Genomic DNA, 60,000 nt, shown 5'->3' with positions numbered 1-60,000 from the left:
ACTCACACAGAGACACACACACACACATGCTCACACATACACACACACACACTTTATCTCACATTTCTCCCTACACGTGATGCCACCCAGTCGCTTTCTCTTACAGATGTTTTTTCTTCATATTTTCAAAAGATAAATATTACCACACAACCATTCCTGAGGTCACACGCTAAAGCTACTTTTTTCCATTACAGTCCCATTGCCTAAACAACAACGTTAGCATGTGCGGCCATCTCCTCATGTGTCTGACTGTTACTTGGTTGTATTCCCTAGTGTGACTCAGAGAGAACAGCAGGTTGCTCTGAGTCTGCTCTACTGCCGTCCAACTACTCAAACCCATCACCTGCATCCCATTCAGGGTGTCTCCTTACTCTCCGTTCCTCCCAGCTGACCTCACTCCAGCTCTTTCGCTCCCTGATGTACCTCTCTTCATATACAGATAGATAGATATAGGTATAGGTACCCTGATGTATCTCTCTTCATATACAGATAGATAGATACAGGTAAAGGTACCCTGATGTACCTCTCTTCATATACAGATAGATAGATACAGGTCAAGGTATCAAGGTACCCTGATGTACCTCTCTTCATATACAGATAGATAGATACAGGTAAAGGTACCCTGATGTACCTCTCTTCATATACAGATAGATAGATACAGGTAAAGGTACCCTGATGTACCTCTCTTCATATACAGATAGATAGATATAAGATATAGATATAGGTATAGGAACAGGGGCGGACCGTACTGTTAGGCAAACCAGGCACTTGCCTGGAGCCCCAGGCCCGATAGAAGGCCCCATCGAGGCCTTTTGGGGCCCCATATCTATATTGTCTTTATAAAAATCAGAACGCAACTTCGCTACGGCGCCCCCCCCCCCCCCGTCAACAATCCCGCCCGATCGCGACCCCGCTACGGCATTACCCCGCCCGTCAACAATCCCGTCCGCAATGGCACCCCCCCCCCCCGTCAGCAATTCCGTTCAGCTTTGCCTGGAGCCCCCTGTCCATTTCCCGAGACCAGACAGCAACTGCAGCTTTCCCAGTCATGTTCCATGAATGTAACCGGCATGCAGGAACAATGCCCTGAACAGTGATTCAGCCCTCGATCATGTGACTTGTGGACCCCTAGGTTACGTCCGTGAGCAAAAGTCTTCCCTTCAGCCAATGAGCAAGATTGTCAGTGGACACCTCATAGCAGTCATTCAGCAGCTGCTGTTGACCAAAGTGTCTTCCAAGGATCTCAGATGCTTTTAACCAAAGTAACTCACAGCAATTTCAGACACATCATTGGAGAGAGGGTAGAGGCTTAGGCTCCTCCTACCTGAAAGGTACTGGGTTCAAAGCCCAACGTCAGCATCCTAGAGCTAGGTTGACGGCATTAGGGGATCGAAAACAAGTACCTTTCATCTGGGAGTCTCCACACCACAGCCAATGTCCACTACGAGCCTCCCCCCCCCTGCCCCCACCATTATGGGAGTGGTCTAGTAGTCCCAGTTCAATCTGAACTGATGAGGAAGAGGTGGAACCTCGTGGCTAAAGCGGCACGCTATGCATCTCATGTTCTTTCACGTTGTGATTCCTCAGCATTTCCCCGTCTGATCTGAGTAATGTGTTTATGTGTGTAATGAGTAGTGCTGGTTCATTGGCCACCCACAGGACGGTTCTAGCCCAGCACAGCGCCCCCCCGCCCCCCCCCCCCCCCCGCACCCCAGCCCTCACAGGTCGTGGAACTAGAGAGGGACTGAACAAACCATCATTCCACTGGACGTTAATATTCACACGATGCCATGTCAGCAGACCCCATGCAGGTGAACCGGTCACCTCCCCTCTCTGCTCTGCACCCATCAAGTCTCACATCCAAGGGGTTTTGTCATGTGTCCGGCTTGAACACGCTCTCCAGGTTAAAGGACATCAAATGCTCCTGTGTAACAATGGCCCTTATCGCACACAAGTGGCGATCTGATCCGCCTCCAGTCAGGCACTGCGGAGACGGCAGCCAGAGGAGGAGGAGAAGGGACTTACGCTGGCCCTGGTTCCAGTGCTGGGCTAAGGAGTCCTGCTGCAGTGATGGATTGGGAGTATGGCGTGACGAGGGCCCTCTCTGAGTCTGAGCCATCGGCTGGCTCCAGATTAAATCACAAACAGCATTAGTATGCAAATTGGAAAAAAGGGCGGGAGTCCGGGTGGTGGTGGGGGGGGGTGGCAGTGACTTGTTTGGATTTAGAGGTTTCCACTTCCTGTGCGTCAGCCTTGTTTGCATACATGGAATATTGTTGCTTTCATTTGCTTACATTGGACACACACGCAAGTACACGCACACAGGAACGCACAACACCCACACAAACATAGATACACACACACACACACACACATTCATACACACACACACACACACACACACACACACACCACATACATACACACATACATGCACACACACACACACACAAACACACACAGGCCAACAACCACACAAACATACACACACACACACACACACACACACACACACACATATATACACATGTATACACTCGCCTGCAAATGCACTTAGACACAAACAAACACAAACACACACACACACACACACACACACAAACACAGACAGGCCAACACACACACACACACACACACAAACACAGACAGGCCAACACACACACACACACACACACACACACACACACACACACACACACACAAACACACAGGCCAACACACACACACACACACACACACACACACACACACACACACACACACACAAACACAAACACACAAAGGCCAACACACACACACAGGCCAACGCACACACAAACACACAAACACACACAGGCCAACACACACACACGCTCAGAAGAATGTACCTGTAGTGTGGTCTGCTGATATAACTCAGTAACATAAGGTGAGTCACGGTGTTCTGAGGTAAAGAGCAGGAGGTGCTGGCCAGATGTCACCCTACGACCATGCTGTTGATGAAAAGCACTAAAACTACAAAATAAACATTTAATATCTTACATTACTAATATATTCCTACTCTAAGAAAAACTTTTTCATTTTGTTTTATCACTTGAAACTAGTTTGATCTTGTTTTATGACGCTGTACACCATTAACGCTCTGAGATTGAAATAGTGAAATAAAAAAGAAAATAGGGAATAAACACACACATACACACACACACACACCGGCCAACAAACTCAAACACAAACACACAAAGGCCAACACACGCACACACAGGCAAACACACACACACACACACACACATACACACGCACACCCCCATCGCCATGTCCCGGGGTCAGAGCCGTCTCACGCGTCAGTCCACCTCGCCGGTTGGAATGGTTATTTATCGCTTTACAGTGTTTACCGCCACGCTGCCTAAAAAAAGACCAACACTTTGGGTTTAGGAGACATTTAAAGTTTGTAATTGAAAACACTTGTCTGTGAGAGCAGATGTGGGCCGCATTCCAACATGTATTCCTGAGATGCCTGCACTGAGGATGGATCCAGATGGGGTGCAACAGATACCAGATGGCAGAATGGTCCACAGCCTACTTATAGACCACAGGCCACGCCCCCGCAGGTACCCTGCCTGTGTGTGTGCGTGTGTCTGTGTATGTGTGTGTGATGTCAACATAAACGATTGAACTATTTTTACACATGGGACCTGCCTTCTCAGGGCCAAACCCAATAACTTCTGATCCGTCTAAACTGGCACTAAGGCTTGTGGGTATGCAGGGTCCATCTTAGTCCCCCTGAGGAACACCATTAACAGGTTAGTGAGTGAAGTGTGTGTGTGTGTGGGGGGGGTAAATGGACTTCATTTATAAAGTGCTTTGTCAGACCAGTGGCCACTGAAAGTGAATCAAAATGAATACGATCGCATTCATCCATTCATACAACGATAAGGCAGTAGGCAGGTCAGCCAGGGTGAGGAGCCTTGCTCAGGGACACCTCGGCATAGGGATCCAACCAACAACCTCTCTACCTCCTGAGACCCTGCCCCCCCCCCCCCCTGTGTTGTCGGGGTGACGGGACTGTGGACATACAAGTAGAGACAATCACACAAGTACAAGTAGAGCCAATCCCACGCAGGCAGCCACCTCCAGCAGGACATGAGCTACAGGTTCCTCCCTGACCGCTAAAGAACCCTAGACTCAGATTATCTTAGACGGTTGATCAACCATTGTTTAGTTAAAGACCATCCCTGACCACTAGAGGACCCTAGACTCAGATTATCTTAGACAGTTGACCAACCATTGTTTTGTTAAAGACCATCCCTGACCACTAGAGGACCCTAGACTCAGATTAGCTTGGACGGCAGTCCAACCATCGCTTAGTTAAAGACCCTCCCTGACCACTAGAGGACCCTGGACTCAGATTATCTTAGACGGCAGTCCAACCATCGTTTAGATAAAGACAATACGGTCGTTGGTAGCGATAATAACATTTCCTTCTAACTCAAACTTTGACGTGAAGCAGATACTGTTGTTTTAACCACTGTATGTTAATGTCTGTTTCTGTCTGTTTCTGTTTGTTTATCATTTTATATTGTTGGATTTATGACTGATTGTGATTGTTGTTGTTATGCATTCTTTCTGTTATACACTTTGTAACCTTTTGCTTCAAAAAGTGTTCTGTAAATGAAGCTTTACTTCTAACTTTGTAACTTACTTGCGCAGGGCAGTAGAGTATGAGTATAGTGTGTCCCAGACTGAGAACCTCATGTAAGACTGCATGTGAATTCTAATGGAACTCGCTCTGCTTTGTAACATGTCACACTGCTTTGTAACACGTTACACTGCTTTGTTCCATGGTTCTGTATACTGGTTCCATCTGCATGGGGAGCCCACCTTTCCACCAGACCGTTGCTGAGGAGCTATTGTCATCCTTTAGACTCTAAAGCTCTGGCTCCAGGTCAGCTCATAACCACAGAAGAACACGGCCCCTCTTAAGTTTAGAGGGGCCGTGTTCTTCTGTGGTTATGAGCTGACCTGGAGCCAGCGCTGCAGCAGAGCTCTGGTTCTCCACTCTGCGTCCCGCTACACACTGAGGGCAGAGTGAGGACCAGACAGCAGTGTCCACCTGTGCGTACCCTGATGTTCTTCAAATGGTCCCACTACTCTGGTCGAGGGTTCATGATGTATTTACAATTTGAAAAAGTATAACATTTACCCATGTGTATATAAAAGTACTCCTCTCACGGATTTAAAAAATGTGCAAAGAAAGGAATGAAGGAACTAATATTCTAAATATTTGTATCCTGAAAATGTGCAGGCCTATAGGGCTATGATGTGGAACCGGTTTGCAAGCAAAAAGAAAACCAAATGAGAAACAGTACATCACTTTAGCTTTTAAAACAATGGTATTCAATATTTTTTATATAATTCTCTTGTAAAAGTGTGGGATGTGGTCCATGCCCGTGAGAGTTCTATGTTATTGGATTCATCGCATTTGCAAAGTGATCTGTAATCATAAAATCCTCCAGCTCGATGTAAATGAATGCAAAGCGCTCAGGTTGCAGCGGATCGTTGTATGGGCTTGTTCTCTGGAAGACATTTGTCCTTTCATTGAACCCTGCACAGCAACCCTCCCCCTCCTCCTCCTCCCCCTCCTCCCCCACAATCCCCCCCAAAATCCCCCCACCCACCCCCCACCCCCCCCCCCCCCCCCCAACACTTTGCCAATGGGTGTCTCTGTTATATTCGCTAACAAACGGCGAATCACTTTCTTTCGACCTGACAAAGGAATTCATTATCCTCCATGCGAGGAGAATAATCCAGATATAGTTTCCTCCTCATGTGTTTACAGTTTGGCAGCGTCCACAAGCAAGAGGCTGCTGGGACCAAGGTACTGTCAAGACCCAGTCCCTCATTGGGGGACCTGGGCCGGACCTGGACCTGGGGGATGCCCTTAAACCCACCAGGACCCTAACCACTGGAGGCCCTCGACACCAAGAGCCATGCATGGCTGGTTATTACACAGCCTTCGTGCTACCCCATGAGCTAACGTTATGCAAGAGAGCGTTTGGGATTAGTGGTTTCTTGTGTTGTATTTGAGGTTGTTGTGTGTTGTTGTGTTTTGTTGTATGTGTTGTGTGTTTCTGGCCGATTGTCAGGTTTTCTCCAGTGCCTCGGTTGAAGACAACCACGTGTGTGTGTGTGTGTGTGTGTGTGTGTGTGTGTGTGTGTGTGTGTGTGTGTGTGTGTGTGTGTGCATGCGTGCGTGCGTGTGTGTGTGTGTGTGTGTGTGTGTGTGTGCATGTGTGTGTGCGTGTGTGTGTGTGTGTGATAAGTAGAAGTTATCCAAAGGTAGAGCAGGAGAGGGGGGGGGGGATAATAGTCACAGGATCAAAGCTCATCATACAACATACAACAACCTCAAAAAGTGGATTCATTTTTTCTTTTTGAAGTATTGAAATCTTCACCCCAAGGACTATAGCTGACCATCTTAAGCTTGCACCCCAAGACATCTGAGAACCTATGGCCGCGACTGACCAGAACATGTACCAAATCAACTACAGCATGCTTTTTGTGATTGGTCTAAATGGGCCGATGAGGAAGGGTTTCCTGGCACAGAAAGCCTTGACCAGCAGGCAAGCTTCAGTGAGCTGAGCATCAACTCGTCTTTACCCCAATGCTGTTTGTCAGTCCAAGGACTCTGCTAGGGATCTCTGCACTCTGGGTACTGTGGCCTACCAAGAACACAACCGGTCGTTCTGAGCAGTATACTGGACAAAGAGGAGGTACACCTCACACACACACACACACACACACACACAAATATAGGATGGCGTGTGTCACCGCACTCCACACATCATCTCCTGCCTGTTGACCCTGAGCCAGGTTAGGCCGGAGCATGATGTCCACGCTGTAAATCAACAAGATACTACCACGTAGACCACTCAACACATGATGCTGTTTATACTAAGTCCCCCCCCCCCCATAAACCATGCATTACTGCACACAGTCTAATAAAATGTGAAAGAGCGATGAAGTCATGTTTGAATCGTCTGCCTCAGCGTTTGGGCAGGGAATTTACCGTACGACCAAGTGTGTTTCAACTGAATTGAAATGAAGTACAAATTGGTCTGGTCTGAAAGCAAGTTGAATATGTTTTCAGGATCTACTGTACTTCTGCTCTGGTGAGGAGGTGGGAAGCTGGGGGATTTGGGGAACATTCCAATGAGTTCAGGAGCATGAGGACTGCTGTGATGGTTACAACTGAACCACGTAAAATCAAAAGTCTCATTCATGCCTTGCATTGCAGATCATTTTGTGAAGAATGAAATCACTGGAGCATCCTGAATATTTAGTAAATAGCTTACTCATTGTTTCCAATTAGAAAAATGACCAATGAAGCAATGAATATAAGCAATGAATATTAAAATTATTTCATCAGCAATTTCACTGACGTGATCGAAATCTTGATGATAATCTAAATGAACGACAAAAGTGTTTGGTCAGTTAATAATACACTGGAAATACTTGCTCTTGAATATTGCGTTCTGATTGGTCCGGGCGGGCACCTCGTAACGTTCAACGCTTCCATATAAACCCATGCAGACTCCACACCGCTTCTATCTGTCATCCAAGTCAAAAGGAGCGTGGAGGCCAACGCGAGACAACTGCAGCGTTCAGTAGATGGTAGCCTGTACTTGTATTACAGCTTTCATTGATTCTGCTACGGCGTAGCGTACAGTGAAGCGTAGAGGAGCGTCAGTCCTATGAATGTCCAATATATCAGGACACATTTTATTCACTGTTAATACTGTATATCTGTCTTAAGAGGACGATGCCTTGGAGGACCGGAGTTTTTCTTTTGATGTTGCTTAACGCATCTGCAAATGAGCTGGACCAGAACGAGTCCTATTCACCCAGGAGAACACGCTTCTCGTCCAATAGCCCTTGTAAGTAAGCGTTCTACATCTCTCTCTCTCTCTCTCTCTCTCTCTCTCTCTCTCTCTCTCTCTCTCTCTCTCTCTCTCTCTCTCTCTCTCTCTCTTATGAACATTCACACTAAATCCCGTTCCTACCTTCTGTTGACTCTGTGCACAGATGATACTGTCTGTCTGCATATGTGAGGCATTTGCAGCAGATCGCCTGGTCTCGGTACCGTAGTGTTTCCGTGATCCACGGGGATGCCGGTAGGCTGTAGGTGAACCGGCAACAGATGAGTAGCATGAGCATCTCGCTGACACTTGTGTGCGTGCAGCAGGCTGTGTCATGCTGAGGCTGGATGCCGGTGGTCGCCTTCCACTGCAGAGGTCCCCCTCCATCTAGGAGGATTTTACACCACTTCAGTTGCCTTGTGTTTCGCTTTAAGACTGTAACGCGTTCCGAATCATCCGTGTAACCTTCAAGTGGCGCTAATAGTGCTCTCTGGTCACAACGGCATCATCGGACGAGGCAGCTGAACACCAATCCGAGCCAGTTCTTGGGTCCCCGAGGCGGTGATTTGACCGTAGGGTATAGCTTATAGTCACCCGTTAACAGTTCGTATTGGGGAAACTCAGCTCACTCCTCTTTTCATTTTGAATGCATGACTTTTTAAAGAGGGGCGCAGGATGGAGACGGGTCGCAGTCCAGCTTCCTCCGCGTGACACCGGAGAGGGCGTGTGTGCGCCTCACGCACGTGGCGTACTTTGCCTTTCCGTTTCCGTGTGTGTGTGTGTGTGTGTGTGTGTGTGTGTGTGTGTGTGTGTGTGTGTGTGTGTGTGTGTGTGTGTGTGTGTGTGTGTGTGTGTGTGTGTGTGTGTGTGTGTGTGTGCGCGTGTGTGTGTGTGTTTGCGCTTGTGTGTGTGTGTGTGTGTGTGCGTGCGTGTGTGTCTGTTCGAGTGTGTGTCTGTGTGACTGTGTGTGCGTGTGTGTGACTGTGCGTGCGTGTGTGTGTGTGTGTGTGTTTGCGTGTGTGGGTGCTTGTGAGCCTTTGGTTGTTTTAAATTCGTTTCATCTAAATATCACTTAAAATGAACAATGGTGATACAAAGGTCTTTACCAAACAATGAGAAAAAATGTCCTCATCCTTGAGAAAAGTAGATAGTGAGAGAGAGAGAATGGTAGAGAGAGGAGAGTGGGGGGTCGTGGTATGTGTTTCTGACTCTAGAGTGCAGTATTACCTTATTCATATTTGGTGCACCAACAATGTTTATGCAGTATTGGTCTGTGGCCCTATTTCTTTTTCTTATGAGCGTTTGACCAAAGCTGCTAAGTGCAGTTTGCGTGTGTGTGTGTGTGCGTGAGTTTCGTTGGCCTTTGTGCGTGCTTGCATATGTGTGTGTCTGTGTGTTTGTGTGTGTGTGTGTGTGTGTGCGTGCATGAGTGCGGTTGGCCTTTGTGCGTGCTTGCGTATGTGTGTGTGTATGTGTGTGTGTGTGTGTTTGTGTGTGTGTGTGTGGTGACACAAAAGTTTTCTCCACAAAATGCTTTACAACATGACCCACTTATTCTCCAAACGTACTTAAGTTTGGAGCCCACATACCGACATACAGTCAGGGTCTGGTACCGTACGTCTCAGAGCCCAAACCCCACACTCTTTACCTGCTCGCCTCATTGTTTGGCGGAAACCATAGCGATGCCAGTGTTAACAAGCCTAACGAGGGAGCGATTGGCCGGTGGGCTGACGGACTGTCTCTGTTTGATTTGCCGGTGAGCTGACGTCCGTCTCTGATTGGCCGGTGGGCTGACGGTCCGTCTCTGATTGGCCGGTGGGCTGACGGCCCGTCTCTGATTGGCAGGTGAGCTGACGGTCTGTCTCTGATTGATTGGCCGGTGGGCTTACGGCCTGTCTCTGATTGGCCGGTGGGCTGACGGTCCGTCTCTGATTGGCTGGTGAGTTGACAGTCCGTCTCTGATTGGCCGGTGGGCTGACGGTCCGCTCTGTTTGATTGGCCGGTGGGCTGACGGTCCGCTCTGTTCGATTGGCCGGTGAGTTGACGTCCGTTTCCGATTGGCCGGTGTGTTGACGGTACGGTCTCCCTCCACAGCGGACGTGGCGCGGTGCCTCAGCGGTGCCCTGCAGGTGGGCTGCGGGGCGTTCGCCTGCCTGGAGAACTCCACCTGCGACACGGACGGCATGCACCACATCTGCAGGGCCTTCCTGTACAGCGCCGCCAAGTTCGACACGCAGGTACGCCTGTTGCTCGCTCCCCATGTGTTCATCGTCCGGAGGTCTCTTGAGGGGGGGAACTCTGATGCGGGACAGTGTGGATGAACAGTGTGTATAAACGCTTGTTATACATATGGGGTGTAGGTTGTTATTATAATCTATCTATTGGGAATGTTTCTGGGTATCATTTCAAACCATCATGGCAACCCCCCAGTGGAAGACCGACCTCATCGCTCATCTGTTAGAATAAAGCCATGAACACCTCACACCTGCCCCCCCCCCTCGCCCACACTTGCCCCTCCCCCCTGCCCACACCTGCCTTAATGTTAATTCTAACAGGGTAAAGCTTTAACCTTAATGTTAATGCTTACAGGGTGAAGCTTTGACCTTAATGTTAATGTTAACAGGTTAAAGCCTTAACCTTAATGGTAATGATTGCTAACAGGGTAAAGCTTTAACCTTAATGTTTAAGGCTAACAGGGTAAAGCTTTGACCTTCATGTTAATTCTAACAGGGTAAAGCTTTGACCTTCATGTTAATTCTAACAGGGTAAAGCTTTGACCTTCATGTTAATGCTAACAGGGTAAAGCTTTGACCTTCATGTTAACGCCAACAGGGTAAAGCCTTGACCTTCATGTTAATACTAACAGTCCGCACGGCCCTTGTTTTCAGGGTAAAGCCTTTGTGAAGGAGAGTCTGAAGTGCATTGCTAACGGCATCACCTCCAAGGCCTTCTCCACCCTCCGCCGCTGCTCCACCTTCCAGAGGATGATCTCGGAGGTGCAGGAGGAGTGCTACAGCAAGCTGGACCTGTGCACCGTGGCGCGCACCAACCCCGACGCCATCGGGGAGGTGGCCCAGCTGCCCAGCCACTTCCCCAACAGGTGAGCTCCCCTCCGCCTCCTGGTCCTCAAGGGACAGCGCTTTACAACAAGAAGGTTCTTTATCCTGTCTTTACTATTCTTTAACCATCACTAGCAGCACTAGGAGCGGTTAACCATCACTAGCAGCACTAGAAGGTTTTAATCATCACTAGGAGCATTGCATCACTAGGAGCGTTTAATCATCACTAGAACTAGGAGCATTTAACCATCACTAGCAGCACTAGGAGCGTTTAACCATCACTAGCAGCACTAGGAGCATTTAACCATCACTAGCAGCACTGGGAGCATTTAACCATTACTAGCAGCATTGGGCGCATATAACCATTATTAGAAGCACTAGGAGCATGTCACCATCATTAGCAGTATAAGGAGCATGTAACAATCACTAGCAGTGTTTATCCATCACTAGCAGCACTGGGAGCATTTAACCATCCCTAGCATCACTAGTAACATCTAACCATCCATCACTAGCAGCCACCGGCAGCTAGCACAGTTTCCAGGTCTACTGCATATTGTCTTTGAGCATTCATCTAACATAGATGTATTCTGTTCTGTTCTGTAGTAAGAAACCCACACAACCAGAGGAAACCAACATAAACAAAATACAAACAAATGCAGCAGTGCTATCGCTTGAATCGCTTTAAACTGGCAGTATATGAACACCGTGTACTTTAACATAAAGATGAGACCGTCCCCAACTCTCTACTGTGTAGAAGTCCTGTGGGCTCGTTTCTATTATACTAGAACTGGGACCGTTTTGCCGGGAAAAAGGAAGGAAATAATGCAGACGACGTCCCAAGGGCCCTAGTACATTACGAAGAGCTAGCTTTAGCCCGTCATTGTGTAGTGGGTTGGTATTATTAGTGTGATCAGAGGGGGTCCGTTTCCCTCCAGCGCTCTCCCTGCTGGAGCCAGCAGGCTGCTCCTCCTTTCCAAAGAGGTCAGCCATGAGAAGTGCTTCCTGATTCTCACAGCGCCCATTAAAACGCAATGGTGCATATTAATACATCTGAGATTACCACTGTTTCAACCCATGGGGTGAATTCAGATTCATGGCACTATGAGCTTGTAGGATTAAAGCAACTTGCTCAAGGATGGCCCAAGTAAGGCTCCAGGAATGGAGGATCGAACCTGGAACCCTTCGACTGGGAGTCCCTATACCCTCTCCACTACTGTACACTATCCTGCCAGTCCCCCAGCATCAGTACACTCTGAGTTTGTTCCAGTCCCCCTCTGAACCCGTCAGGGGACATCCTCTCGGCCAGAGCATGTGATGCAGTTCATGTTCCTTGGACTCTCTGAGTTACAGTCCAGGCTGCTGTCAGGCGCCCTGATCCTGCTCCAGCGTTTCAGGTGTTTTGAAAGCTGGCGTTGTTTCAGTGAGGCTGCTCCTCTGAGGGTGAACGGTGTCCTCCATGTCTGAAATATTGAAATGCTGCCTGGCGGCATTTCAGCAGGTTGGGTGGGGGATGCCGCGCTCATAGAAACAAAGGATGAGTGGCGTCACATGTTGACCACGTCAGAGCGCACGGAAACTATGCAGAAGTAATGACGGGAGGAGAATGTGACAATCGACTTAATCTGTTAATCTAATTATCCAATTAGTTAAGGCGTGAGCGACTTGCACATGATGACAAAACAGATTGTCTCATATGAGTAAAATGAACAAAGTCTTTTGTGTGTGTGTGTGTGTGTGTGTGTGTGTTCATATGTATGTGCATGCGTGTGTGTGCGTGCATGGGTGTGTGCATGTATGTGTGCTTGTGTGTGTGTGTGTGTGTGTGCATATGTATGTGCATGCGTGTGTGTGCGTGCATGGGTGTGTGTGTGTGTGTGTGTGTGTGTGTGTGTGTGTGTGTGTGTGTGTGTGTGTGTGTGTGTGGTAGGTTCTACGGCCGGCTGCTCCAGAGCCTGATGGAGTGTGACGAGGACACGGTGGGCCGCGTGCGGGCCAGCATGGTGTCCCGGCTGGGCCCAGAAATGACCCTGCTGGTGCAGCTGCTGCAGAGCAAGGCCTGCCCGTCCGCCAGCGCCGCCACCGCCTCCGTCTCCGTCTCCTCCGCCGCCGTGCCCACCGGGGTGGAGGGCCGCGGGGGCTGGCGGTGGGCCTCGGGGCCCCACATGTACAAGGTGCCCCCCAGCCTGCGGAGCAGGGACTCCGGCGCCGGGCACATCGGGAAGAAGCGCGCGGTCACCGACGGCTCCTAACCGCCTCCCCCTCGCCGCGCCGGGAGAACGCCTCCGACGAAGAGTCCGATCACGACGAAAAGCACAGACGACCGATTCCATCCCCCTCCTGCTAGACCGGACGTCAAAAGAAATATGTACCTCTATGAAACTCACCTTAAGCTGTTCACGTCGATATGGAAGTTAGATTGTTGTTGTATGTTATCTATCCTTTACGCTTCAGGCGCCATTGACTGTTCGCTACAACCTTTTCAACGCCGCCATTATGGAACCTGTGGCTGTTTTTATGTCAAGCAAGACAGTCATGTTTCCTGTTCCTCTCCTCCCCGCCGCTCAGAGAGAAACCCCAGCAGAGGTCTCGTGGGACCAAGCACAAAGCAGCCCTACTGGTTCACACCTCTACTGCACCAGGGGTCCATGGTTTGAAAAGCACACACATACACACACACACACACACACACACACACAGAGACCACGCCATCATGCGTCTGTTCATCCAGGAAAGTCCGTCTCAGAAGAGCATTGTGTCCGTGTTTTGGATGTTTCTGATGAACAACCAAGTAGTGCGCATGTGCTCTGGAAAATGAGCTTCATCTTCTGCCATCTCGTCTCGTATCCTCGGCACTAAGTCCCCCCCCCCGACAGCTCCAGCTCTCTGGGGACATTGCTCTGAGGAGGGAGGTTGGTAGTGATGGGTTGGGACGGGGGGGTTCACCATAATCTATGAAAGGTTACCTTAAAAACTGACCAAATAACCGACCAACTGCCCTAAATGCTATTCCTGAGATACCAAAATAGTGTAGAGCCATCGCACAACACGTCTTGTTTTCTGAGGGCCGGATGAACTCCATGATCCTTGAGGGAAACGCATCTCAGATCTTTCTTCAAGGACATGGACTGCCATCTCTCCTTCAGAAAAAAGCGGTCTTGCGTGTGTCGCCTCCAGACCCTGCAGACTGCAGAAGACTGCTGCGCTCTATGCTACACAAGGGACCATGTTGCTGGATTCTGTAACCGGTTTGATGATGAGGGTGTCCGTCCTACACACTGGTCTCCAGTGGGGGAAAACCATGAGAATGACTATTTAAAAGCCTTGTTGGAATGATATTGATATTTATTTTCCTACAATATTATTTAATATTTTTTGGGTTTATTTTGTGGCATTATAGTTATTTTTTTATTTTTACTTATTTCAATGATAGACATTTTAAAGATGCAGTTATATCACAGCTCCATGTGAGGACACGAGCTCCATGTTAAAGAGGTTAGTGGACACTAAGTTGTGGCTGAACAGGACGTGCGTCATGACTCTGTGCTGGACATAGGGCGTCGGGTTGGCCATTCATGTCAGTTATCTCCATATGTTGCAGGGAGGCCACCCCCAAAACAAACCATAGCTCAAACAGATACTGGTGCAAAATGACATCTTGGACCTTAATAATTGTATTGTATTTTCTGTGGCAAGATGTAAAACGGTGTATAATAATACAACCCCAATGCATTCGGTCATAGCTAGCACGATGCAGACACAACACAATCACCCAAGGGCCATGGTAGTCTAATAATTGGAGTTCTGTGATGTTCATGTCTGAGGGCGTCGACCTCACTAGCTCCTCCATTATGTCATTAAGCGTTAGCTGCAGTCACATGCTAATGTAGCGATGGAAACCTTCCTGAGAGATATACGGAATAAAGGAACTTAGTACCAGACATCACTGACTAACCAGTATTTCTTTCCTATTTTATCTCCACACACAAAAACACCAAGCCATTCCAAGCCCTTCTGACCCCTAGTGACCTCGCCTGACTGGACTGTGGTTCCCATCCCAGCCCTCCAGTGTTGATTGTACAAAAGGGGATACAAATGGGCCATATTTCTACTTTTTTTTGCCAGCTAGAGAGAGAGAATTGAACATCTGAGATTGAATGTAATGAGTTTGTCCAGTATAGGTTTGCGTGGACAATCGTTTAAAATCATGACACTTTGTACAGTCATACAAACTATGTTGGAGGTATCGTTATGCTAATGTTTCCTCTTTGTACCATGTGGATGAGCAGTGGTGCTGAGACACTAGTCTCAAACTAGATTCACTAATGACATAACTATTTGTGCAAAGTACGAATTCCCCTGAACTGGAAGATATGATGAATTGAAAGACTTGCAGGCACAGCTATGGTCAATATGTTGCAGTTACACTTAGTGGTCCAATTTCTTTCAAATGTAAAGACCTATGACTTTTCTTTTAACCTTACGTTCTGATAACCATTTAAGTTCATTTTGAGGTAACCTCTACTTCAGAAAAGTAAAATCAATTAGCATATGGATTCCCCTTTCATACGGAAACATTGCATGCCAGAAAAATTATTTAGGGTCAGGGTTTTTTTTTCTGCCAAAAACTTTTGTGATGTGATGTTAAGATGTCAAAACTATGCAATAATATCACACACAAAGGATTCATAGCCACACACAATGTCCTTTTGTTCATTCAGTGGCCACAGTTACTGCAGGAATGAAAGCAACAACATGTAAATAGTCTCATCCTACAACTGGGAGGGGCTACCTGCTCATCACTTCCTGTTCCTGTCCCATCAGCCGTCTCTCTCTTTCTCTCCCTCCCTCTCTCTCTCCGTCTCATTCCCTCTCTCTCCCTCTCTCTCTCTCTCTCTCTCTCTCTCTCTCTCTCTCGCTCTCTCTCTATCTCTCCTCTTAGAAAAGAGAAGCATTCTCCCAGGGCTACTGGGAGCCCAGAGACTGGTCAAACTGGTGTATCTCCCTAATGACACACACTGTGTTTAATCTGCACTTTGCATTTAACCACTATGAGGGCCTTGAGACCTTCAGCATGTGCATCTTAAACACACATTAAGGCAGTGGAAGAGGAGTCCGTCTGAATCTATTGTTCACTAGGTGGTCGGTCGTTGCTCTGTTGATATATCTGTCTCTTTGTTGTCCATGAAGCCCACCAGTTGCTGCTAAACACGCCTGTTCTCCCCTTGATGCCGTCCCCCTTGAGACCCCAACGCTGGGGCCGCTTTCTTCTTTTGTACCCCCCAATGTTGAGTGAAACTGGCATTAGTGGACATTGAAACGTCCTCATGTGGGATTTGGGATTCCTTTTCTCTGTTTTCTGTAAACTTGTATCATTTGTTATTCCTCTTCTTAATTAACTTTAACAGGTAGTGCAACTTGTTTGCTGTGTTTTATTATTTTATGAAGAGTCATATGTTTGGGTCACTTGGAGAATGTACCTGTCTATTGAATGTGTCTGTTGTGATCAGATCAAGAAACCTAACATCACCCCGTGAAGGCTGTCAGGAAAATCACAAAAACTCAACGATGCAGGAACAGTAAAAAACCTTTTCCTTTTACAGTGGGTCAGGTCAGGCTGACTGACTTGTGCTTTTCTGTCCCAGCACTATGGGGACTTTACTCCATCGGGAATATAGTCTATAGGGACTCGACTCTATAGGGACTAGACTCTATACAATATAGAGGGACTAGACTCTAAAGGGACTAGACGCTATAGGGACTATACTATATAGGGACTATACTTTATACACTTTTTAGGGACTAAACTCTTTAGGGACTATACTCTCTAGTACTATATGACTATACTCTATAGGGACTATACTCTATACTCTATAGGGACTATACTCTCTAGGACTATACTCTATAGGGACTATACTCTATATGGACTATACTCTCTATACTCTATAGGACTATACTCTCTATACTCTATAGGACTACACTCTATAGGACTATACTCTATACTCTCTATAGGGATTATACTCTATTGGGACTATGCTCTCTATAGGGGCTATACTCTCTATAGGGGCTATACTCCCTATAGAGACTATACTCTCTATAGGACTAGACTCCCTATACTCTATAGGGACTAGACTCTCCCACTCACAGCCCCTGACCCCTCATGGTACTCATTCCTCTCAAGACTTGAAATAAAAGCGTGCTTAAAACAAAATCAGAAGGCTTCAATGACCAGTAAACAATAACAATAGACAGGAAATAGAAAATGTACATTTATTTTATTATAAAACTCTAATGTTACTACGGACTGGGGGAAATAACTGAAGCCCTGAAACAGATGCTATGATACGCATGATGGATCCTTGTGAATCACTTGCACTTTAAATCTGCCCATCTCCATATATACCCTACTGTGTATATGGATGGGCTCTCTCTGTACTGAATAGTCATGAAGATACGAATACATCGATTGTGTGTATTTTGTTGATCAGAAATAAAACATTTATCATATCTGGCATATGGTACGAAATGTGTGGCTCACTGTTATTTCACGACATTTGAAAGTTCAACGTTACACAGAAAGCTTTCAGATATGGTCGACACAGAGTTCCTCACAAAGGGCTCTCCTATTGAAGTTGTCCAAACCAGAACAAGCTGAACCAAGACTGCAACGCCATCAGTCCCAATCTGTAGTCGCCTGCTCTGACCTCCACTCCATGATCAACCCCAAAAACTGACCAGAAACTGCACACATGTAGACAATGTTCAAACATAACCGAACAAAGCAGCCCAACTCAAATGAACTCTGCCCACCCAACACTGGTACACAGATACTTGATCCAAAGTTATCATTTGAATTAAAATCCATACTTTATTTTGTTTCCTCTCCTATTTTTACCCGTCGTCCCCTGAGGGCCTTTATTGAGTGGAAGATGATATTTCAAAGGATCACATTTTAAGATAAAGCACTCTTGCAGCCTGGTCCTGGGTCTGTCAGTGGCTCTGGGAGCTTGAGAACAGTGAAGAGAGCATTTCACAGGCGTGTCAGCATAGCACACACACAGGTGTCCATCACCCACTAAGGGAATGATCCCTTTAGGCAGCCGTAGTTAGTGTTCTGAGTGACACCTCTGTTTCTACCTGTGAACTATTGAATGGTCCTTCGAATCGAACCCACCAGAGGGGTCTACTCCTCAGAGGGTTGGGGAATGAAGTATGATCAGGGAACAGCCGCACCACCTCCAGATGAATAATGAACTTTCTTAAAGTTGAGCCCAAACGCGCTGAAACTGCAGAAGTGGCTGTTTGGTTTTTCCGAGAGCCTGAGGAGGAAAGAGTTTACAGCAAGAACGGCTCCGTGGACATTATCTCAGTCAGAGATATCATTTCATGCCTATTTAGAGGAGGAAGTTCCTGTAGGGCTCTCTCTCTCTCTCTCTCTCTTCCGGTCTCTCTCGCTCTCTCTCTCTATCTCTCTTTCTCTCTCTTCCTTTCTCTCTCTCCTTCTCTCCCTCCCGCTTCCTTTCACCTTCTCTCCCTCTCTTTTAATTTGTCTCTCCCTCCTTCCCTCTCTCTACCCCTCCTTCCCTCCCCCTCCCTCCCCCTCTCCCCCTCTCTCCCCCTCCCTCCCTCCCCCTCCCCCTCCCTCTCCCCCTCTCTCCCTCTCCCTCTCTCCCCATCTGCCCCTCTCCCTCCCTCACTCACTCTCCCCTCTCTCCCCCTCCCTCCCTCCCTCTCCCCCTCCCTCCCTCTCCCCCTCTCTCCCCCTCCCTCCCTCCATCTCCCCCTCTCTCCCCCTCCCTCCCTCCCTCCCTCCCTCCCTCTCCCCCTCCCTCCCTCCATCTCCCCCTCTCTCCCCCTCCCTCCCTCCCTCCCTCTCCCCCTCGCTCCATCAGTAGCGCTCTGTTCTCATGGATAGGTGATGCTGCAGCACTGCACACATCATGTCCTTCTCCAACAGAGACACTCTCCTCCCGGTTCATCAATGAATCCACTTCAGCACTAGAACATGCCATACACCTGAATGACGTTTGTTTCTTGTTGCTTCGTATCGACTCACTTCTAAATGGTTTGTTGTTGAAATTTAAACTGTTGGGGAAACACAGCTCTAAAACATCTGAGCCAACAAGTGTTGGCTGATGAGCTTTGTCGTCACCCCACCCCTTTGTCCCACTCAGATACTCACTGAGATGTCTGGATGGACTGACCCCATGGGGTGTGTTGAGCAGGCTCCCTACAAGGTGAGCAGTGTGGAGAAACCATGAAGAAGGATCATTTAGTTGACTCTGTCTCAGTCTCCACATGTTGAATCCTAAGGCATCCCTCCAGCGTGGAGCCTCCTCTCCTCTGTCTTTCAAGCCTTTCTTCCCCGTCGTTATGAGGCCCCAGTGTTCCCCTCATGAGCCACTGGGATGTACTTCTATGACATGCAACACTGGTTGTCAACATGTGGCAGAATGTCTCTGAATGAGCCGAATGAGCTCCACAATGTCTGTGTGGTTCAAGAGTTGACGCCGGCATGTTCCACTCAAGACAAAGAGGAGGACCCTGGAGGGGCAGCATGATGACGGCGTTGGCATCAATCTGAAAGCTGCCAACGCGTCCCACATTGTTTGCTCTTCTTCCTCCTGACCTTGGGTCCCGGCGGCCGGATGGCACCAAGCCCCCAGCACCCAGCCCGCAGCAACCGGCACCCAGCACGCAGTTTTACCGGGCAGGAGAACAATGAATCGTGGGTAGTGTGGCCTCGGCCCTCTCGCTCTGTTCATTAGGCCCTCTGCTTTCCCCTGAAGCCAGCGTCTCTTCATCAGCAGCGTGACCAATCAGATGTGCAGTGAAACAGAGTCTGACTGGAGCAGCGCACGATTACATCCCCTCCAATCACACCAGCAATCTTTCCACCATCCTGTCAATTCTGGAGGAAAATGAGACGGAGAGAGAGATGAGGAGAGGGGAGTCTATGTTCTGCAGGCCCTGCTCTCTCTCTCTCTCTTGGAGTCCTTTATTTGGGGGAGGACGGGGATAGTAACTATATATATGGATGGATATGGATATACTGGATATATAGCTACAGAGGGACAGATAGATGGATGTGCACGCCATCACTGATAACTCTGTCTGTCCATCATAGGACAGAGTAGTAGAGCAGGAGTGCACTGTTCATCTCACTGTATACGTGACAACATTGTTACGTATGCTTTGATTCAGGTTAAGAAAACGAAATAAAAAATGTAACCATGATAACATGTGTGAACCACTGCACCTAAATGGCAACATACAACACAAAGTAACAGATTTCATGATGAGTTTGTTTGTTTGTATTGATAAGAAACCTGTTTGAAGGAATAATCGTATTTGCAGCCTGGCAGTTGTGACAAATGTGGTAATTTAGGGACACTTGGTGTCCAAAAAAATGCCATTGGAAGAAGATTCCTAGAATGCAAGCAAGACCTCTCGTTCCGGCTCTCTAGATCACCACAGTGTGACAGCGACATCTAGTGGTTGAACAGCACATGGCGACATAATCCGTTAATATCCAAGCAGCTGTCGCTTGCTGTTTTGATATTATAGGATTATATCAACATGTGCTGCTAACAGGGAACAGGAGGGGTGCTGGCTTGATCCTGGGCTCCTCATGAAAACGATGTCCAGGTGTTCATGAGACACCTGACACTCTTTAACAGCTCCCTACCTCAGCTCATTGTACATGTTTCACGTCATTGTGTGTGTGTGTGTGTGTGTGTGTGTGTGTGTGTGTGTGTGTGTGTGTGTGTGTGTGTGTGTGTGTGTGTGTGTGTGTGTGTGTGTGTGTGTGTGTGTGCGCGCACATTGATGAATATATAATTATAATTACATGTCATTGTTGTTATTTCTGTATTCACACTGTATGAGTCAGTAAACCCTATATATTCTCGAAAACGTTTATTTGTATGGTTGCCATTGTCCTCAGAGATCACATAAAGGCCAGCAGGGATTATCAGAGTGAAAGTACAACATGCTGATTGTTCATTGAGTGCAGTGCTTCACTTTTGCAAAAGTTCCTTGTTTACCATTCATAAACACTAATCCACGCTATACTGTATTAATAAGTGTACGCCGGCCCCTTAAGAACAGGGAGAGGCCCTTGTCAGAGTGTCTGTGTCTGTGACTGCGTGGGGTGTTAGGTTGCACCACTCTTCACCTCCTCAAAGTGGTTCAGTTGAATTGCTGGTCGTTTCAATCTCACGTAACGTTTTGATGAGCGTCTTCACAAGCACATTGGTCATAAGAGCGCGGCGGTCTGTTACCTGAATGAGCAGGGGGCTGGATCCTCTTTCAGAAGCTATCATCCTCCTGTTTGACTGTATGATGAATTAGGGGTGGTTTGTGGTAAACAGTACTTAGCTACCTTCTTGAGTTACAGTGTGAGGACAAATGGTGGAATCAATAGAGAGGTTTGATGAAAGCTACTCGGAGGCAGGGAGGGACCGTAAGTGTTGCTCCGAGCTGAGAGGACATATCAGCTCATTAAGTCATTGAGCCATCAAACTGACACCTCGGAGCCACACGGCTCTGATGGCCGAAGTGTCTGTCACCTCTGGTGGAGGTGGAAGAGGATCTTTGTGGCGTTTGTTCCCCAAGATGGAGTTTGTTTCCAACATCGTCTTCAAAGGAGCACTTTCTAATTGTGCATCACATTTCAAACGCTCAAATCCTTTACATTAAAAAAAAAAAAAAGTTAAATCACATGGGTACATTTAATTTAGAGTGCACGTAAGACAATAGCTAATAATAAATAATATTGATAATATTAGTTGTTATAAAATATAGAAAATATGGTTTTATCAAACACACAGATATTGTGTTTAGGAACTAAATGTCTCAACAGAGAGTAAACAAGTGTTTGTAGAGGAGAACTGCCGTTTTTTCTCAACCTAACTAAAACTGACTCAGACCTAACACATGGGCCTTGACATTTATTTTATCTTTGTGTATAATGTATGTTTCTTAAAGGTCCCATGGCATGAACATTTCACTTTATGAGGTTTTCTAACATTAAGTTGAGTTCCCCTAGCCTCCCTATGGTCCCCCAGTAGCTAAAAATTGCATTAGGTGTAAACCGAGAAGTAGCTATCTTACTCCGTCTTTGAAAAAGGATCGCTGAAACGCTTTGAATTGGGTTCCGGTCAAGTATGACGTCATACGGGACCAGGTTACCTCCCCTTTCTCTGCTTGGCCTGTCCAGAGAATTTGGCCCGCCAATGAGACAATGAGCTAGGACCGTGCGAGCGCCACATGTGTGTGTGTGTGTGTGTGTGTGTCTGTGTGTGTGTGTGTGTGAATACACACACTGTAACGCAAGTGTTCTTTGTTATTTGGATAACCGTTCTGCTGTTGGGTGTTATGGCGCATAACACGCGTCGGGTTGATTGAGAAGGAATTGGGAACCGCGAAATGGAGGAGAAGGGGATTGTTGCCCGCGATTGTTGACCGGGGTTGTCTGCGTCGGGTTGGTTGAGAAGGAATTGGGAACCGCGACATGGAGGAGAAAAGTATTGTTGCCCAGGATTGTCCGTCGGAGCCGGGACCCCGGGGGCCACAGTTCCCAATTCCTTCTCAACCAACCCGATGCAGACAACCCCGGGCAACAATCCCCTTCTCCTCCATTTCGCGGTTCAGTCTTCTCTTCAATTGCGTTAGGTGTAAACCAAGAAGTAGGTGTCTTGCTCCGCCTTTTCAGGATCGCTGAAACGCTTCGATTTGCGAGCTGGCCCTATATGACGTCATATGGGGCCATGTTACCTCCCCTTTCTCTGCTTGGCCCGCCCAGAGAATTTGGCCCGCCAATGAGACAATGAGCTAGGACCGTACGAGCGCCACAAGTGTGTGTGTGAATACACACACTGTAACGCAAGTGTTCTTTGTTAACCGTTCTGCTGTTGGTGTTATGGAGCATAACACGCAACACAATAACGCAAGCTTGCATAAAGCTCCCATTTGGTGAAAAGACTAGACTGCGTCAGGTTGGTTGAAAAGGAATTGGGAACCGCGACATGGAGGAGAAAATGGGGGGGGGGGGTGTTTGCCGTGAGAAAGTGGATGTGTGGCATGTGTAAGCAGGCAAAAACGTGTGTCACGCGGTGAAACCGTGAGACAGCTCTGGACCCAGGACTTATGTAGATGTATGTCCTCATGTTGTGCACTGTGTTGCTGTGGGCTGCAGCATGCTCCTGAACCCCAACGGGGGGGGGTAGTACTGTATGTTGTGGCCCTGCACCCCTAAAAATATTAAGCTAAATTAAGCTTAATAAATATGCCTGAAGTCTTACGTCTTCAAGTGAAGTAACATATGTTAAGTGTAAATGTTTCAATATAATGTTTCTATATATAGGGTTCACACGGTAGGCCCTATATCCTGCTGTAGGCCTGCTCTGTCTCTGATCTGAGTGATGAGAACAGTAGTTAGTGATCAGTCCAGAGGGCAAACAAACCAGTCCAAATCCGAGAGTCCCATTGGCCCACGATCTGGGGAGGTCTTCTCAAAGGACCAACAGGTAATCCCCCTCTCCAGGTTCACGCAGTGAGACACCTCATCTTCCAATGACGCCACTGGTTAGAGTCAAGGGTACCCAGGAATGTAGTGGTCTTTACATCTTAACTGGAACTCTTCCTTCATTCAAAAGCAAAAGGGATGAGTTTCCATACCGTCGCGTTAACGCCGTTTTCAGTCAAGGATATACTTCAGCTGGACCTTCATCGCACATCAGAAGACCGGTTCCGGCTGTCTGCTCGTGCCGCCTCCATGCCCAGTTTAGAAGTCACCCGACCGGAAGACGCGCTTGCCCGGCTGGAGAGTCATCACCGGGATCAGCGCGTTCCGGGGACGCCGTCGAAACGCACCGGGAACTTCGATACCCGGGAAACCCATTTATTACCAGAAGTCAAAGCTTATGACCGGGGTGAGTTTGCAGTTTGCACACACTGAAACACACACACACACACACACATACACACGCACGCACGCACGCACGCACGCACGCACGCACGCACACACACACACACACACACACACACACACACACACACACACACACACACACACACACACAGGGCTATCTCACGGTTGCGAAGTTGGGTGAGATAGTTTGACGCACAATGTGGGCAGAGGCCTTGGTGAAGATCTAATTGGCGAACATATAGTTAAGATACCTATTTTGGTTTTATAAAAGCCTATTCATTTGGGCCTTTATAGTGAAATACCGGTCAATATCTCAGTCATTGATGGGCTATTGAAAATGTACACATTTAGTGATTGTTCTTCGCTATGTTTTTGTGTGTAGAAAGCAGTGGCCAAGACATTTCTCCTCGCCCCGTGAAGCCCAAGGCCGCACAGCCACCACGGCCTCGCGTTCTATTCTCCGCGGCCCAGGTGGCGCAGCTGGAGCGGCGCTTCACGCAGCAGCGCTACCTCTGCGCGGAGCAGCGGGACGTCCTGGCGCACCTGCTGCAGCTGACGTCCACGCAGGTCAAGATATGGTTTCAGAACAGGAGGTATAAATGCAAGCGGCAACGGCAAGACCAGTCGTTAGAGCTCGCGGGCTACCCGGCCCTCCCACAACCCCCGAGGAGAGTGGCGGTCCCGGTGTTGGTCCGGGACGGGCAGCTCGTCTGCCCGGCCGCAGGGGCCCGTGCGGCGGCAGGGCCGGGCGGTGGGGCCCTCGGGCCCTTCGGCCCAGGGTGTGGATATTACCGCCACACCGACGCCTTGTACGGCTACAACTACAACAACGTGTCGGTCGCTTGTCTCACACACCTCACCGCCGCTCAGACGTCTGACCGCCACCCGGCTGACCTGGGCCTGAGCGCTCGTTACGAACCTTCTGACGGGACGTTCAGCTTCGAACACATTCAGCCGTTAAGGCTCGATTAAAATGAGTTCATAGAAATCAAGCATCCATTTTTATTCATTGTCGTTTTTTAATTGCTGTGCTTTTACTTTTAATTCATTTGCCAATTTGTTGAACAAAAAACTATGAAAAGGCCGTTGCTCGTGTCATAGTAGGCCTATCAAATAATGTTTGGTTAATTGTCTTTGAAATGAATTAAATTCCATTTATCTTAAAGGCTAGGCCTGTAGTTAATATTGTGTCATCTGAAGGCCTAAATATGTAATTTGATTGAAATGAATTGCCGCTTATTAGGCCTGTTGTTCATTTAATTCACATGATTAATTAGGAATAATCTTACATGAACCTATAAATGCTGAATTTATTACCCTTAGTTCGGTTATTGAAGTAGAATTATATGGTTGATAAACCACACCGTCCCCAGGCTGTTCCCCTCCCCCCCAGGCTCAGAAATGTTTTATCAAGCACCCATCGAATACTGCTGGATTAAATGGCATGTGACCCAACAAGACAACCATCTTAAGTGCCTTATCAAACCCGAGTCATTATTGTGCCCTCGACAAAGCCTCGGAACACTTGGTGCGATAAGGCTGAGCGGCTCGTTCTGTGGGGGAAACACATTCGCAGACAGAGTGGCTCTTCGCCCTCTGACGCTCAATCAAACGAGGATCCAACTCATCTAACCGGTCACCGATCGATCGACTCCTAGATAGGCGGGGATCGGCCCTTCAGGAATTAGGCTGCTCATACAACACACTGCAGTCATCATAGAGTCACAATATCCCAATGAAACATGGGATTAATTACGCCGGATTGATTTATTATTATTTTTTTATATTTTTTTACTGAATCTGCAACTTTACAAATTCAAAGTTGTTATTCTGAGCTCATATATAATATCAATAGCTATGACATATATATTGCCTTTACATCTATAGAAAGAGAACCAACCTTGATAAGTGTTACTCACTTCATACAAGGCTCCATATAGGAACAAGATACTTATACTATCTAATAAAATACCAATACAACAATAATACCAATATGAAACACTGATATTAATACAAAAAATAACCAAAAATAGCAAAAGAAAAACACACACACACACACACACACATTACACACAGATACACACACACACACACACACACACACTTCATATTGCTTCATCACTTCATATTAAAATAATACAACAATCAGAAGTACAGCCTTAATAACTATCATACCAACTTGCTTCAAACGGCATGTCAGCATCAACAAGGAAACAAATGAAGTGAAAAACGAGGGTTTAGTTTACAGTCTGCAGTCAAACTAAGACACAAACACGAATGAGCCAACAGGCTGGCCCTCCAATCCAAAGCACCTCAAAGCTGCTGGGATTTCAATGTCATCTTTACCCAGACAGTGCTGAATCAACTGTAGAAAACACTGAACTCATCGCAGACAAAAGGAGAAACTAAAAGAAAGCAAAGGCAACGGAAGATTGATGGCTCAGAGGGAGACATGTTGACATGTCGCTAGCAAAACAGTAGCACACATTAGGGCCTGGCAGAGACAAACGCCTTCCTGGGTCAGGGGTCAGACAGTGTGCTACAGCAACGTCTGGTGAAGAAACAACAGCAGAGGAATGAACAACACGTGAACAACACAGTTATGAGCGCTGGGCAGGTACACAGGAGATGATTGGAGAGGAAACGGTTTGTCTGGCTGCACATTGCTATCGGCCTTCACATCACAGAGGCTGTCAGGAAGACGGCATCAAGGTGAAATAGGACAGCGAGCGTGAACTTATGGCTTTCCAGGCCGTGAAGATAAGGATCCACGGGCCCCACTATAAAGACACCAGCTGGACCTGACAATGGCATCACTCCTCACACACATCAGTGCTCACACAATCCTGTGCCTGTGAGAGTGAAGGTGTGTACCCTCACATCTGAGGGTGGACGTGCACCTGGCGGAAAGTGTGTGTGACAGCTATGTCTTCGGAACAAAGGGTTTAGAAAGTGTATTCCTCATTCCTCCGTGGATTCCGTTGTCGTGTATTGTGTAACTGCGTCACACAAAAGCCTGTTTCAGTCTTACCGTCGTTCATTAAATGGCCAGTAACGTTGGAGATCTTTAAAGAGAGCATAAAGTGTGGAATAGAGCAAGATCTGGAAAATAAGCAACCCCAAAATGAGATTCCCCTCTGCCCCTTTCCCTAACCTGAAGTGATTGACACCTGTGATTGACAGGCAAGAAGCATTCAGCTAACCAACAAGAGAAGAGGTTCCCTGAGTGGTCAGAACTGATCCGTAAGCAGTCTTAGATAAAGAGTGACCATACAGGTTCAGGCCCGGTCCACTGGCCCAGGGGCGTTTCACTCACTACAGCTAACGGGTGGCTGCGGCCTTTCTAACCAATCACACTCATCTAGAGCTACGGATATTATCTAGCACGTTTACCTCTGGATACCGCTCATCATGATGCTCACACATTTACACGTGACCCTAATGAAACGGGGGTTTTCTGAGGCTGAGCGAGAGATAAAGGCTCCGTGTGCATACCTAGAGGAGCCGCCGGCGCTGCCAGACAGACGGACGAGTCAAGGTGAATCCTATCACAGGAAGCATCTTAATACTATGTTGACAAGGCAGAGGCTAACGCTGCCGAGGAGAGCTAAGCACCTCGACGTGCCTGAGACCAGGTGTCTGCCAGCACGTCGTCTGACCGTTTGGAGTTTGTATTTTGCTCTAAGTGTTTGAATATGACTTTAGAAATGTCAGCGAGAAAAGGAAATGTATCTTGAGTCTGAGGCCTGAAGACGCTTGAATGTTACGACTCAGCCGAACTATTGGTTTAGGTGTGAAAGGGATAGTATATCGGCTCCCATTACACGGTCACCACGCAGTCACCCAACGTTGTTCCTCACCGCAGGGGGGGCCTTGTTAATGGAGGTAAACAAGGGGCCGTGGTAATGGAGGTAAACAGGGCAGGGGCCCGGAGACGCAGCTCGTTGGTCACCCCTACGTCCCGGGAGGCGGGGGGGGGGGGGGGGGGGGGGGAGGAGGTGGGGGGGCTGGTGGAGGAGGTGAGGTTGTCTAAGGGTTACCAGCGTCCCCGTCACCCTCCCCCTGACTAACAAGGAAAGATGTCTGGCTGGAGTGTGGAACAACAGCACAGAAACACATGGGGACCATGTCAGTGTGTCCGTCCCGACGTAATGTGCAGAACACATTAGCCCTGCTCTGAGGGTCTGGCCACCCAGCCTGCACTCTGACCCCCCCCCCCCCCCCCCCCCCGGTGAGGACTACCAGGGGTCAGGGCCTATGTGGGCCCTGCTGAAGGCCTGGTCCCGGGGCAGGACTCTATTCTGTCTCGAGTAGTGAGTTATCAGACGCATCATGATCAGATAATGTTGGTTCGCGAGTCGCAAAACCAAACCAGCAGCGCTCTGGAGATCTCTCCCTCGTATTGCTGTTAAAGGTCAGATATATGAACTACTATCAATGGCCTGTTGACATTAACAATGGGCCACTAATTATTCATTACATTTACATTTACGGCATTTAGCAAACGCTTTTATCCAAAGCGACTTACAATAAGTACATTTGTCAGAAGAAGGTGAAACAATATATCGCTGTCGGTACAGTAAGGATGTTCAGAGAACCAAGTGCAAAGCACTAACAAGCGCTAGGTTAACCCATTCCCCATATACAACAATTCATGACTTTAGTGTTATACTTTTCTGTTTTACTTTGATCTATTTAAATATATAGGCTATATACTCAACCCCATTCATTTTGTTTAAAACAATTTGTTAGTAATTGCTGTGTAGTATTGAGGAAGTGAAAGGTAAGTTCCAGATCTATTTGTCTTAGTGCTCAGGGCTTTGGATAAGTACCTGCCCCACCTCCCGGCTCCTCAGAGCTGTCACCAGGGGCCCTCCCCTGCTGCCTTTAATGGACACGTTTAGGCTCCAGGCACTTTGAGGGAAGAGGACACAAGTCTCACTGACTTCAGCCCGAAGCACTGAGTGCGAGGAGAGCGGATCCTAAGAAGTGTTCAATCTGTGGCTCGGGGGAACATCGGACATGTCTCACAGACCGCGACCGCTGACCTCGTTCCTCATCGAAGACATTCTTTCTACGGATGAAAGTTCGCGTTTTAATGGGACTACGTTTTGGACACACAAGACGGACACGGGTCCACAGTGGGACAGACATCCCGGAGAAGTCTCCAAGCAACACTTTCAGCAGTCCTACCTCGGAGCGCGCAAAGGTAATTGAGTGCATTTTTTTTTAAGTGGTTCAGTGTGCAGTGAACAGTGGTTCAGTGAGCAGTGTGCAGTGTGCAGTGAGCAGTGATCGACGGCTAATGAGACCTCTCGTTTACAGACGCGCCAGGTCCAGAGTCCGACGACATGGAGGAGGACAGCCGCTTCACCGCCGCGGGAAAACAGAAGCGCTCCCGCGCGGCGTTTTCGCATCTGCAAGTCCTTGAACTTGAGAAGAAATTCAACCACCAGAAATACCTGTCGGCCCCGGAGAGGGCTCACCTGGCCACCTGCCTGAGACTCACCGAGACCCAGGTGAAGATCTGGTTCCAGAACCGGAGATACAAGACTAAGAGGAAACAGACCAAAGACTTCCAGCAGCCGGAGAGCTGCGGTGTGGAGGAGCAGGACATCCTCCGCTCCTCCGTGCTCAGCTCCTTCTACCGGTCCTGTCTGTACCGGCCTCTCCCCGGGGAGATGGGCGGGCTGTGGGGGCCACCGTTCTGGTGACGATGGGGACATGCCCAGGACAGTCGTGAGCGCACTTTACGCATACCTTCTGATATTGTGCGACAAAAAAAACGTATGTTTGTTTTTAAGGACACCTTTATTTTATTATATGATTTTATTCAAATCGATATGAGAGAGGAAACCACCTTTATCACGAATGCATATGAACATAATCCGAAGTAACGACGAGCCCCATCGGGTACTTTAAGTGCTCAGGAACTCCTTTTAACCACAGGACTGAGGGGTCTGAGGTAAAACCATGTGGAGAAGTTCACCAGCATTTGTAATATCTTTGAATAATTATTATTGCCTTATGCTTCTCCTTTTCCTTCGACCGTTTCTCTCTAGGTCCAGTCTCCATAATTGCTCAATTAGGAAGGCGCCATATTTCTATTTATAGCATGGGAGCTGTTACAATGGCATTATTTTATAATTGTTATAACTGCGAGGTCCAGCCTCAATGAACGAAGCTATGGCCGATATGCGAGGGACCTATGCATGATTGGAAATGTATAATAAAAAAGAGAAGAGAGATGAAGTGTGAGTTTTAATAATACCATTATGAATACCATTGCTATCTGATTGTATCACGCCTTTTTCATGTTATTTCATTTCGTTGTTCGTTAGTTGTCATTCATGTTCTTATTATAGATACTTAATTTCAAATAATAAGCAATAGGGCCATATGTCTCACCTGACCTTATATATTTTCTTATTAAGCATCTCTTCCGCCCAAGAGGATAGAGATGGAAGCTGTAGATACACATGTTTACGTATACGCGTACACACATACACATATAAACACACTTACATCGCTGGCAGCTCTCACACTCAAGGGTGTTATGTATTTTTAGGACATTAACAAAGATACAATGTGTTGCATTTTAACATCCTCGTCATCCTCATCCTCCTGCATTTTAATATATGGATTTAAAATAACAGTGTTTGAGATTAAACATTAAGTTATGAATCACAAACATGAACTGATATGTAAACTGTTCTCCAAAGGTTGATTCTGAACAGTATCAACAAACCCACTGGATCCTCCATCCCCTGCACACACTCTATAATTAACACTACACTACTCCTACATTTATCATACTAACTACTATTACTAATGAACCACTGGTCTCCCTCCTAGACGGTCTGCTGTCCGTCTGACTGTCTGTCCAACACATCAGGCTGGGGACACGTGATGACGTGTCACACCTCTTACTCTCCATCCAACACATCAGCCTGGGGACACATGATGACGTGACTCTGAGCTCTTACTCTCCATCCACTCATTGGATGACCGTGGGTCTGCTGTCACACGATGATGTCATAGAGTAGCCTGTGGAGATGAGATCTCCCTGATGTGAACAGCACTATCACCACACATCATGCGTTAACAACATACTGTATATAGATCTGGAGAAAAAGTCATTTTTAAAAGATAATAAACTCTGGCTCTGACGGTAGACTGCATCTTGACATTATATGACCTATTATGCATGTGGGTCGATTATGAGACAATATCTATGACTTGCTTACTCCATCATGAAGATGAATAGCGCTTCAGAAGACGCTTCAACAACTGACAACCACATTGTTAGTGTGTGTGTGTGTGTGTGTGTGTGTGTGTGTGTGTGTGTGTGTGTGTGTGCATGTGTGTGTGTTTTTTTATGTTATGTGTGTGTGTGTGTGTGTGTGTGTGTGTGTGTAATAGTATAAGTGTGCGTGTGTGTACGTGTGCGTGTGTGTGTGTGTGTGTGTGTGTGTGTGTACAGACATGTAGTTTGCCAGTCTGACTCTGTGTCCTCCTCACGGCCCACCAGATAAGATGCGGTTAGGATTTGGCGCTGAACATATTTACAGAGGTCATGTTTACAGGAGCACCAGTGAAGTGTGAGCAGGGGGGAGGGGGGGGGGGGGGGTGAGGGGTGATGGACGACAGATAAAGATGGAGGCATGATGATTGGCGGTGCGTCAGTAAACCTGTCCAACACGCTGTGACTCCCTGACCCCAGAACTGGGAGGCCTGTGTGAAGAGCCTGTTTCTGATCCTTCTCCAACCATGAGCTCACTGAGCAGAACAAAACAACTCACTGGTTATTAACGTATTGCTTCCAGATTATCAATACAAAAGGCTTTTGATGCAAGATCTGGACTTCCAACCGAATGTTTATACCCTCTACAGCAAACTAAAGTAAACTATAGTTTACAGTAGAGGTTGTTTGATTTCCAACCAGAGGTTCCTTGTTCAGAGCGTAGGATGCCGACAGTGAAGGTGAACCCAGGCTTCTCCACCAGACGAGAGAGAGAGAGAGAGAGAGAGAGAGAGAGAGAGAGAGAGACAGAGAGACGGAGAGACGGAGACAGAGAGAGAGAGCGAGCAAGAGAGAGAGAGAGGGAGAGAGAGAGAGAGACTGACAGACAGACAGAGAGAGAGAGACAGAGAGACACAGAGACAGAGACAGAGAGAGACAGAGACAGAGACAGAGAGAGAGAGACAGAGACAGGGAGACAGAGAGAGAGAGCAAGCAAGAGAGAGAGAGAGAGAGAGACCGACAGACAGACAGAGAGAGAGAGAGACAGAGAGAGAGAGACAGAGAGACAGGGAGACAGAGAGAAAGAGCGAGCAAGAGAGAGAGAGAGACCGACAGACAGACAGAGAGAGGGACAGACTGAGGGAGGCTGTAGAGCGTCATTATTCTTGGTTTACCTCAGACTGCAGCTCAGTCACACACATACGACACGGACAAGAGTCAACTACATAGGCTCAAATCAAACTGTTGTGTGGCTGGTGTGCTTTACCATTCCCACCAGCTCAATCAATCAATCAATCAATCAATCAATCAAACAATCTGTTATTAAGCCACCCCATGACATGTATTTAAACTAAAATGTTTTTGGTAAGTTTCTGGTTACTGGTATATTTTATTGCTGGACCAAAAGTCTCTTCTGAAGAACTATAAACATAAAACTATGACATCAACACACAGTCAAGGAACAAAACCTTAAGAGGGGCACTGTCAGCACCAGCAGCAGTAGAGGGGATGATGGAGGCTTTCAGAGGTAAACAGGTAATTAGACTTGGAGAGAGAGAGAGGATAGGATCTGTTATGACGGTTCTGAGGGCCTGGCGGTATCGTACACCAGCTACAGTACATCAGATAAACCAGCTGGGCAGAGCTGAGAGTTGGAGCTTTTGTCTGTCACACTGACACATTGTAATAATGCTTCCTTCCCCACAGGCTTGGAAGAGATACGGGGAAACACAGACGATGAGCACATTCCTCTGCCTTTCTAAGTATCTCCCCCCCCCCCCCCCCCCCCCCTCTCTCTGTCTTTCTCTCTTCCCCCCTCTCTTTCCCTCTCCTCTCTCCTCCCCTATCTCTCTTTCTCCCTCTCTCTCTCTCCCCCCCCCCTCTCTTTCTCCCCTCTCTCTTTCTCTCTCCCTCTCTCCTCCCCTCTCCCTTTCTCTCTCTCCCCTCCTCGCTCTCTATCCATCGCTCCCTCTCTCTCTCTGTCTCTCTCTCTCTCTGGTCTAACTGGTTTAGTGTGGGCCAGTGGGCCGGGGGACTGTGTGGTCGCCGGGCCATCCCGCCCCCCTGCTGTTGGGTAAACAGACAGATGTTCAGTGCAGATGGGCGAGCTGAAGAAACCTTCGCTACAAAGAGACTTTTGTGAGGGCACCAATATGCCGTGACATGCTAACAGATCAGCCCTGGGTTGATAAGACGGTTTGAAAAATATGAGCAGAACGGCCCGGATGTTATGACCCCTGCTGGCCGAGTCGTAAACTTCCTCGGAGAGTGTAACTGGATCCCACATGTAGCAGCACCGGTACGCCGATGGAGAGACTATACCGACGCATCACAACCATCTCATCTCTCTCTCTCTCTCTCCCCAAGAGTGTGTGTGTGTGTGTGTGTGTGTGTGTGAGTTTCTGTGAGTGTGAGTGTCTGTGTCTGTCTATGTCTGTGAGTGTCTGTGTGTGTGTGTGTGTGGTGGTCTGTCCACAACAGCCTGTTGTGCACCGGTCTGTTATCTCCCATCACATGTATAGAGACATTTGAGCTGAGATTACGGCTGCTTCAGATAGGGACGTAGAAGAGGGGCTGATTATTGTACAGCTCAGATAAACAGCCTGGTGGAGGCAGGGGCCTCGGAGCCAAACACAGAGGAGAAGGGGCCCCCAGAGGGCCTACGTGTCCAGCAGCACACCGCCCTATGATGAAAACATCCTTATGTAATACCTAATATTTCTTGAGATTTATTTTTCCTCTTGACTAGGCCGAGAGTGGAACTTTTCATAAATACTTTTTTTTTTTTTTCATCCATTAGTGCAAAACATTTTTTATTTTGCCATTAATGTGAATGTACATTTAAAATCTTGTGAAGTTAATAAAGGCCTGTACTTCCTCCTTGGCAGGAATTCCTTGTTCTATAAAGGGGATAACTTATAACTTATCTACAGTGCCCTCTGGCGGAATTGTTTGCACATTGCATGGATCCACATTTAAAGGTTACAAATATTTCAGCATGTGAATCATATAAAGATAATTTTCTTGGTAAACGATTGAACCCTTGGTTAAGGTATGCAAGCTTCCAAGACCCAACACACTTTAAACAAAAGTTGGAATGAGAGAAAAGCCATTTCAAAAAGAAGTGTAGATTAAGCCTTTTATTTCAGCTCCAGTGTTGCATACTGTAGCAGCGACACATTCTTGTTTGATTTCAGACATTCTTGCATTATAGATGGCACTCAAATCATTCCCATTTTAGTTGTATGTGCGTATACAGCTTCAGATATTTACACAATTCTAACCCTGCATAAGATGTCGATTGAACCTGCTGTTAAAACACCAAACAGCTATTGGCTACAATTCTAACAAATTCATTAAAAAAAAAAAGTAAATTAAATTGAACAACAAAAAATAATAATTCTGGTTGATTTAAATAAGTATGGGCATTACATTATGTTTATATATGTACATATATGCATCCCATAATTACATGTGTAAGACATGTCAAACCAATGTACTCCCAAATACAATGTATTTTGGGCCTTTAGCTTTGGTGTATTCAAGTAGGCATGTATATTTACATTAGTATAAGATTGTAGACCTATAAAATGTTACAACAAAAATGTGAAAAATGTCTTCATTTTGTTAACCCACCAGATGTCTTAAGGACATATTTAAGGGGCAATGATGGAGTGATCCTTGTTGGTTGCTGCTGAGTGTGTGGATGAGTGTCTGTGTCTGTATAGGTGAATGTTTCTGGTTGTGTGTGTGTCTGTATAGGTGAATGTTTCTGGTTGTGTCTGTGTCTGTATAGGTGAATGTTTCTGGTTGTGTGGATGGTCTTTAAAAAAAAAAAAGGAATTGGATTGTGTGAAATTACATTAATGACGTACTAATAACCTTAATATTTCTGTTCTCATACGTTACATTGTGCGTTAATCATTGAGTGCAGAGACTAAAATAAGCTCCGTCCCTCCAGGAGGACTGAAGCCTGAGGGACAGAAGGACCACCACGGACGGCTCAACACTCACGACGTAGTGGATGCTAAATGTGGACCACGGATAAAATCATGGACAGAATGAGATTAGGAAAAGATGGAACCCTAATCTTCCTTCACAAAAGGTACGCCCTTTAAGTCACTTAACAATTGTCACATTAATTGTTACGATAGGATTTACCTTTTTGAGGGGGTTGTTGGGAAGGGAATGGAGTGTAAAATGTAGAGCCTACAAAAGGTGAAAGACAAAGAGAGCACAGGACTTGTGCCACTGAATGCAGGAGTGGAAGCAAGGCTGATTTGGTCGGGTAGGGACATCACCACCTTAGCCATAAGCACACTGGCAACTGCCAAATGAATGGTACGAATGCATCGGGGCGTGGCATGTAAGAAGTCACGCCCAGGAACAATAGTTGTCCTAGAAAGAGATGACGGTGATACATACACTTCACTTTGGACCCATGGCTTGGACCTGCATATTGACATGCTGGAGGGAGGGACACACACACACACACACACACACACACACACACACACACACACACACACACACACACACACACACACACAGACACACACACACACACACACACACACACACACACACACACACACACACACACACACACACACACACACACACACACACACACACACACACACACACGTTGTGCGTGATTGGAGCAGTGCAGTACTGCACCTAAAACAAGGCGATATGAAGACCGCTGCGGTCTACAGCTCTGATACGGAGAGAGTGCGTGCGGTGCTCTCAGAAAGACGAAAATATAATTTTCAGCAATTAATAATCCTGTCAACAAGAGGACCACCGCTAACAATATCTGAACCCTCATTATGAGATCTGTGAGCCAGTAAGAAATATTGTAAAGACATAAAATGTTCACATGCCCTGTAAGAGCCTTTGAGAACCGAGAATAAAATAATGCCCCAAAAGCAGTTTGTTATAAAAACACTCAGAAGGAATGCAAGCAGAGAGCCCTGTGTTTGTTCCACACATATAAATACAAACGCCAGAAGAATGCAATGATAGTATAAATAAAAAGTTCCCATATTAGAACTATAAACACACGAGTGAAGGCAAACAATCAATGCACACAATGAGCAGAAGTGACTCGTGTGAGAGTTGTGGAGGGAGGAGGTAAACAGACGAGAATAGGCCTTTCTCTCTCGTCTGGCTGCCTGCTCGCCCGACGCTCCCCTCTGAAGGGCCACTCACGAGCGCTCGTTGGAAACAGGAACACAAAGAGTAAAGGTTGTGTAGGAAGTAGGTAGTGCCACGCAGTGTCACATTGCAAACCCCTTTCCTGGAAGCCCTTTGCAACGAGGCCCAGAAAACCAGTACGGCGCGGCCACGCCGTCACGCGGGTCTCTCCGCGTCGTCACACCGGACGCGCCCGCCATCACTCCGACACACCGCGACGCGCCCGGGTTTCTCTCGCTCTGTTCTTTGGCTTCCCTCGTGGCGGCTTCCCCCCCCACCCCCCCGACTACCGCAAGCCTTTGGCCGCCTCTCGCTCCAGCTGCTGCTGGGTTATGAAGTACTTGAAGAACTCGTACACCGACCAGGCGATGGCTGTAGACGGCATCTGGTAGATGACCCGCGCCTGCACGCCTTTAAAGAAGGCGGAGGCGCCGCCCAGCTGGTACACCGTCCTGAAGGCGTTGGCCATGCCAGTCAGGTGGCCGCTGACACGCATGGAGTCCAGCGCCACGTTCTCCTGCGTGTTGAGCAGCGTCTTGCACACGTCCAGCGGCGTGGTGATGGCGGCCGACACGGCCCCGGCCAGAGCGCCGGCCGCCACGTGGCTCCCCGGGTTGTACTGGCGCTGCGGGTTGAGCCGCTCCTGCATCAGCTCGTAGGTGATGAAGTGCACGGCCTGGAAGGGGATGTTCATGGTGAGCTGCGTGCTGTAGCTGCGGTAGAAGGCCCCCGGGCCCTCGGCGCGCGTCATGGTCCGCACGCAGTCCCACAGGCCCCGGTACGGGGAGTTGTACATCTGCATCCTCTGCTTCACCACTGGAGGGGGACAGGGAGGGTTAGGGTACGGGTCACAGGGTCACGGGGGGCTCAATAAAGACTGGGATCCTGAGGTTTTACCTTCTGCGGGGTTCATGATGGCGTCGTGGAGGACAGTCGCTATGCTCCCTGCTAGACCTGTAGGTATTCAGAGAAGAAGCAGCTCAATCAACACCATCGTGCACGAGGAAAGCCAGACATCATCCAAGAATTACAGTCGAGGACCTCTGAGTGTCCTTTAACCACTGGTTGGTGAACGGAGCCCAACGTGCAGGTAGCTCGATGAGGCGTTGAACCCGTACTGACCGTTAGCTAAGTGGCTGTTGCCCTTGCTCTGGAAGGTGTGGCTCAGGGAGTGCTTGGCCTGCTCGTAGCAGGCGAAGTAGAGAGCGTGGGCGGGGCCGGCGCCCAGCATGGTGATGTTTAGCCCCCTCAGCGGTCTGAACAGCCCCTCCGTCTGGATGATCCTCTTCAGGGCCTGGTAGACCCCGCTGTACTGGGCCTTGGGATCCGGCTGCAGGCTCTGCATCCTGGTCTAGGGGAGACGAGGAGAAGGAGGTTTTCATTGCGTGTCCCTCCCAACAACGTGTGCCTTCTGTCCACCGAGGTTATACAAACACAGTGCAGTGTGGAGGAGCTTGTTACACCTTCCACGCTCATTTCCAGTAAAGAAATACTAAATAAAGCAGCACGTTGTCTTACATCTAAATCCAATCAATCTAATTTGCTGTACAGCTAAAAAAAAACATACTTTTCATTGATCTGCTTATACTATACTTATGTAATTTCCCACCTGCTCCTTAACCCTGTGATTGCATGGCTACTGCGAAACCAATCCCTAATCCGTGTTCTCACTGATATAAATCCCAAATGATAATATTCTCAACAAATAAGATACTGTGCACAACGGTGCATCTTTTCACCTTTGTCATGCCCATTTAAACAACAATATATGCTTTTCCTGTTATAAGAGTACAGATGCACACATCCAAGCTAGAGTAAAGAGGTTAGACCTTCTGAGTACTGGTTAGACCTTCTGAGTACTGGTCTGACCTTCTGAGTACTGGTCTGACCTTCTGAGTACTGGTCAGACCTTCTGAGTACTGGTCAGACCTTCTGAGTACTGGTCAGACCTTCTGAGCCACAAGCTGAACACGATGGGATGCTTTGTGTCTCTGCTCTTTGTGCTCGAGCACTAGAAGCTTCTAATGTCAGGACCTCATTAAAGGACAGCTTCCACTGATATACGCTGGGCTCATTGAGAGGATTCAGGCTCATTACCAACATTTTCTTTGTGACTGTTGAAACTTGGAGATGATTCATCGTTCAGTAATAAAATGAGGACAGTAGAAACATTGGCCTAAAGGTAACAGACCCCTGGGCATCCCACATCATATGCTAATGTGTGCCAATTACCTTTCTGGGGACACAATGAGCAAAGAGGACTTTGGGTGATCAGATGTGGGCTATGATGGTCCTTTTGTTATAGTTCACCATGCCAAGTTATCCGGACGCACAAAGCGTGTTTGTGTTCGGAGGGAGACCGTGGGACTCCTGTATCCTCTGCACTTCCTCCCCGCTCTCTCAACTATTAAATAGGGATTTCATTTCCTTTTCTTAGAAAAGGAAATTAAATAAAAGTTTTACTCAATGCTTAAGAGTGTAGCAAACAATATTTCATTATGGCACCAAAAAACATTATTGATTTGGAGTCATGTTCTCTAAAATAAAACACAACAATTCAATCAATTAAGACAATTGAACCACAACTTACTGATGGCACAAGCGCTCTGACAGTTGACTAATCAGTACTCTATCAATTACCAATTGTGTGCACTCCCCTTTCTGCCCCCCACTGATAAGCCCCCTGCTGCCCTAGTGGGAGGCAACACCCTGAGGTCCTTTGACATCACTCCCCTCACCTTATTTATGACCCGAGGGCATCTGAAGATCATACACACTTTAGATGAACCATTTGCAACAATAAATTAACCTTTAACTCAAGCGCCACAGCGTTAACTTGAAATTAACTTCAAGTTAACTTAAAATGTACAGTCCACATCAAGATGTACACCTTAAAGCCCCAAAGCTCTTTTTTGTAGCAACAAACTGTTAAAACATGAAACTACAATATGTTAATGTGAATGTTGTATACTAAACATACAGACTTCGGGCTACAAGGGAAGGCTATTTGCAATGCCAGATAATAAACAGTCATCTCATATACATCAAATACAAGCACTTTAAGGATGTTTCAGAGAAATCCCCTCCAGAAGTTTCCGTTGTAATAACATGGGATTGTAGCGTTGAGGAGTATCACATTCACGTCATAACACAGGACACAGTCACTCTAATGACAGATCTAACCGGTTCCAACATTTCCTCATAAAGACGCTTACCAGATGACGCGTCACTAAGTCTCTCCCCATCTCCGGACCATAAACAAGGAGCAGGAAATACTCACAATACTCACTTGTTGAAAGCATAATAATACTACTAATAATAATGAATAATAATTATTATTACTCGGTTTGGTTGATGTGATAACACTTAGAATTCATTGCTCTGTTATGCTGACCGGGTCTTGGTGAATGAATGGGGAATATTAACTTTTAGAATAAGACACTGGCTGAGCCATCTAACACATCCCTTGACCTTCACAGTGGTCAGATGTAGTAACATTATTATAAGTCAAGTATAATGATTTTACGACAGCAAAGCAGTTAAAAGAAGATCTCTAAAAGGAGATTACTTCATTGAAAGTTTGTTCGCATAGGAAGGAGGTAGAGAGAATATACGAAGCCATTTGCACTCATTAACTCTGACTAAACCACTCCTGAGCGGGGGCCAAGGTCGATGCTTCAACACATTCCTGTGGATCGGGTCTAAGTTGAGTCTGTTCCCCATGATCAGAAAGACGAGGTGTCAATACGTGATGTTTCAACCAGAGACCCCATCGCTTCTCGCGTCCCGGGACCCCAGGGTCCAGGGTCCCAGGACGATCTTTGGTTGATTTGGGGTCTACTAGAGGGGTCCATGCAACATGAGCTCTGAATCAGCTCAGCATACGAAAGTAAGCAAACCATGCAGCCTGGACTTGATGAACGAGCTAACGTTAGCCATCCAGCTACACAGCCATGCACCGTAATGTGTCTGTCTGTGTGCGTACGTCCGTGTGTGTGTGAGGTCAGTGGGCAGGTCGGTGAAGACGCGTGAAGCCCCCCATAGCGTCTCCAGAGAGCCTACCTTGACCGAGTCCACGGGGTACATGACTGTGTGCTCCAGCACGCCCGCCACGGCCCCCGCTGTCATGTGGGTCATCATCGAGACATGAGGCGGCAGGCTCTCGTAGTCCCCGTCCCCCTCGTCCTCTCGGCCCTCGTTCTCCGACATCTCCAGTGTGGCCACGCACGGTGGGCTCTTGACTCCATGCATGTGAGGGACCGGGGCTACAAGGAGGGTGCGCAAGATAAGACTCTTAAAACCGGCGGCGTGTACGACCACAACATCGCCACAGGAGTCCCAGCGCCCGTGCGACGTCAGCAGCAAGAGTTTGGATCCTGGCTATGTGGACCAATGGGAATGCGTATATCGAACAACGAGGCGGGTCTTCGGACTCTGTTGTCCAATCAAAAGTTTGGCTTCTAAATTACCCTGACCCTACCTGACAGTTGAATCGACTTTTCCAGCAGTATATCTGTTACTACATCTATGGGTTCGACCACATATACTGCAAATGGCACATGCATGACTCGGAAGATAAGTGGATTAAGTATACATATCCAGTAACATCTGCTTAATGGGGTTGGCAACACCCTACACCCACCCACACACACACACACACACACACACACACACACACACACACACACACACACACACACACACACACACACACACACACACACACACACTATCTGTGCTCGTGTTATAAGAAGTCCCTGCAGCTAAGCCATTGTCTATTAACTTAGATCTATGGGTTGTCTGTTGACGAGCAATTTTCTATTTATGTAATCAAGTAATTCATCTAGAATTCCGTGGTTTTTTTGTCACAATGTTGGGTTGGTTGAACGTACACTTCATTCATCACATCTTAGATTCTTAATAATTAATTGGCCGTTTCTCTTGTTGCAGGCTAGAAGTGTGCATTTCACCTCCGATTAAATGGCGTTTTATTTTTAAACATAATCATGATCCACCTTGTATCTCCTTCACTTCAGTTTCGGTTAATTAGTTGTGAAACAATTGATTTCAATGTTGGTTTATACATATTCGAATAGAAAACACAGTCAAGACAAGATTGGTCCAACTTATTCAACGCACTCAGATGACACATGCGTTATGAGTCTGTAGTGTGGTCGCGTTTCCCGAACCCACAGTATTCATACAGCAGGTCTACATGTGTGCTTAACAAACTAATAAGAGTCCACTATAACATTCAGTACAACTCATGCTACAGGGTAATCTCCCTTCGCATAATCACATCATTTGATAAGAAAGTGTTCATGATTAGGATTATCAACCACACGGAATACTTGGAATACACGGACACTGATCAAAAAACAAGAACATGAAATAACCATTTTCAGTCCCATGTGCATAGATAGATGTGCCATGTGCGGTTGCACATGGCACCTTGCGCAAGCAGCCTTGCCTCAGCGGCTTGAAGATCCTGGTGGAAATGTGGAAGCAGCGTCAACACAACGGCCGCAGCCTGGCAACCGGTTGGGTCCCTGCACAGAACACGCAGATGCAAAAGTTCTTCTGATTGGCCAACGTGTCAGCACTCCATATACCAGCGCTTGATAGGCTTGAACGATTGTCAATAGTGAACCACGATACATACCCTGGAAGAGTGCCGGCGCAGAGAGGCATACTACTCAATAAAGAGCTTTATTGAGCAAAGCAAATCCTACGCAACATCACTCACTTCCTACTTGTAAAATGCAGCAACATAACTTGGTACCATAAAACTTTTATTACTCCACTGAAATGCACACTTTCGTCTCCATCCATGTAAACAGTGTAAAGCACATAATATATATATATGTATATATATTATATACACACACACACACACACACACTTTTGTTTACCATCAACTTGAGGCGTTGAACTGCTACCATGGACCTCCTGTGGATGAACCAACCCCTCTTGATTTACAAAAGACACCAAGAGAACAAGAGAAGTGATGCTCATTATTAGACGAGGTACAGTGATATGACAAGGGCAAATATTGCACTGTTTGGAGTTTTTAGAATCCCTGTCCTGCTATGGAAAGTAACAACAGAACATACCTGCACAAAGAAACGCAAAAAAATAAATAGAAATCGCAGTACCTTACATTCTGAAGAATTTCCTCTACTGCCCATATTTAATATGCTGTATTTGTGGCCTCAAGAAATAAAAATACACAAAACCCAAAGACGGTATGACAGACAGATGAATATTATCATATAGTGATCATGCACCTTACAAGGCAAAAAGGCGAGTGCACCCAAAGAAATCCACATCTTGAAGTGTGCAATGCAGTCACGGAGCCGTCCTGTTGTCATGGATGCTCATGGAAACGGACTTCTAATGGTAACTTAATCACATGTGCGGCAAATAAAAGGCATTAAATAGCTCAATAAATTACCCCCCTCCCAAAGAAATATCCCAGATCCTACACCTTTCCCCAACCTCTGCAGCGTCCCCAGTGCTTCTCAGTCCGGTCCAGGAAGCACAGAAGGAGCATGAGGCCTGAGCGCCTATCTACATGGGGGGCGGGGTCTCTCTCCATGGTGGGCGGGGTCTCTCTCCATGGGGGGCGGGGTCTCTCTACATGGGGGGCGGGGTCTCTCTATATGGGGGGCGGGGTCTCTCTACATGGGGGGCAGAGTCTCTCTCCATAGGGGGCGGGGTCTCTTTCCATGGGGGGCGGGGTCTCTCACCATGGGGGGCGGGGTCTCTCTCCATGGGGGGCGGGGTCTCTCTCCATGGGGGGCGGGGTCTCTCACCATGGTGGGTGGGGGTCTCTCACCATGGGGGGCGGGGTCTCTCACCATGGTGGGTGGGGGTCTCTCACCATGGGGGGCGGGGTCTCTCACCATGGTGGGTGGGGTCTCTCACCATGGGGGGCGGGGTCATAAGGAGCAGCATCATGATGGAGGTCTGAGTGCCTCTCTCCATGAGGGGCGGGGTCTCTCTCCATGAGGGGCGGGCTCATAAGGAGCAGGTCAATGATGGCGGTCTGAGCTCCCCTCTCCATGAGGGGGCGGGTCACTGGTGCAGGGTGGGTCAGACATGCGTGGAGTGGAGATTGTCGATGTTTCAGGGGGGGGGTTCATAGTGTGATGGGGAGCGGGGGCGACAGGAGGCCCTCCTCCAGCCAGGTGACGGAGGACGGCGTGCAGCGCTGCACCCCCCGCCGGTGGATGCGGCGAAGGCGCAGCACGTAGAGGGCGATGGAGAGCAGCACCACCAGGAAGCAGGCCAGGAACAGGTAGTGGTTGTTGAACAGCGAGAAGCCGTGGCGCCAGTGGGAGTGGACCGCCTTCAGGCCCTCCTGCTGGATGTCCCTGCGAGGCACGAAGAGCACGTTATTAGCCTGACACTCAGCCAGACGAGCGGCCATGACAACGGAGGACCGCGCCTTACCTCAGGGGCAGGAAGCGGGTCCGGTAGAGGATGGCTCCCAGCGTCCACTGCACCTCTTTGTCGTAGACCAGGAGGGCCGTCTTCAGGTTTTTATAATCCGCAGGGAAGGAGAATCCCGAGTGGAAAACCTCATGCATCCATGCAGATTTAAAACACTGGTACCTGCACAGTGAGTGATGGAAATCACAGACAAACCAAAAGGAAGATAAGAAATGCATTATGTTGTTGTGGCTACTGCCAAGGAAAACAGTGAAAAACCATTCATTTAAAAAGCTACACTAATCCCCATAGCAATTCAGGTCAGCATTTGTAACCTAAAACCAGTTTTTTATTGTACAACTGGCAATAATGAAACAGTGCTAAGCCTAGACTGGGTTTCCAGTTCCTTGCATGACTTACTTCAGTCTGTGAAGGTCTGCATGCGATGCGTACAGGCCATGGTCGAAGCGCTCCTTCAACGTTTTCCACTGCGTCGCACAGTAACTCTGAGGAACACAAAATCAGTTCAGCCCAGCAGGTCCCACACCAACATTACAGCATCACCAGAGGTACCATGTCAGATCTGTCCTAGGCTCAATGGGAAGAGCATGTACTCACAGTATGATTTGCATACAAAGAAATCTATGTGCACATATCACACATAGCATTGTGAGACGCTTTGGTTAAAGTCCTTCAAATGGCATATACCATCTGATTACTAGGATTCTCTTTTTATTTCACGTGCAAAATTAAAAAGAAACTGCCTTCAGTTGCCCTCAGAACTCATCCCCACTAATAAGAGCTGGGAGCTAGCTTCCACTAGTTGGATGTTGTGTTGGCTGAAAAGACGCTCAATGTCCACGGTAATGAGCCCCTAGGGTTAGGGTGAGCGTGCTCATCGGAGACGTGGTGTGAACAACACGGTTCCTCCTCCTACCCGGGCGGCCTGGGCGTAGCGGCTGGCGTTGTAGTCCCCTCCCATGCGCAGCACGTCCTCCGTGCAGTAGTAGAACTCGGAGAAGCCGTAGAACTGGCTGTTGCCGTAGTCGATGGCGGGCTGGTAGATGCCGTTGAGCGAGGTGTGGCTCTCCTCGGTGCGGTTGAGGAACGGCTGGAGGAGCAGCCGGCAGCGGTCGAAGTCCCCGGTTCCCCGGAGGTGCAGTGCACCCACCTGGTCCTGCAGGTCGGAGGGGAGGCACGGGTCCAGCAGGGGGGACTCGGCCGTCTCCCCGGCATGCTGGTCCAGGAGCCTGGGGGGGGACGGGGAACACACACGTCATGAACATGCCATGGTCACGTCTCTCCAGGCCTCACTCTGTCAAAGTCACTTTGTGGTGCCAATTCTCCCAGAGAGAGTTTGTGTGCCACCAATTTAAACAAGGGCAATATGGTACTTTGATCTCTGTGATAAGACATTTTGTACAAGTACTTGACTTGTACTTGACCGAACAAACATTCATTCTTAAAAGACATAAGTGCCGTGTTGTTTACCTTTGAGAAGGCGCCCTCATGCTAAACGCTCTCTGGCACGACAAAGTGATTTGGACAAATTATATTGGTGACGGATGTTTTAATGAAGCGTTTATTATCCTTTTACATCCAGAAAATGTAAGAGGCCCCATGTTGATCCCATACGGGAAATAAGGCTGTCTTGTTAGAAAGAGCAGGAATAGGAATTAAAAAGAAAAAAGTATTCAAATAAAGAACGTAAGTAGGCTGATAATCCAAAGCGGTTCTCACCTGTTTCGTGTGGCGGTGCTCTGAGCCAGGCTCTCCTCGTATCGCCCACGTGCTGCGTTGCCCCCGAAGCCCAGGAAGGTGGAGACGTAGACGCGGTAGACGTGCTCCGTGCGATGGGCGTCACAGCCCAGGTTGAACTCTGCCAGGAGGTTCTTGGCGACCTCCTCCTAGACGGCACAGCGGAGATCAGCGGCAGAAACACAAGCTGACCTGAGCACTACTGAGCCACACACGGGTCAGGTCCATGTGTGGCTCAACTATCAATCAACAGCATGTGGTGGAAAGCCAACACTCATTAAAACCACTAGAATATGCAATGCAAAAAACGCTTTCAACACAATTAACACGACTACAACAGAACCATTTCACATTTCTTTGTATTTTTCCAGTACGGAGCATTATGAAAGCTTGAATGGTGCTCAGTTATTTCCATGTGTTGGACTTTGTATCCGGCTATGAATGGAGGCAGACGGCTTACAGCAGGCCATCAATAGAGTTGAATGGAGAACACGTCACCATCATCACAGGACAAAACAAAGGATGCAAACCGGTTGAACCGGGTAATGACAGGAGGTGGGAGGGAGGGAAGGAGAAGACGAGAAGGGTAAGTGGCAAAGAAATCAAAGACAGCGGGGGATAAAACTGAATTGGTTTGGTGGATAATAACCTGTTGTGGAGAAGCAAAGCTTACAGTTTTGGGCACTTCGTACGCTATCTGCGTGGACACGCCCCCCATATCCAGGACGCCCGCTGTTCTCTTTCTCACCAGCGCCTCCTGTTGGTCACCTCCTGGGAGCTGCACCTCCACTACGGCCTGGCCGTCTGGAGGAACACAAGCAGCACGTAAGCATGAGCATCAGACCGGCCATGACACCAGATCACCATCTTCAGAAGAAAAACATTCAACACTAGAGGAAGTCAATGTGAAAAATGTTTACCGTTGTGGACATGGTTAAACCTTCCCAGTACAAAGTTTATTCCGATCCATGCGTAGACACCTGGAATGAAAGAGAAAAGATGAATAATCAGAATTTAATCATTTAATATTTGAAACTTCATTGTGTTAATGAGAATATTACTTTTTAATCTCTCACAAATGTAACAAAAATCGGTGCAATTCCTCCGGATAAGTGAATCCCACTTGCTTACCTTCTTGTTTGCCAGAGATTACCTCCACATGGGAGTCAGAGAAGAGGAAGTTGAAGTGGACGGGGATGTCTGTCCGCAGATCTTCCAGAATAGCTTCTTGTTGACTAAAATAAAAAAAGATCAAACCAGAAACACCATTAAGCAGGCTGTGATGTTGAGGTCAGCAACACTAGGCTCAGCCCCTCAGACTGTTTACAATTTTTGTGTGATGCTAGAGAAAGTATATCTTCTATTTTAAGATGATCATTTGGACTATTATTTGTAATGATCAAAAAGCAAGGGCAGTGCAGTGTAACAAAACTGTAGGATCAAATTAGGTCATATTGTTTACTTTAAGTAGAGCCTTTCACTTAAAAGTCACAAAGCTGAAGCGAATGAAAACAACGAGCAGCATGGATCACGCATCGCGGGCGTGGAGATGTGTTGTGGCAGGCATTCGATTGGTTACCAGGCGGCAATGTCAATGCCTGTTCTATTTTGAATTAATTAGACCAATGGCTGTTTTCTGAACAAGCTCGCCTAAACAATGATTTGGTTTTGAAGGAGTTACTTTTCAAGGGAGCAATAAACAGCTGCCCCTGAGACTCAAGTGGGCCTGCTGCATCATACCTCTCAGGCAGAAGCCTCATTCCAGCGGTGCACAGGATGTACAGGGGCGTCTCCTGGTGCTTGTTCTTGGGGATGTGTTGGGCTGCAAAGCTCAGCAGGGGGTAGATGTAGTCACTAGACTTCTCTGGTGATGTGGCCAATTCAGAGATCCCTAAAAGCAAAGAGTTCCACATTAGAGATGTCCACTGCATAACAATGCTGACATCACCCACTGAGGTTCAGGTTGAATAGGTTCTAAACCTCGGTCGATCCAGGTGTGAATGGCCCAGTTAAAGCTTCTATAACCAGTGAGTTAACCAGTAAGTTATTTAGCTTCATGATTGAAGGGTGGAAAGTTTGAGGACACATTTACAGTGTAAATCATAGTCATAAAATAAGTCATAAACCTCTAAAGACAATATTGTCAACAACAACAATGAAAATGTGTCATATGGTTGTGGTGATACTTAGCATTGTGTAGCATCTTATCCGGGCTATCTTTGTTGTATACGGGGAATGGGTTAACCAAGCGATTGGTAGTGCTTGGCACTTGGATCTATGAACATCCTAATGGTGCCTTCTATTTGTCCACCCGACTCGATCTGCGAGTCGGATTTCCGAGTTACGAACCGGAAGTTGCAAATAGAACGCCCCCGAGGTCGTAAAAACGACTCGTCAACTCGTCTGAACTCAGAGGACCCCGAGTTCAGTAACAAAGATGGCTACTCCGAGCATCACATGTAGTAAACATTGTGGTTTTCTACTATTTTAAGCACTTGTGTTTTTGTTGTAACCAAATGAAGAAGTCATACACATAGCACTGTATACTGTTACCTATAGGCATGTCGTTACAGTCTTATGTGTTAAATACCGCCTATTTTGTAGCTTGTGCCGCTGAAAATGGCTAGAGACGCTCCATGTTGCTATGACAACAATGCCGATTCTTGAGCAGAAAGCAGAGCTCCAACTCGTCTTGTTGTGTGCCAAATAGAACGAAAAACCCGGGGTCACTCGTTTTACGAGACGGATGTGACGTCACACCTGAGCTGCAAGTCGCGATTACGAGACAAATAGAAGGCACCATTACTGTACCGACCTCGATATATTGTTTCTCTTTCTTCTTACAAATGTACTTATTGTAAGTCGCTTTGGATAAAAGCATCTGCTAAACGCCCTTAATGTAAATTCTGAGTGTGTAGGACTCGCCTGGCTTTATCTTCATCACCACAGGCTTGCGGTGCTGGTCCCTCATCTGCCTGATGTCCAGGAGCTCGTGGGGGTTCCCGTTGTGGCGTGGCCAGCAGTACACAAACACCCGGGAGCCGCTGCTGCCACAGTCCACCACCAGGCCGTAGTTCAGCGTGGGGTTGCTGGTGTCTGTCGCCTCCACATTTGTGACTCGAGCCAAGTGTCTTCAGAGGACAAAAACAAACAATCTGTTACGTGTTTCGTAAAACAGGATGTGGAGAGGTTACCGAGTTCAACCAAGCGTACCTGTGGAAGTGGCTTTCCTCTTTAGTCCAACTGGTGTGTCCCTTTCCAATGAAGAACAGCAGGTACAGCAGTCCCACCAGGCCCACCACCAGGCCAAGTAAGAGCAGCTGCCTGAAGGAAGGCTGTAAGATCCGTGGAAGAACATGGGACGACAGACTGAAATGCCAGGAGGCTGGGAACAGGCAGGAGATGCTGATCCTGTCAAACACAGAAGGAAGGCGGTTGTGTTGAGTCAAGGAGAGCTACATCTATGCGGAGTGTGAACATCAATGTGACAGTCATGAACCAGGGGCTGCCCTCATCATACACACCTTCCCATGACGAAGGATGGTGTTATTAGTTAATATAGAGAGATGTGGGAGCAGCTGACTGTAGAGGCGAGTGTCGACTCGGTCCAGATAACCTTCTCCGTTTCTTCATCGCCAGCCATGATCCGGACCTTATGACAAGGACAGTGTGGTCAGTGAGCCTCGGGGTCTGGACGGACGGACCTCAGCTCTCAGGAGGAGATGTGATGTTATACGTCATGCGTAAACATGAACTCCTGGAGCGGCTAGTGCTAACTAGCTACGGGAAAATAACACGGATTTGACAGGTGGAACAAACCATTTGTAAGAATAAACGAGGCTGGTAGACATCAAATCGCAACGTAGTGTTGAAGGGTTGCCTCTTTCTTTGACCTCCTTGAGGAGTTAAACTCCGCTTACCTGGACAGCCAGATGCTAGCCGTGAGCCTGCTGCTCTTCCGTCGCAGGTCTCCGCTGAGTGACGTGGCGCATGCGCTGTGTCGGGTGGGTTCGATTTGCCTCTCGGTGTTAACCGACACAGGTGCACTAGGCGGTGCCTGTCCCCAGATTCACATCACAATGTTTTGGCATATTGGAATGCTAGAATGCTGTGTTGGGAAATATAATTACTCAAGCAACTTTGTAAATACAAATTTAAATGAGAAGTGCAGTACGAATATTAAATATTTAATTTTACATCCATGAAAGTAAAAAAAAAAAGTTTAAGTACCGTTATACACAACTGTTTAAAATATTTTTATTTTCTATTAGCAATCAAAACCTGATTTGGCATGAAATGTATCTTTATTTTAAGGTATATCTGTATTTATGAAGGCCACTTACAATAAAAAAGGACTGTTCATACATTATTGCAGACAGTATATCACAGAAAATATGACTTAAATGCATTTACTTTTTACACATGGACGCCTTGTCCATGCTGAAAATTAATGGGAAACATTATAACAGATTCACTATTCAAAACAAGTCACTTAAAACCCCATGATGGAATAACAGCACTGTCAGTGCAGTGATCAAAGTGCCACAGTGTTTGTATTTACACTTAACATCCATCCGTACACATACGAGTTTGTGATTCAATTTTTTGAGGAATCAGAAATGGCATTCTTTTAAGAGAATAAAATAACTGTTTATAGTTGACTGACAGACTCGTTGAAACTCTCCCAACGTGTTTCCATACGGTTCCTCACAGCGCCGGCTCCAGCCTCTTCTTCTGTCCAAAGTCTGAAGAGAAGGAGAAACGGAAAAGATACGCATTACAACGGACCAATCAGAGGACAGCCTCACAGAGGGTAGAACTAGAAGGGACAACAACAAACCTGAGTCTTTGAGGGTTAAACGATTCAGCTCTTCCTCCAGCTGCTGGTCGCTGATGTTGAAGGTGTTGAAGGTGTTGGTCGGTATGTCGGGCAAGTAGCCCAGCAGGGAGCCTCCTCCCTGGGCCGTCTCCCTGGCCGGTCCCAGGGGGCTGCAGGGCACCTCCGGCAGGACGCCCGGGAGGCCGTCCGTCATCCCGTCAGCACCCTCCATCAGGGCTTTGAGCTCTTCCTCCAACTCGTCCACATTTTCGTCTGCCAACACATATTTGTGTAAAATATCTCTAAGTACTCACGCAACAGCAGAAATGATTCATGACACAATATATCTTGTATTGTAATAAACCATGCACCTGAAGTGGCCACGCCCGCTAAAGTCTGGTTCACGTCGTCTTGAACATCGCACAGCTGGTGAAAGACAGAACACACATGTTAGTATGGCAAATGAATAGTGAATAGAGACAAAGACAAACACCAATAACTGAAATCTCATAGCTACCTCCTGGATTTGATCCACGAGGCTCTCTGCACCTTCCACTGTGACGTCTTTCAATCCCAGTCGCAGGGCGGCCACCCCAGTCTGATACGCCTGCATGACCTGGAGGTCACCAGCACAGTGACATGCACAGACATCAGCACAGGGGAATACGGTACATATGGTTAATAGCAGTGATCCAAACAGCTGAACACTGAGGTCCCCATGGAGGGAATTACCAGGCCACTCAAAACAGTTCATTGCCCACAATAACATTGTTATTAACCTTCCAGCTCTTACCAGTTTATCGGTCTGTGATTGGGCGATTCTGTCCAGTATACCTCGAATGGTCTCAAGTTGGGCAAACAGGTTGTCCGCTCTCTTTTCAACCCTCTTGCGTCCCCTCAGACATCTCAAGGCCTGTGAAACACAAGACATTCTAGCACCAGGGAATAAGAAAAACCCTTGCTTGAGCCCAGGCCCTGCGGGTCAGGGTCTGGTGTCGGTTGCTTGACACTGACACTCGGCTCAGCGTTCATTTTTCTCAGAGCCAATCATCACCTTGAAGGCGGGACATTGCAGGAAACCATAAACAACACAGCAAATCCCTACTGAAATATTTGGATTCTGCCTTTAAAGTATCCTTAAAGCGGCAATCTTGAAGCTCTCCAACGATTTTTATTCAGATAAAGTCACCATCTATCTCCACATTATGTAACACATTGTGATTGAGCCTATAGCCCACTGATGGAAGCTCTTGCATCTGCAGTATTATGAATGTTAGGAACTGGGTGTTGGCACAACACTTCCCCGTCGTGCCAGAGAGGGAGGGCGGCTCTACCGCAACAGACTCGCTGTTCAACCAGCTGGTGTGATGTGATAGACTGTTTTTTTAGCAATAGAATATCTTGGAGATTGCCATATATATACTATATAGCATCTCCACCCTGAAAACAGCTCAGACAGAGGAACATTTTACTAATAAAGAGAAACTAAAAAGGAAATTATGGATGATTAGCAGGATGCAAAAAGTGTGTGTGTGTGTGTGTGTGTGTGTGTGTGTGTGTGTGTGTGTGTGTGTGTGTGTGTGTGTGTGTGTGTGTGTGTGTGTGTGTGTGTGTGTGTGTGTGTGTGTGTGTGTGTCTGTGCATATCTCTGTGTTTGGATGTGTGTGCGTGTGCTTGTGTGTGTAACCTGAGATTTCTTCCTGTCCCGCAGTAGCATCCTCGCTTCCTCTCTGCACCTGCAGATAAATCCCACGTCCTAGCGTTAGCAGGAGGTTAGAGATGAGCACCTGATCTTGGACAGGAAGCACAGTACAGTGTGCTTCACCCCCCAATGCCAATGGTCTGACCCCAGCAATAAGTCCAGCAGCTTTTTGCTGGCCATGAATTGAGGCCATGAATCCAGCGCAGTGCTTTGGTTAAGTGATACCACAGAGCATTGGCTTTGAGGCTATGCACCGATGTGGTCATATCTCTATTGCATGGTCTTAACATTTCGTTAAAATATTGCCCCCCTACTGGCGCTTTCATAAAAACACCAGCCCAATCTTCCCCCAGCAGTTAAAATGCACTGCTTTGTATATTCCATACAGAAAATGGCTCAAACCATCCCTTATGGAATAGACTCAGGACACTAGGTGCGCCATCACACATATAGAAAAGCATCACAATTAAAGATAAACACTAAACTGATAAACCCATTTGGCCAAATTAACGTCCTGTATGTATTTGTCTGTATAATGAGTTAGTGTAGTGTATTTGTACGTATAATGTGTATTTGTATGTATAAAGTGTATTTGTATGTTTCATGTGTATTTGTATGTATAATGTGTACTTGTATGCATAATGTGTATGTATGTATCTGAATGTATAATGTGTATTTTTATGTATAAAGTGTATGTGCTGTACTTGTCTGCCTCCAGGCCGAGGGCTTTGATTCGTTCCCCCAGCAGGTTCTCGCTGCGCTGCAGCTGGTAGATCCCAACGTCCACGTCGCTCACAGGGGAAACCCGGCTCTGCCCCGGCCGGGAAAACTTCACTATCTGTTAGGACAACAAAACAAGGAAAACTTCACCCCCTGTTAGGACGGCAAAACAAGGAAAACTTCACTATCTGGTAGGACGGCAAAACGAGGGAAACTTTACCCTCTGTTAGGACGGCAGAACAAGGAAAACCATCTGAGAAGGAAACCGTTTGACACAGACGGTGCATCCTATATATTTATCTATACATACTTTGCCCTGCTAACACAACCCTTACCTTCTCCCCCTCATGCACTGAGACGGTACACCTCTTCTCCCTCTGCAGCTGCAGCAGAGCCAGGCACAGGGAGCTCTCTCCAGGGCAAACCTCAGAACAGAGCTCGCTCAGCTCCTGGAAGGACAGGAGCGAGCGGCCGGAGAAGGCACTGCTCCTGTAGGCTTCCAGCAGGTCCGCTGCCTTCTCCTGGAAGGTGGAACCCGTGGCATTACTGACAGTGTCGCACACAACTTACATCGAGTTAAAGGTATTGAGTCAACATACCTTTACTAGCTCTATCACAACAAAAGACTCTTCCTGTGATACCAGGCTACTCCCTAGAAGGGTGGAGAAGGTCCATTTCAGAGGCTTCACCAGCAGAACTCCGACGCCCCAGGACAGCCAGCCAGAGTCCACATTGGCAGCAAACTCAGACTCTCTCTGCAGCTTCCCACACCTGATAGGTCAAACAAACGCAGTGAGAACCCGTGCAGCGACAGTAACAGTGACACAAGAGCTTTGGATGACCAACATGCCCATGAGTGAGAAGGTTACCTGGCCATGCTCTGGATGACCGTGGTCAAGCCCAGCGGCAGCCGTCCGTTCCTCTTGAAAGCGGCGTTGAGCTCCTCCAGGCTCAGGCTCACGGCTCCGCGCGTCCTGCAAGTCTGCAGGACCAGGGAGGACCAGAAGTCCACCTTACTGTCCCAGTCCGAGGGGTGGACCTCCCGGTTCTCCTTGAAGTCGGAGAACAAGAAGTTCATCCGTTCGTCGTCCTCCCAGTCATCTGGAAAATCGGTTTTCCTCGTGTGAGCCATGCTATGAACCGAGACCTGAAACCCGAAACGATAACCTTATGTTTGTTGTGCCATATGACTACAGGAGCTAAAGGGCTATGGAGAGTCTATAGATATGTTCAGAGCTGGTTCGATATGAATGGCGACAGTCAAAACATTACGTCGATTTAAAAAGATTAGCCGAGTTGACTGCTGAATAAGGATTATTGTTAATTAAAATAAAATATCATGGAAAGACGCACACTTCGCTCTGACTAGTGCGAGCTTCGCCTTAAAAATCAACAACAACCACCGACTGCTTAGTTTGAAACACAGAAGCGTGTGGGCGGGTGGAGGTTAAACGCAACGCCACTTGATTCCACGACCACATACGAACTACAGACGTCTGGTGTAAAAAACACGCGCACCCAAAGTCCTCTTTTCGTTTCGTTTTCAGCGACACCAGCAGGTGGTGCTGTTTCACGCGCACGGAGGTAAGGACTAGAGATTTTTTTTTTTTTTTTTTTGTAATTTTATGTAAACAATGTCCCATCAAACTCATGAAGTTTGGTGTCAATCCAATTTATTCAAGTTTATTGCATTACTAAATATAAAGTGCAGATAATTTGATATATTTTCTTGGTTTTATTAATTTCTGTAGAACAGAGACACATGAGCTGCTCTCTGAGAGGAACGTGGGGTCAAAGGTCATGAAAGTGGGGTCATAGGTCATGCTTGTTGGGGATTTTGGAATATATGTTCTTTCTTTGAAAATAAGTAATACGTTTCGAAATTCTCTTTCTTTAACACTTTTTTTTTTAAACAGTCATTTAGCAGACACTTTTATCAAAAGCGATTTACAAGTGAGGCTGAGAACAATGAAAGCATACAATCAAATTATCAAATTATTGATTATTGATAAACACAAAGAGTTCAGAAAATCCTCATTAGTTTGTTTGTTATCAAGTCAAGCATACTTTGGATTTCTGTTAATAAGCGGCATGCTGATTGCTACATGTGGGCTAATTTGTTTTAAGGATCCAGAGTTTTACCATCAGTGTATAACAATCCATTCAATGTGAATAGTTAATGTACATGCACACAATCTGTAGAGCACACAATATATAGCATAATACTTTACAAAACATTGGATGATGATGCGCAGGGATCCGACACACACAGGGATGTAATTAGTTGTCCAATATTATTGCATAAGAATATAATTAAAAAACGATCATTTGGTTAGTTGTCTCCATCTGTCTGTTGAGACGGTTTCAGTCCGATTGGCCCAGGCAAGCTGCAGTCCCTCTCCTTGGCATGGCACGTGTTTCTTTAAGGGCCCCTATTATACCACCAGGTGTGAGTGAGATTAGCCATTACAAGCTCTTTGAAAATCTGCCTTTTCCTGTGTTTTAGTGACATCACAAGTGGGAGTGTCCACCTAGATGTATGCTGGATAGAGAAGCAACATTTGCTGTAGTCCACTGGGTAGGCTGGTAGACTGATCCATCCAGCACACATCTAGGTGGACACGCCCACTTGTGATGTCACTAAGGCACAGGAAAAGGCAGATTTTCAAACGGCTTGTAAGGGCCAATCACACTCCCACCTGGTGGTTTAAAGGGGACATATTATACCACCAGGTGTGAGTGTGGTGAGCCATTACAAGCCGTTTTGAAAATGTGCAGCTTCTGACATCACAGGTGGGCGTGGCCACCTAGATGTAAGACGGATAGATGAGCAACATTTGCTACAGTCCACTGGGTAGGCTGGTAGACTGCACACATCTAGGTGGACACGCCCACCTGTGATGTCAGAAGCTGCACATTTTCAAAACGGCTTGTAATGGCTCACCACACTCACACCTGGTGGTATAATAGGTCCCCTTTAACAGGGGCCCTTTACATTGCGGAGTTTGGTGTCAGGTGGTCTCTACTTGGCGCTGAGGTCCACCAGCAGGTGCTGGTAGGCCAGGGTGTTCCCCTTGAAGCTGGCGGCCAGCAGAATGTCCTTGTTGTCCACGGAGACCAGGCTGAAGGCGCGCGGCCCCCTGATGTTGAGCTCCTGGAAGGGCTGGAAGCGCTGCGTGAGGTCGTCCCACAGGTACACCCTGGAGAAGGAGAAGTCGCTGCCCAGCAGGAGGTACTGGCGCAGGCCCACCGTGAAGGGGTACACGGCCATGGAGCCGCGCGACGGCAGCGTCTGGATCTCCACGAAGCGCTGGCCCTCCCAGCGCAGGATCTTGGAGTCGCCGATGAAGCGCGTGAGGCACAGGTAGAGCACCTTGCGCACCCAGAAGTGCTTCACCATCTGCACGTCGGCCAGCTCGGTGATCTGGGAGTAGAAGGTGAACTGCTTCTGGCTGCGGCTCCACTGGTAGATGACGGGCGGCTGGGAGGCGCTGGACAGGATCAGGTGCTGCCGCCCGCTGCCGGTGTCCAGGAACTCCACGTGCGTGTCGCGGTGCCAGGGGTGCAGGGACTGGTGGGAGTAGAAGCCGTTGCTGTTCCAGCGGTAGATGCTGGTGGAGCCGGCCTTGGAGCTGTCCGCCACCACGAAGTACCACTCGTCGTCCAGCTGGAAGGTCTCGATGAAGTTGGGCTTCCTGACGCGCGTCGTGTCGATGTCCTGGATCTTCACGAAGCGTTGCGGGTCGTCGGCCCATCTAGGAGAAACGATGCATGAGGTTCATGAGAATTGATCATTACGGACATCAACGATGGCGGCATGTGGCTCAGGAGGTAGGGTTGGCTGGTAACCGGAAGGTTGCTAGTTCGATCTCCGGCTCCTCCGAGTGTCGAGGTGTCCCTGAGCAAGACACCTAACCCTCACTACTCCCGACGAGCGTGTGTGAATGGGTGAATGTTGCAAGTGCTTTGAGTGCCCACTCGTTAGAAAAGTGCAGTATAAATGGATTTACCATTTAACAACAACAACAACAACAGTGTTTATATTATTAATAACCCCTAGTCGACAAACTAATGATAGGCGCTATAATTGACGCTGCAGTAAAGTTGTTCTTCTAAACCTTGTGATTTAAGATCAGCAGTGTTTCCATGGTTTAAAGTCTTACTTGTAGATGTGGGAGCCTCCGAAGAGCTGGGCCACCACCATGTAGAGCGTGTTGTTGATAACCACCGGTTTGCAGTAGACGGCAGAGCGGGCTGTGAGACACAAACACAGGCCCACCCTATTCAAATGTACTGATAATGCGTTCAGCACATTCCTTTCACACACCAACCCGTGGTCACTCACAGGTGATGTTGTGGAAGTTCTTGAAGAGCATCTCCACATGGTCCCAGATGTACAGCGTGCAGAAGCCTGTATCGGGCTGAGCAAAGACCACAAAGTGATCCTCGTTGAACTCGTAGGACTCCACCGACACCGACTGGAATCGGAAGGTTTCATAAACTGCAAAATCTACAGAGAGGAAGAGAGAGAGAGGGAGAGAGAGAGAGAGAGAGAGAGAGAGAGAGAGAGAGAGAGAGAGAGAGAGAGAGAGAGAGAGAGAGAGAGTCATTAACTGCCCAGAAATTTTAATCCTTTTGAGGTCACTGAGCCTGGCCATGAAAAGAAAAGGAGGGACGGGCCAACCTGCGCTGATGCAGTTGAAGTCCCGCGGGGTGAGGTCGTGGATCCTGCGTCCCTGGAACTCGAAGGGACTGGCGCAGTAGATGGCGGGCACGGAGGTGTTGGTCTGCTCCATCCAGTCCACCAGCCACTTGATCTTACAGTCGCAGCGGAACGAGTTCCCCCGCAGGTCTCTGGACAGAGCGTCAAATGGCCGTTATTTAGAGTACAGGCAAACCACCATATTATTAGTCTTCCCTAAGTGGCTGTGTAAGTGCACATTCAGTTTCACGGCTGTGTGATGCTGCCAATGTTTCCACGGGGAACTTCTCTTTCTGCTGAGTGTTCAAAGCAGCACTGCGTCAAGGCACGGAGTCTGTCTCAGCGTGTTCACACTCACAGATCGGTGAGGATGTCGAGGTGCTGGAAGAGCTGCCGGGGCAGCAGCTGCAGGTTGTTGTTGGACAGAGACCTGGAGGATCAGCAGGAAGGAGCAGCTGTTAGCACTACTGCTGAGCCATAACACACACAGTCGGACCATGACAGGTGTTCTGGTTTAATGTGAATAAAAAAACAAATATACAATATTACATTGATCAAATGTGTTCTGGTTTAATATTACATTGATCAAATGTGTTCTGGTTTAATATTACATTGAGCAAATGTGTTCTGGTTTAATATTACATTGATAGGTGTTCTGGTGTTCTGATTTAATGTAAATATAAAAACAAACATATAATATTACAGTGATCAAATGTGTGGAGAGCGATGATTACAAATAGAAAGGGGATACTTTACAGATGGGTCAAAGACTTGAGTCCTCTGAAGGTGTTCTTGGAGAGAGCCTGGATGTCGTTATTCTCTATGAATCTGAGGGACAGAGTCAGCTTCAGAGATTCGCTCATGTTTCACAAACATGGAGAACATCAATAGTTTGTCATTAGGCAGTAGGATAGAATCCAATAGTACTAAAACAACTGGGCACACTTTTACATTAGATATTAACAGATTATATATAGAGATAAAACAATTAGGTTTAGTTTATATAAAGATATGTACTACATATATATATATAACATCAATATTATTCTATTAATAGTAATCAACACAAACACTTTAGCTACTTAACAAAACAGAAATAATCAAAGGAGTTGCAACTTCATCAGTGAACCCCACTCTGCCTCGGTCGTGTTTGGGAGATGGATAACAGCATATGCACTTATCACAGACGATCCAGCGGAGGCTGGCCATGAAAATATTATTAGCATTCACAGCGGGTCGCTGGGGTTCTAGCCGTTAATGCAGAGGCTCTGTAATGGGCTTCTGCAGAATCTATTCAATCACTCTTTAAAGCCTGATGTTCCACAATGGCTGCACACTCATCGCCAACGGTTCACCGTAAAGCCTTCAACCTGTGGGGTTTCAGCCGGTTGTTCAGCTCAAGCGGATAAATATGAGGAAACGTTTCTGTTCCAAATCCTGGCAAAGCTTTTGATACCAAACGGGACGGAGCCTGAGTATTCTAACGTTCCTCTAGTGGGACGTGGACGTTTAATCACAACGATGGAGACACAGCAGAGCCTGTCGTGCCTGCTGTAGGGCAGTCAGTGTGATTAACACTTACAGGTACTGGTATGGTCAGTGTGAACACTTACAGGTACTGGTGCTACTGGTGTGGTCAGTGTGAACACTTACAGGTACTGGTGCTACTGGTGTGGTCAGTGTGAACACTTAGAGTTACTGGTGCTACTGGTGTGGTCAGTGTGAACACTTAGAGTTACTGGTGCTACTGGTGTGGTCAGTGTGAACACTTACAGGTACTGGTGTGGTCAGTGTGAACACTTACAGGTACTGCAGGTGAGACAGACCAGCGAAGGCGTTGTCCGCCACCTGAGTGAACGTGTTGGAGTTCAGTAAACTGTGGAAAAGCAAAAGCAAGCCAATGAATTTCCCGACGTTCATGACTGCTTGTCTGGTGGGTTAGACGTGTGTTTGGTATTTGAGCTGGGCGACCCCTTGTGCAAACAAATCTGTTTTCATAAAGGTTCTGGTTTCTGTAGCTCAACAGTGTGACTCAACAGCAACACAACACAATACAAGCAACACACAGTGCATTCTCTTAATACCCCCCTCCACAACCACACACACCCACATGGGGACCTCCACACACACACACTTGATTGCATCTGAGGACACAAGCGGGGCATTGTGTGAATGTAAGGGAGCTGAAGGGACTCAGTCTTTGGTAACACTGACACTGGTCCAGAGACACTTTACTCTTATTACTGCAATGTCACCACTGTGTTCAATAGCCATTCATTCTAGTGGCTGTCGTCCTGCCATCTCAACGTTACCAAGAGAGACGGCGTCTTGATTAAAGAACGATGCACAGCATATGAAGGGAAGAAATAAACCTTCTCTTTCTAAACTTTTAACTATCAAGAAAGCGTAAGTGGACTGAGACAAATGTGTTAAGAGTTAAGAGTTAAGAGTTCCCTTAATCCAGGAGGGAAGGAACAACGGTAATATAATACCTGTGTGTAGGTGGCGTATTGTACCAGTAAGATGCTGGTAGATCACTGG

The 60,000-nt window shown here is 47.4% G+C and overlaps 6 protein-coding genes across 8 annotated transcripts in view; 2 read left to right on the top strand and 4 right to left on the bottom strand.

Annotated features, from left to right (window-relative positions):
• Positions 1 to 7,783: 7,783 nt before the first annotated feature.
• On the top strand, positions 7,784 to 13,200 carry stc1 (stanniocalcin 1; the record flags this gene model as incomplete). The annotated part of the gene is made up of 4 exons (XM_084468859.1): positions 7,784 to 7,910; positions 9,987 to 10,129; positions 10,781 to 10,992; positions 12,879 to 13,200. The coding sequence occupies exons 1-4, from the start codon at positions 7,796 to 7,798 to the stop codon at positions 13,198 to 13,200; spliced, it is 792 nt and encodes a 263-aa protein (XP_084324985.1). The 5' UTR covers positions 7,784 to 7,795.
• Positions 13,201 to 23,615: 10,415 nt separating this feature from the next.
• Positions 23,616 to 24,854, top strand: LOC311343853 (homeobox protein Nkx-2.6-like; the record flags this gene model as incomplete). The annotated part of the gene is made up of 2 exons (XM_084468823.1): positions 23,616 to 23,883; positions 24,265 to 24,854. 2 exons carry the CDS (start codon positions 23,616 to 23,618, stop codon positions 24,852 to 24,854), a joined length of 858 nt encoding a protein of 285 aa, XP_084324949.1.
• A 9,508-nt stretch (positions 24,855 to 34,362) lies between these two features.
• slc25a37 (solute carrier family 25 member 37) lies at positions 34,363 to 40,605 on the bottom strand. The gene is made up of 4 exons (XM_084467801.1): positions 40,387 to 40,605; positions 37,447 to 37,675; positions 37,222 to 37,278; positions 34,363 to 37,140 (listed from the first exon to the last, which is right to left on the bottom strand). The coding sequence occupies exons 1-4, from the start codon at positions 40,573 to 40,575 to the stop codon at positions 36,611 to 36,613; spliced, it is 1,005 nt and encodes a 334-aa protein (XP_084323927.1). The 5' UTR covers positions 40,576 to 40,605; the 3' UTR covers positions 34,363 to 36,610.
• Positions 40,606 to 43,045: 2,440 nt separating this feature from the next.
• entpd4 (ectonucleoside triphosphate diphosphohydrolase 4) lies at positions 43,046 to 49,576 on the bottom strand. Of its 3 annotated transcripts, none has more exons than XM_084468540.1 (13): positions 49,437 to 49,576; positions 49,041 to 49,168; positions 48,730 to 48,927; positions 48,442 to 48,647; positions 47,257 to 47,407; positions 46,648 to 46,751; positions 46,437 to 46,496; positions 46,166 to 46,320; positions 45,499 to 45,665; positions 44,696 to 45,008; positions 44,179 to 44,264; positions 43,780 to 43,941; positions 43,046 to 43,700 (listed from the first exon to the last, which is right to left on the bottom strand). In XM_084468540.1, exons 2-13 carry the CDS (start codon positions 49,046 to 49,048, stop codon positions 43,466 to 43,468), a joined length of 1,845 nt encoding a protein of 614 aa, XP_084324666.1. In that variant the 5' UTR covers positions 49,049 to 49,168; positions 49,437 to 49,576; the 3' UTR covers positions 43,046 to 43,465. The 3 variants fall into 3 exon arrangements, with proteins under 3 accessions (XP_084324666.1, XP_084324668.1, XP_084324667.1); XM_084468542.1 differs by having other exon boundaries at positions 46,190 to 46,320; XM_084468541.1 differs by having other exon boundaries at positions 49,336 to 49,475.
• A 185-nt stretch (positions 49,577 to 49,761) lies between these two features.
• Positions 49,762 to 54,144, bottom strand: chmp7 (charged multivesicular body protein 7). Its single transcript, XM_084467739.1, has 10 exons — positions 53,627 to 54,144; positions 53,357 to 53,528; positions 53,093 to 53,278; positions 52,742 to 52,875; positions 52,023 to 52,071; positions 51,129 to 51,248; positions 50,853 to 50,951; positions 50,707 to 50,761; positions 50,357 to 50,608; positions 49,762 to 50,261 (listed from the first exon to the last, which is right to left on the bottom strand). Exons 1-10 carry the CDS (start codon positions 53,887 to 53,889, stop codon positions 50,224 to 50,226), a joined length of 1,368 nt encoding a protein of 455 aa, XP_084323865.1. The 5' UTR covers positions 53,890 to 54,144; the 3' UTR covers positions 49,762 to 50,223.
• A 1,635-nt stretch (positions 54,145 to 55,779) lies between these two features.
• lgi3 (leucine-rich repeat LGI family, member 3) overlaps positions 55,780 to 60,000 on the bottom strand; it is a gene marked incomplete at both ends in the record, with an annotated part of 11,320 nt that continues 7,099 nt past the window's right edge. Inside the window, 7 exons of the mRNA XM_084468207.1 lie at positions 55,780 to 56,512; positions 56,921 to 57,011; positions 57,103 to 57,267; positions 57,442 to 57,611; positions 57,818 to 57,889; positions 58,216 to 58,287; positions 59,264 to 59,389. Coding sequence (XP_084324333.1) covers positions 55,780 to 56,512; positions 56,921 to 57,011; positions 57,103 to 57,267; positions 57,442 to 57,611; positions 57,818 to 57,889; positions 58,216 to 58,287; positions 59,264 to 59,389 — 1,429 coding nt within the window. The remainder of the gene's footprint in view (positions 56,513 to 56,920; positions 57,012 to 57,102; positions 57,268 to 57,441; positions 57,612 to 57,817; positions 57,890 to 58,215; positions 58,288 to 59,263; positions 59,390 to 60,000) is intronic.

The sequence above is a fragment of the Micromesistius poutassou genome (genome assembly GCF_964030765.1).
Source record: "Micromesistius poutassou genome assembly, chromosome: 5".
Classification (NCBI taxonomy): domain Eukaryota; kingdom Metazoa; phylum Chordata; class Actinopteri; order Gadiformes; family Gadidae; genus Micromesistius; species Micromesistius poutassou.
This window is presented reverse-complemented; position numbering and strand designations above follow the sequence as displayed.

What these genes read in the sequence shown, in the direction of transcription:
- slc25a37 (XM_084467801.1), bottom strand. Translation starts at nt 40,575, where the DNA reads ATGCATGGAGTCAAGAGCCCACCGTGCGTGGCCACACTGGAGATGTCG. An exon ending in CAACAGCCACTTAGCTAACG is followed by an intron (nt 37,279 to 37,446) that starts GTCAGTACGGGT and finishes GAATACCTACAG; the next exon opens with GTCTAGCAGGGAGCATAGCG. An exon ending in CATCATGAACCCCGCAGAAG is followed by an intron (nt 37,141 to 37,221) that starts GTAAAACCTCAG and finishes GTCCCCCTCCAG; the next exon opens with TGGTGAAGCAGAGGATGCAG.
- entpd4 (XM_084468540.1), bottom strand. An exon ending in GCAGACCTTCACAGACTGAA is followed by an intron (nt 43,942 to 44,178) that starts GTAAGTCATGCA and finishes CTCACTGTGCAG; the next exon opens with GTACCAGTGTTTTAAATCTG. An exon ending in ACCCGCTTCCTGCCCCTGAG is followed by an intron (nt 43,701 to 43,779) that starts GTAAGGCGCGGT and finishes CGTGCCTCGCAG; the next exon opens with GGACATCCAGCAGGAGGGCC.
- chmp7 (XM_084467739.1), bottom strand. Translation starts at nt 53,889, where the DNA reads ATGGCTCACACGAGGAAAACCGATTTTCCAGATGACTGGGAGGACGAC. An exon ending in TCGTGGATCAAATCCAGGAG is followed by an intron (nt 50,762 to 50,852) that starts GTAGCTATGAGA and finishes GTCTTTCACCAG; the next exon opens with CTGTGCGATGTTCAAGACGA. An exon ending in TTTAACCCTCAAAGACTCAG is followed by an intron (nt 50,262 to 50,356) that starts GTTTGTTGTTGT and finishes CCTTCTCTTCAG; the next exon opens with ACTTTGGACAGAAGAAGAGG.